This window comes from Ascaphus truei, chromosome 8, assembly GCF_040206685.1.
Source record: "Ascaphus truei isolate aAscTru1 chromosome 8, aAscTru1.hap1, whole genome shotgun sequence".
NCBI lineage: Eukaryota > Metazoa > Chordata > Amphibia > Anura > Ascaphidae > Ascaphus > Ascaphus truei.
The window spans coordinates 37,966,255-38,038,343 of NC_134490.1; the positions used below are offsets into that span (position 1 = coordinate 37,966,255).

The window sequence follows — 72,089 nt, forward strand, 5'->3', positions numbered from 1 at the left end:
GGAAGATATGATGGACATTAGATTTGTTACATCCTGACATTGTAATGTGCACAGCTATCTGCGCTTGTGACTCCTAAGGCCGGGATTTCAGTGAGCGCAATGGTGCCATTTTGCGCGCTGCGCAAACAAAGTGCAGCAGCTGTTAGAGGCCGGCCATAGTGCGCACGCGATGCAGAGCGACCGCGCGGTAGATCTTTCAAAAGACAAATCATTTTGTTTTTTTGCGCGACGGCCGCGTCACGTGAGCGGTTCAGCGAATGAGGGCGAACCAGCCTGGTGACGCATCTGCCACACCTCCCCATCGCCTCCAGCCCTAGTGCACCCATCGCTCGGGCGACAGGCGCGCGCAGCGCTTACTATAATTTTAGCCTAATATACACAGGCTGCTATTCCTCACCCTGCCTCCCTCAGCTTTCAATCCAGTTGTGTAAAGAGAATTAATTATGCAGAATGCAGTTGGGTTTTACACAACATACAAGGCGTTTCAGGGAATGAGTTATTACAGATCTGTGGGTGTGTGGGAGCCCACAGCTGCAGGGAAGGACTGGGGGGGTACGGGGGTGTGACGACTGTATATCATGGGGTCCGAATGGGGGAGGCATGAGGGAGACTGTTGGTACACACTGGGCATGACCCAGCCGGTCCTGTGGCAAATCTGTCAGCTCTGCTTATATATCGACTGACATGTTTAAAGATTGAGGCAGACTGCCAGCCTCTGCTGCTTGTCTGCCTCGCTTTCTCCCTCTCTCTCAATCTCTCTTTTCTTTGTTTCTCCCTTTCTCTCAATCTCTGTCTCTCTGTTTCTCTCTTTATCTCAGTCTTGCTCTTTTTTCCCCCCTTTTCTCTGTCTATCTCTTTTTCCATCTTTCTGTTTCTCCTCACTATTCCTTCTCTCTCTCTCTCTCTCTCTCTCTCTCTCTCTCTCTCTCTCTCTCTCTCTCTCTCTCTCTCTCTCTCTCTCTCTCTCTCTCTCTCTCTCTCCCTACTTTTTTCTTTCTCTCTCTGTCTTTCTATTTCCCCCTCTATTTCCATCTTTCTCTGTTTCACCCTCTCTATTTCTGTTCCTCCCCTTTTTCTCTTTTTCTGTCAATCTCTCCCGCTCTCTCTCTATCTCCATCTCCCTTTCTCTGCCTCTCCCGCGTTCTCTATCTCTGCCTCTCCCGCGTTCTCTATCTCTGCCTCTACCGCGTTCTCTATCTCTGCCTCTCCTGAGTTCTCTATCTCTGCCTCTCCTGCATTCTCTATCTCTGCCTCTCCTGCATTCTCTATCTCTGCCTCTCCCGCATTCTCTATCTCTGCCCCTCCTGCATTCTCTATCTCTGCCTCTCCCGCGTTCTCTATCTCTGCCTCTCCCGTGTTCTCTATCTCTGCCTCTCCCGCGTTCTCTATCTCTGCCTCTCCCGCGTTCTCTATCTCTGCCTCTCCTGCGTTCTCTATCTCTCCCTCCTGCGTTCTCTATCTCTGCCTCTCCTGCGTTCTCTATCTCTGCCTCCCCTGCATTCTCTATCTCTGCCTCTCCTGCATTCTCTATCTCTGCCTCTCCTGCATTCTCTATCTCTGCCTCTCCTGCATTCTCTATCTCTGCCTCTCCTGCATTCTCTATCTCTGCCTCTCCTGCATTCTCTATCTCTGCCTCTCCTGCATTCTCTATCTCTGCCCCTCCTGCGTTCTCTATCTCTGCCTCTCCTGCATTCTCTATCTCTGCCCCTCCTGCATTCTCTATCTCTGCCTCTCCTGCATTCTCTATCTCTGCCTCGCCTGCATTCTCTATCTCTGCCTCTCCTGCATTCTCTATCTCTGCCTCTCCTGCATTCTCTATCTCTGCCTCTCCTGCATTCTCTATCTCTGCCTCTCCTGCATTCTCTATCTCTGCCTCTCCTGCATTCTCTATCTCTGCCTCTCCTGCATTCTCTATCTCTGCCCCTCCTGCATTCTCTATCTCTGCCTCTCCTGCATTCTCTATCTCTGCCCCTCCTGCATTCTCTATCTCTGCCTCTCCTGCATTCTCTATCTCTGCCTCCCCTGCATTCTCTATCTCTGCCCCTCCTGCATTCTCTATCTCTGCCTCTCCTGCATTCTCTATCTCTGCCTCTCCTGCATTCTCTATCTCTGCCTCTCCTGCATTCTCTATCTCTGCCTCTCCTGCATTCTCTATCTCTGCCTCTCCTGCATTCTCTATCTCTGCCTCTCCTGCATTCTCTATCTCTGCCTCTCCTGCATTCTCTATCTCTCCCTCCTGCGTTCTCTATCTCTGCCTCCCCTGCGTTCTCTATCTCTGCCTCTCTCTCTCTTTCTGTGTCTTCCTTTTTCTCTATCCCTCAATCTATTTCTTTGTTTCTCCCTTTTCTCTGTCTCTGTCTCTTTCTCCCTTCTCTCTCTCTCTCTCTCTCTCTCTCTCTCTCTCTCTCTCTCCCGCTGCAGGTGGCTCTGCAGTTTGTATTATTGGATTTCCAGTCTGTGCTCTGGCACTTTGCCTCACTCAGTCACTGTCACCCTCACCCTGTCCTGCTCACGGCACACACACAGCGGCTCCCACAAACATGTTAGTTTCAGCAGTGACATGGTTAATGTTACTATGCTGTGCGGGTCTCAGGCAGATAACAGGTTTATTGGGGCTGCAATCTCAACATTTCTATTGGTGATAAAGTCATGCTCTGCAGGTATATATCAGTCATGCTCTGCAGGTATATATCAGTCATGCTCTGCAGGTATATATCAGTCATGCTCTGCAGGTATATATCAGTCATGCTCTGCAGGTATATATCAGTCATGCTCTGCAGGTATATATCAGTCATGCTCTGCAGGTATATATCAGTCATGCTCTGCAGGTATATATCAGTCATGCTCTGCAGGTATATATCAGTCATGCTCTGCAGGTATATATCAGTCATAAGGTTGACCCTTTAGGGCAGGAGGATGCCATTTCAGGTCATTAGCACTACAGGAGCTAATAGGGCAATAATCTGCAGGTCAGGAAGCTCGCCTTCCCCCCCTGAGTTCAGAACCCCCCCCCCCCGTCCTCTCCTCTCTTAGCTCAGAACCCCCGTCCTTCCCCCTCTGAGCACAGACCCCCTGTCCTCCCTGACCTCAGACACCCCCTGTCCTCCCCCCTCTGAGGTCAGACCCCCCCGTCCTCCCCCCTCTGAGCTCAGACCCCCCCGTCCTCCCCCCTCTGAGATCAGACCCCCCCTGTCCTCCCCCCTCTGAGCTCAGACCCTCCCATCCTACCTCCCTGAGCTCAGACCCCCCACCCCATGAGCTTAGAGACCGTCCTCCCCCCCCCTGAGCTCAGACCTCGTCCCACATAGGGACTGTAGTAATGGGGCCGTTAACTGGGAATCTGTAACGGGAGAAGGTATATGTGTGAGAGAGGGCGTCCATCAGCAGGCTCAGCCTGCATTATTAATCAGGGGGCGGAGCTTCTATATTCATTATTTATGATGTGGCGGAGGGGGAGGACACTGATCTGGTGAGAAATGAACAGAGATATGTCCCCTCCCCACCCCCCACCCCCCCATATTAACCAAACCATGTGAGTCACACAGAAATCAGGGGCACATCTGCCACCAGCCTTTCCGTCCTAATACAGAGACATCTGGGACACAAACCTCCCACACGCTCCTAATACACAGGCATCGGATACATACCTCTCACTCCTAATTCACAGACATTTGGGACACATACCTCTCAGTCACTCCTAATACACAGACATCTGGGACATATACAACTCACTCACTCCTAATACTGACAAAAGGGACACATACCTCTCACTTACTCATAATACACAGACTCCAGGGACACATACCTCTCACCTCCTATTACACAGACATCAGGGACACATACCTCTCACCTCCTCCTAATACACAGACACCAGGGACATATACGTTTTGCAGCTGGGACACTTTGATAGATAACCCCCTGTGATTGCTGCCTGTGCCCCTGCACAGCCTTTCAAGTGGTGGATTGTGGTCGCTTCCACAAGTTACAGGAGCGAGATATGATGAGTACCGGGCAGCTTTGGGACTCACTACTCAGCATAGAGAGGTTCATTGTATTTGGGGCTTAAGGCATTATAGGGTCAAATGCATTATCGATCGTCCCTACATGAAACCTTGCCCTCTTTACATAAGAGACACTTTGCACAATTGCACACCTTACACTTCTGGCCCCAACAACCCTGTCCGCAGGGGGAGGGGTTGATACTCAGAGCAGAGCTTTTGCTGATCTGAGCTGGGACGTTGTGGTGGTGGGGGGGGGAGCACGAGTAATACCAGAATGACATCATCGTGTGAGAGAGGATCCTCCTCAGGGAGAAAGAGAGCAGGAGGAGGGAGAGAGAGAGGAGCAATCACACTAAAAGCCTTGGATCCCTCCCAGCACACGGCATGCTCGCTGACACCAGGTATGACCGCTTTCGCAACGACTCAGTGACATCGGCAGAGGAGCAGCCGCCGCCTCCGACTGGAGCCATGAGCGGACAGGTCTCCCCCGGCTCCCCGTCTGCGGCACCTCGCCTGGGCCAGCCATCCCCTCCGTTCTCCGAGCCGCAGGGCCCAGAGGAGCAGGATATGGCCACCACCTTCTGCATGATGATACCACGGATGGCGCAGTGGAAATTCGCCAGCCCGGCTGCCTTCCTCAGCCGCAGCCCATCCGGAGCCAGCAAGGAGCTGACCCTGGACAAAGCCGAGGCTGGGGGCGGCCTAGGGTCCGTGTTTGGAGCCTGCGACCCTGTGTGCTCCACACCTTGCACCCTGCAGGTGATAAACAGGCTGCGAGGAGGAGGAGGGAGGAAGGCGACCCGGACAGAAGGATACAAACTCACAGGGGAGGAGTGGAGCCGTAAAGGGAGCTTCATCAGCAAACCGTCTCAGGGGTGGCTGCACCCAGATGATCGATTGCAGGGTCCTGGGGTCTCCTATATTGTCAGGGTGAGTGCTGTGTTATATCGGGGGAGGCAAAGAGCTGGGTAGCTGGTCCCATTACCCCTTCTAAAATATGTAGGGTTTCTTGTGGGCGTCATTTGTAAGGTGCCGGGGGGTGATGTGAAGCCGCTGGGATTCGTATCATTTTTACATTTGTATTATAATTTGTGCTAAGCGCAGAGACATTAAGACAGAGATAAGGGTTGGGAGGAGGGGGGATCTCTGCGTCTATGTGGGGTGGGGAGAGACACAGGCAAGAGGAGTAAAAAGGGAGTGCATAGGGGATGTCGGAACTCAGTACAGAGGGTGAGTAAATGTGCCTGGTGAGAAGCTGTTGCTGGGTTTTTAAAAGGGACGTGAAGACGGAAAAAGAGAGAGGAGTTCCAGCAATTGGGGGGGAACGGGGGGGGGGGAGGGGGTGATTTACATGGTGTTTATATATGTAGGAAAACCAATGTAATCCCCTCACTGTGAGAAGGACCTGCAACCCCCGAGTGATACGCCCAAAACATTATCACTTCCTATCAGGCTGCTCTTTGAAGAAATGTTTAAGCGCAGTTCGAGATTGGTGAAGACCAGCATAATGCCCTGCGCTCTGATTGGCTGGCTCTTGTCTTCCTTGCTGCCAATTGGTAGATATGCTGATGCATTGTTTTCTTCTTTGTTTTGCTGAGCACTGATTGGCTGATGTCTCCTTTGTTTTGAAGGTGGTGGGGGAGGGGTTGGTAATGATGATGTCATAGTGAGGATTCAACAACTTACAACTATGACTTCATAGGGAAAGCAGCCTGCTACATGGGCCAGTAACACAGCTAACTGACATCACAACAGGCCTCAGGTACATTAACCAATGGATAGACTGGTGCATCCATTCTTTATGACATCTCAATGGCTTCTACTATAATAACCAATGATAGGGCAGCTTCCGCAAAGCCAACCACCACTGTGGATGTTTAAGAGATCATTCCATGTGTTGTATGTTGCAAACATATATAAAAAATACACTGTAGGATGGTGTATTGTATAAGGATACTGAGCATATCTAAGCAGTTCCAGCATGTAAACAACTTATACTTATAAAAACAAAGTAAAAGGGACTTAGTACTGAGGTACCAATTCTTATCAGATCTTCCAGTATGAGCCATCATAGGGGAGAGGTTGTGTGCTGTATAAGTATTTGTAGGGGGTGGATGGGATGAGGGTTGGGTACAGAGAGTGTGTGTCAGGTTTGGACCCTCCCTGGTGACTCAGGGGTCTGGTAGCTGACCCCAGGAGCTGCCTAATTCTATTGCACACTTCTGGCCTCTTTCAAACCTTCTGTTCAATTAGATTAATGTCAGAAGCTGGAGGCAGAGATAGGGTGGGAGAGGGAGAGAGATGGAAATAAAGAGAGGGAGAGGTAGAGTGTCTTAGTGTGTGAGATAGAAAAGAGAGAGAAGTGTTTATGACTAGATTTCGTCAAGCTGCGATCTGGGTGCGACACCTCACATCAGAGTTTGATAAATCCCGGATATTAGTCTCCCAGCTGCAAAACTGGGGGGAAAATATAGCGCCTAAAATCATTTTCTATGAGATTCCTTTCCTTTTATAATCCTGGTGCTGTCTTACAGTCTTTGATATAATACCCTAAGAGTATATAAGAATATAACAATTTAGAACTACATATATATATATATATATATATATATATATATATATATGGTCCTTTCTTCCATGTAGTAACAAAGGAGGGAGAGGGAATAGGGGGTATGATCCCTTTATTGGACCAACACGTAGTTGATATGTTACACAAGCTTTCAAACCTCCCCGGGTCCTTCATCGGGTTCGACAGCTTGCAAGGCCTCGCTCAGACAGGCTGCTACACGGACGTGCGTTCGCGCGTTCGCGAGCCTGTGTCTGCTGGGCGATGTGTGAACATCCCGAGCAGACAGAATCACGCGATTGGGGGTGTAACTTAAGGGGGGGGGGAAGTGTGCGTGTTTCTGATTGGCTGGAGAAGTGCAGGTGACGCGGCTGTCGCTTGAAATTTCAACTTCAGTTGAAAGCTTGAGTTGCAGCCGCGACAACGCAGCACGTCACCGCCGGAGGTCGTTTTCTGTTTGAGAACTCCCACAGAACACAGCGAATGACGGCGAACGTACGCGCGCGCGTCGCATCGCGTCCTGTCTGAGCTCAGCCTTACATATAAACTATGTGCTGACCCAATAAAAGGTATCACACCCCCTACTTCCTCTCCCTTCTTTGTTACGATATATATCATGAGAACACAGACAGGTGAACTCAGAGCAGTATCATAATTATCGCACCCCATTTCTTGCACCTTTTGCGTAGAAGGAGGAGACAATGTATCCCTCTGGCTCTGGATTTATGGAACTTTAGTTGATTTGTGGATTCCTGATCTTGATGCTGCCACTGAAATAACTAAGCATAACATAGATCATTTTAGTGCTTACACAGGCTGCAGTGAAGCGGTCACATCCGCCCTGCAGGCATTTCCCTGTCACACAGAGCGCTTTGTGTACGGGAGGCTCTGGGTATCTTCACATGTCCTGCACTGTCTGTCACTGTCTCTGTTTCTCTTCCAGTACATGGGCTGCATTGAAGTTCTTAGATCCATGAGGTCTCTGGATTTTAACACACGGACTCAGGTGACAAGGTGAGTGACAGCAAGGTGAGATGTACAGACACATATACTCACTGACACACACACACATAAACATACAGACAGGCAAGCTATAGGCAAGCCCCCCCCCCCCCACATATATATAGTCCGAGAGACACACAAAGATATGGACTCATAGAGACACACACACAGATATGTACTCATAGAGAGAGAGAGACAGACACACACAGTGATATGTACTCGCACAGATAGCTATTACTCACATACAAATATGTATATACTCACAGATACACACACACACAAATATGTACTCACAGAGACACACACAGATATGTGCACACACACACACACACACACACACACAGATATGTACTCACAGAGACACACATACAGATATGTATATACTCAGAGACACACACACACATGTACTCACAGACACACACACAGATATGTACTCACAGACACACACACACACACACACACACACACACACACACACACACACACACACACACAAATATGTACTTACAGAGACACACACACATATATGTACTCACAGAGATACGCACAGATATGTACTTACAGAGAGACACACTCACACACAGATATCTACTCACAGACACACAGACACACACATACAGATATGTACTCAGAGACACATACTGTACAGATATGTATATACTCACAGAGACACACACACACACACACATACTCACAGACATACACACACATATATGTACACAAACACACACACACAACACATACACACAGATATGTACACACACGGATATGTACTAAAAGACACACACACAGATATGTACACACATACACACACACACACACACACACACACAGATATGTACTCACAGAGACACACACACACACACACAGATATGTATATACTTACAGAGACACACACACACACAGATATGTTGTACTCACAGAGACACACACATATGTACTCACAGACACACACAGATATGTTGTACTCACAGAGACACACACATATGTACTCACAGACACACACACAGATATGTACTGTGACGGTAGGGGTAAAAATGGCTGCTGTTAATAAAGGTTAATAAGTCTGCCATTACCCCTACCTATCAGTAATACATTGGTTTAGTATAATATGTTATGTATATATGTATGTCTTTGCTTGGTTCCAGCACCTCAGGAAATCGGGGGTTAATATGTTTGCAGGAGAATTGTTGCAACTTGGTCTGTGACCTTTACCTGTATCCATGTTATGTTGCAAATGTTATGTTGCAGTTCTACCCACCAATCGGCCTGGGCATGTAGGCAGCACCTGGCCCTGAGTGTAGCAATATTATGTTCTAAGTGTATAAAAAGGTGGGGAGGGAGATCCCTAGCGCAGAGAGTTACAGAGTTGTGGCTGTGACAAGAAGAAACTGCTGTGTCCACTCCACTGCTGGTCTCAGGATTGAAAACAAGTCCTGTAGGCACTGGGCAAGAAGAGAGTAGAGGGGAAATCTCTGCAAGACTGTCCCTGCAACTAGGTATGCAGGGTTTCTCCAGTTGGTTATGTGTGATGTTTGTGTGTTTTTTATAGTCGTGGATATACTTTTCCAATAAATACATTTTATAAACTCTTGTGTTCTGTCTGGCGATATTGAGCCCAGGTTTTAGTCCTGGTCTCCCGCGACATGTACTTACTTACAGAGACACACACAGATATGTACTTGGAGAGACATACACCAGATATGTACTCACAGAGACACACCAGATATGTACTCACAGAGACACACCAGATATGTACTCACAGAGACACACCAGATATGTACTCGGAGAGACATACATCAGATATGTACTCACAGAGACACACCAGATATGTACTCTTGAGACACACACACACACACACTGAGGCACACACACAGATATGTACTCACGCAGACACATATACTGTACACAGATGGAAAGGTTAACGTGCTATGTGTCACCTCTGTCACAGGGAGGCTATTAACAGGCTGCACGAAGCTGTGCCCGGGGTGAGGGGAACCTGGAAGAGGAAGGTGAGTGAGAGGACCTGCTCCCAGCCGCACACAGAGTCAGCAGCAGGGCCAAGCTCAGCAATCGTAACTATACATTTTTCATATACATCCAAAATCTAGAATATAATATAAGGTGTCGCATGCTACTTATGTATTTGTGTGTGTGTGTAAGTAAGGGGATAACAACAACTGACTGCCCAGTTACCTTACATACCTCCCTGCAGGGGGAATAAGAATGAGCATTGCCACCCCCAAAACGGTCACACTACACCACAACTACGCTGCCACCATCAGGATTAATTTACGGGCCTATACATCAGGAGCCCTAGGTTTCCCCTTTATACCAGAAAAATAATATACAAATTGAACAAAACCCCAATTTAGCAAAACGTGTCAAAATGTAAGGCAATCTAATCTCTTGGAAAGGTCCCGAGTCCAATATTGGAGCTTGAAAAAAGTACTTATTCCATTTTAGAGGTTATATTACAAGATGTGCACAGTGAGTGCGTGTTGCAGGAATAAGATTGGAAAATAACATACAGTATTAGATCAGGCAGCTTCTAAACTAAAAAGGAGTAAAACAGAAAACCTATACATTACCGGAGAAAGTCATTGTATTGGGATCCTCAAGAGATCATGAAGAGAAAATCCAAACACACAGACACAATGTGCTCCTGTAAGTAGATCTGATCATGTGGGGTTCACCCACACAACTTTATACCCCAAAACCTTTTCATCTGTTAAAGATACTAGATGTCCTCACAGGCCTCTCCCCATTTGTCAGTTCCTCTTCTCAGAGACATTTTTACGACTTGCCAGCTTGGGACAGGAGACTTATTTAATTTCCAATGTAAACAGGGAGTATAAAATACTCCATAACTTTCTCCCCGTAATCACCAGATTAATGGTCCCTGTAACCCACAGCCTTGCATTCCGGTGAATTGGACGAACGCAAAGATATCGCAGGTCCCTTTTATACTTTGGAGGGTGGAATCACTTACCTGCTACGTGTAATAATTACATGTATATCTTTACACATTTTAGATGACCACAATAGTGTATTCAGCGTGTCCTCGCTTACCGACGTCTTGCTTACTGACGGATGCCTTATCCGCCGCCGCATAATGCAGTCCGTTGGACACATCAACCAACGCCGGACCCGCTTATCCGACGGTCACCGCCGCCGATTAACATTGACTCGCAATCTGACGGCCCGTTAACCGACGGTGGTTTGCGGGACGCATTCCGTCGGATAAGCAAGGAACGCCTGTATCTGCCATTTACATCACTGAAAATGGCGCTGAACATGAATTATCTTGGAAAATATAACTTTGTAATGATACAGATATAATGTTCTTTATCCACTTTTGTTAGGAATGTAAGTTATCATCTTTGAAAGCTCCCAACCAGCTAAGCATCTTCCCTCTTGACACCTATGGGTGCCTTTGACTTAATATTAAACAGTGAGGTCTAGTTGGGTCCTGAACAAACAGAACGCATTGCTTTAATTATTTGATTGCCCCTCAAGCCATAAACAAGCACAACTTATGACTCAGGCCTGCATTTCCAGAAGTAAAACGTTCTTTTAGTAAGAAGGTTAACCATACTGCACATTAAGCTGAAACTATTACATGGCTTTATCATGACCTATGCAGGGTATCACTCCTCTATTGCTCTGAGGCAATATTAGCTTTGCCATGTGTTGCTGGTTCCTCTAGCACTGAAAGGATAAGGTAGTAATAGGGTGGGGGTCCCCCACTTCCCTTTTCCTTCACATTCTTGGCGTTTCTTCCCACAGGTCGCCAATAAATCCCTGGCGTCTGTTCTGGGCCGCAGTAATCTTCGCTTTGCCGGGATCAGCATCGCTGTCAATATATCCATCGAGGGACTGAATCTGAGCATCCCTACGAGCCGACAGGTGGGGATCTCAAATATTCATGGGATACCCCCTCCCCAATCCCTTACCTCCAGGACAAACATATTCACCCACATAAAAATTGCATGTTATTCTCTAGAGTAAGGTTTACATCTGTATTACAGAGTACCTTATTTCTGTGGCAGTAACAATATAAACTTGTATAGCAGTAAGCGAGCTCCTGAGTGCCTTATTGCGCCTGTAACATCTTATTGCAGTAACTCAGCTTCTGAGTGCCTTATTGCACCTGTAACATCTTATTGCAGTAACTCGGCTTCTGAGTGCCTTATTGCGCCTGTAACATCTTATTGCAGTAACTTGGCTTCTGAGTGCCTTATTGCGCCTGTAACATCTTATTGCAGTAACTCGGCTTCTGAGTGCCTTATTGACCCTGTAACCATTTATTGCAGTAACATGGCTCCTGAGTGCCTTATTGCCCCTGTAACATCTTTTTGCAATAACCCAGCTCTTGAGTGCCTTATTTGCACCTCTACCATCTTATTGCAGTAACCCGACTCCTGGATGCCTTATACCCTTGTAACATCCTTTTTTAGTAACCCAGTTCCTGAGTGCCTTATTGCACCTGTCACATCTTACTGCAGTCACTCAACCCCAGACTTACAAAACAGGGCTCTGCAGCAGACATAAAAAAAAACTGTCCCCCCAAGAGCTTACAATCTACCAGCTCTGTTTGGAGACAGTAGGAGTGGTTCGCCAAGTGGGTCAGGAATTTGAAATAGCGAGGCACTTTAGTAACCCTTTCGCTGCCACCCTCTGGTAGCGGAGGGGTTAAGAAGGTAGGTATACAGGTAAAAAAATATATTTCCCTCACAGGTTATCGCCAATCACCATATGCAGGCCATCTCCTTTGCTTCCGGAGGGGATGCGGTAAGGACTGTTCCAAGCTGCTGATTGGTTCCCGGTTTAGGGGGAGGGAGTCGGACTCGTGTGTCCAGCGCTAACTCCTTTCTATTGTCATCTGCACAGGACATGACCGATTACGTGGCTTATGTGGCTAAGGACCCAATAAACCAGAGAGGTAACAATTCCTCATTAGTCTCTGTGTCCCTGATATAATGTTATGTAAGAGCGCTGGGGACGGGAGGGCGCTAATGGTAATGATAACACATTATCTCTATATTACACTGTGCTTTAGAGTAGGACTTTAGGCATCCTGCACTGAAGAGCTTACAATCTAATTCTAGCACAACATGGGACAGAGATGCTCCTGCATAATTTAGTGGGACTGACACGCAATGAGTGCGGCGGCATTATGAAGAGGAATGAATAAATCTCTATATGAATGAGACTCTTGAACCTACTGGCTTGTCCAGGGTATCCTCTGTAGGGAATGTGTATGAGCTGAGAGTGAGACAGGGAGAGAGGAGGCTGGGGCAGGACCTGTAGCTTCCATATCTAACCTCCCCTGAGATTAGGCTGGGGGTTGCTATGGTGATGATGACGCTGGGATGAGGATGTTGATTGTTGCCATGGTGACAGAGATATATTCGACTACAAAGTGTCTGAGGGGATATAAATTGGTACAGTTAGATGGGGGGTGTCACTGGCAAGACAATAAGGCACTTAGGAAATGGGTTACCAGCAGATACACATGAACGCTGTGACAAATTGGGTCATTATAGCCCTTCCTGTGGATTATATAAGGAACAAACTATCACGGCTAGATAAATAAAGCACCAAATTGTAACCAAATCCAAAAGGTGCCTCATTGTTTCACATCAAGGAGATGGAATGATTAAAAAACCCAGCAATTTAACTGCTTCATTACCACAGGGGCTTTGTAACGCATTGCCCTGTCACCCCTGCATGGCACATTAATAGTTAAGCTTATGTGGAAAGCAAATGGCAAGCTCTCCAGGGCAGGGAGAGGGCCCTTTGGCAAAGGGATCCAGTTTCATAACCAGGGCAAGAGTTAAAAAAACCTAGCAAATTTCAGTGCTAAAAAGTGATAGAAATCTTAATGTGCGTCTTATGTGTGAAGGTTGCTATGTTATGTGACTACATACAGGAAACATTGAATACCCAACTGATACAATTTCAATGGCAACAGAATTATGTGTATTATTTTTTTTATAAGTAGTATTAGTAAATATCAATTATTAGTGTAGTATTAATAATAGCCATACTGTGAAAATAACACATTTTGGTATCGGATATAATTAAGCATCCATGCTGCCTAAAATACACGTAGAGGCGTCTATTTTATTAGTTGCTCTCATATACCTCTCCCAAAGCACCTTTTATACAACACGTGGAGAGATACCTGCGCACAAAAAGGAACACACCTGGGATACCTGGAAAATAGGCTAATTTGCATATGCTAAGTGTATTCAAATGATTAAAATAGGATGTGCATTAACCTAAGGGGAAAATAATGTCTGTTAGTGCATGTGTATCTTTATATAGCGCCGCTCATGTACTTAGCCCTTTACAGCAGTAGCACATGTGACATAATAGGAATAAGCCCTTCAACACAAAAGCAGACAATAGATATTTAGGAAAAGGAGTCCCTTGCACCGAAGAGCTTACAATCTAAGGGAATGATGTAACCACAGCCTGTTATTAGCGCGGAGTTAGCAGATCTTTGTTGATCTGGTCCTGCGTCTTTCTGGGGTTTACGCCAAGTTTAACCTGGTGGAAGATTTTGACGCACTTTTAATTGGTTTTGTGACTTACAGAAACACCCTTATTTTTTAGTACATACCAATGACATCGGTACCCCCATCGCAGCCCACTTCTGTGCGCCAAATCAATACAAATATCAGTTTGGGCGCAGAGGGAGAAATTGGAGCTTAGTACATAGACGCACACAGGGGCAATTGATATGTGACAATTTTGCACTAAAAGAGCTGTTTGCACTGCTTAGTACATCAAGCCCTAAGTGCTTGTGATATTTAACCCTAGCAGCACTTTACAGGGATCATTTTTTTACTTGCACAAATCTGGTGCCAATTATTTACAGTCGGGAGACTTTGATACCGACCCCCCCCCCCTTCTCCCCCTGTGTGGGGTGTGGGTGGGCTGCTAAATGTTATCCCATGCTCCCCCACTACCATCTGTGTATGTGAATTCAGTGTTAATCTGTGTGCTTGTCTCTCACTCCATCCCACCCCTTCTCCTCCCATGATATCTCTCCCACACTGGACCATTCACCCTCCCCTCACCTGTCCCCTTGTGTCCCCAAATTCCTCCCCGCCTCCTACGCAGCCTGTCACATCTTGGAGTGCTGTGAGGGGCTGGCCCAGAATGTTATCAGCACTATAGGACAAGCCTTTGAGCTGAGGTTCAAACAGTACCTGCACAGCCCCCCCAAAGTGGCAGCCCCCCCAGACAGGTAGGACTGGACCCCACTTATCTGAACTGTGCATGTGGTCTTAGGGTCAGTGGGATCTACCTCTTACGTGCTAGTCACCGGTTCCGAATTTGTTCCTAATTAGTTGACAAGGTGTTAAAGCCTTTCACTGCCAGGGGCGCCTGCGGAATCGGATCATCCTGGCAAGGCATTGCAGGCGCCTCTGGCAGCTAAAGGGTTAATAGTGTACCTAATGTTAATAGTCTAATGGTAACCCAACTCCTAATATATGATATGAGTAAAATAATTTAGCATGCGCTGACATACTCCGCCCTCTGTAGCAGATCGCGGTGTGATGTCATTGTGTGTTACCCCAAACCTGCCTCTCTATTAGCTGTCTGCGCCTATGTGTGATTCGCTGAGTGTGCACCCCCATCTCTCTCTCACAGGATGACAGGGGGAGACGAGCCGGCGTGGGGGGGAGAGGAGGAGCACAGCTCGGAACGGGACTATTACAACAGCATCCCGGGCAAGGAGCCTCCGTTGGGGGGCATACAGGACTCCCGGGTCAGGGATGTGGGTGCTATGGGGTACCCCCCCACACAGACACCACCAAATGGACAGTGGCCTCAGGTATCACATCCCCTGTGTGAAAATTTCTGCACTGTGTAGTGATTCTCAGCATCTCTATATAGTCCGAGCTCATGATAATTAACATGCAGCGCTATATAATGATCCCGAGTATCTCTACACATTGATAATGAACACACTGCGCTGTATACTGATGATAAGAATCTTTATACACTGATTATGAATATGCTGCAATGTATAGAGATGCTGAGCGTCTATACTCTGATAATGAACACACTGCACTTTTTCTGAAGCCAGGGTCACGTTTGATGTGTGAATGGCTCCCGATAGCATTAACTCAGTTTCCTTTTAAATCACTCCAAGCCCTGTAATATTTCCTCCACTTTATTGGGAAAAGACAGCAGGATACAGATACTTGTGGATGGTATGTAGTGGTGATTATTAGTTAGAAACCGGTAAAAAGAGATGGCCTCACCATGGGGGATGAACAGAGAACGGTCTTGTACTCACTGTCTCCAGGGTGGAAAAGGAAGTGAGGGGCAGTGTGGGTAAAGGAATAGTCTAGGGGCAGACTATCTCTGAACAAACAGGAAGGGGGGCAGACTAGCCCATTCTGGTGAGGATCTCAGAAACTGCAGTAGCAGCTCACTGATTCCATGCCCAGAGGCAAGAAATGCAACATTGTTGCAAATTACACAGGCACAGTGTGTGTGCAAACTCCATGCAGCTGGGAATAAGATCTGACAGGCAGAAGCTGCAAAGGAGAGAGGGAGGTGAGTCAGAAAGGTAGTTCTGGTTCCATAACAGCACTGTACAATGATGCTGAATATCTATACAGTGATAATGAACTCGTTGCATTGTATAAGAGTGGCGAGTATCTCGATACAAAACATTTATATCATAGCGGAAAGAATTTTGGCACAATCACATCAGACTTCAGACGTCGGTTATCCTCACAATCTCCCCATCTCTCTGTCCCCCAGGCAGGGTCTCCAGCCAGAAGACCTCCGATGTCACACTCTGGGTCTCAGTGGGAGCTGGAGGGGCAGGGTAAGCTCAGCTCACAGGGTGGGGCGTGTTAGTGGCCCCTGATAGACATCAAGTGTCTGACTCCAGCCACGCTTCTCTCTCAGGACAGGCCGGCGAAGGCTTCCCTCTAACCAATGGCCGGGCCCTGGGAGTCCGAGACTACGAGGAGCACATGTATGTGAACACGCAGAACCTGGACGGCTGGAACACGGACAAGGAGCCCTACATGATACCCGAGGACAGTCCGAAGAAGGATCTCTTTGATATGAGTAGGTGGATGGGACGGATAAGACAGAGCTTACACTCTGAGTGTCTCAGAGTAACCTAACTAGAAAAAAGGGGGGGAGCAGTGAGAGGGGGTACCCATAGTGCTGTGATTCCCAACACGGGGTTCGGGAACCACTAGGGCAGGCCTGCACAACTCGTAAAGTGAGAAGGGCCGAACTGCTCCAAGGAAAAAAGTATTTGAGCCACACGGGTAAAATTGTCATCATCATCATCATCTCTCAAGCACCACTCACCATCATCATCCTCATATCTCCCCCAGCACCCCTCATCATCATCCTCATATGTCCCCCAGAACCCCTCACTATCAACCTTTGCGATACTCCCCATCTATCTCATACCCCCATCTCTCCCCCTCACCCACACACATAATACTCCCCCTCCACATCAAACACACAACATCCCCCTGCACCTCACATCCTTCTCCCCCTGCACCTCACATCCCTCTCCCCCCAGCACCTCACATCATTCTCCCCCCCTGCACCTCCCATCATTCTCCCCCCTGCACCTCCCATCACTCTTCCCCCTGCACCTCCCATCACTTCTACCCCTGCACCTCCCATCACTCTCCCCCCTGCACCTGCACCTCCCATCACTCTCCCCCTGTACCTCACATCACTCACCCCCCCTGCACCTCACATCATTCTCCCCCCTGCACCTCACATCTCTCCCCCCTTGCATCACACATCTCTCTCCCCTGCACCTCCAATCACCCTCGCCTCACCTCCAATCACCCTGCCCTGCACCTCCAATCACCCTGCCCTGCACCTCAAATCACCTTCCCCCCCTGCATCACACATCTCTCCCCTGCACCTCCAATCACCCTCCCCTGCACCTCCAATCACCCTCCCCTGCACCTCCAATCACCCTCCCCTGCACCTCAAATGACCCTCCCCTGCACCTCCATGACCCTCCCCTGCACCTCCATGACCCCCCCTGCACCTCCAATGACCCCCCCTGCACCTCCAATGACCCTCCCCTGCACCTCCAATGACCCCCCCCGCACCTCCAATGACCCCCCCCGCACCTCCAATGACCCCCCCTCACCTCTAATGACCCTCCCCTGCACCTCCAATGACCCTCCCTGCACCTCAATGACCCCCCCCTGCACCTCAATGACCCCCCCTGCACCTCAATGACCCCCCCTCCCGCTCCCCTATGCCTCGGTTTGCTGCGGAGGAGGCGGCAGAGAAGGCAGGACTGCACGCACGCTCTAGCAGGCAGCAGGCACGGAAGTGCCTCAATGCTAGAGCGCTACTGCCCTCCAGTCCTCTGAGCGGGCTCGTCGGGGAGGGGGGAGAGCGGGCTCATCAAGGAGGGGGGAAAGCGGGCTCATCAAGGAGGGCGGAGAGCGGGCTCATCAAGGAGGGGGGAGAGCGGGCTCATCAAGGAGGGGGGAGAGCGGGCTTATCAAGGAGGGGGGAGAGCGGGCTCGTGGGGGAACGGGAGAGGGGTCTCGTGGGGGAACCGGAGAGAGGGGTCTCGTGAGGGAGGGGGAGAGCGGAAAGCCGCCATGGGCCGCACAGTGAGTCGGCCTGCGGGCCACGTGTTGTGCAGGCCTGCACTAGGGCTATGTGAGGTGTTTCCAAGGTGTTTGCGAGCTATGTATTGATGGATCCCAGGTAATATAGTAGGTTCCTGAGGCCGTGTGAGGACACTCACTTAGTAAGGCCCCAAACCACCTTAGTGTGGGGAGCATATCTGTCAATTACAGCGGGAGCTTCCAAAGTCGCTCCCCACAATGCTTTGCATCCACAGTGGCAAGGTATTGTGGGACATGACTTTGGAAGCTCCCACAGTAATTGACAGCTATATCAACCATGCTGTCTGCAGTTTGTGGTCTTATTAATTGTGTGTTCCCCCCACAGCTCTGGCCACTATACCGCTTGGGATCGGTCAATTTTGTTAGCAATAGTCTGACTAGGCAATAGGATGTTTTAATTAAGAGTTCACAGAAGAAATATTTTCTAGCAAGGGGTGCACAGTAAAAACAAGTTGGGAACAACTGAAGTAGTGGCACAGCCTTTAATTCAGAGGGAGGGATGATCAGTAGTTGAACAGCCTCCAAACCACAAGTTGAAGTTCCATGGTGGAACAACCTTCAGCAGAGGGAGGGGAGCAATATTGGAACAGCCTTCAGCAAAGGGAGGGGAGCAATGACCAAACAGCTTTCAGCGAGTGTGCGGGTTCGTAATGGCAAAGCTGCCAGTCATGGTTGTGGTGGTTTGCTGTCCTCGGACATAAAGAATAACAGATGTGAATCAGGGAGGGGTCTGCAGGGAGGTCAGGGTAACAGGCTGACTCGTGTCAATGGCCCTCACCTTCCAGCATTGCAACAATGTATCTCCTCTGCTACACATCCTGTGGCATGGACTGGGGGCCCTTGCACACTGCTGAGTCTTGGAGCGATTCCCGTTCTGTGTCTGACCTCCTTTTTCTCCTTGACATTTCTAGGGCCCTCGGAGCTGAGGATCTCTCTGTAACACTACAGAATAATCACACATATCCAGTCATTAGGACCCCAGGAGGCAAAGTCTGCCTTCCTCACCAGCAGTTAAAGAGTTAACTCCACGCTCCTTCTCTTTCAGGACCCTTTGAAGATGCTCTGAAGCTCCACGAATCCGGCCTTTCCGGGGGGACCCAGAGGTTGGAGGATCAGTGGCCGAGCCCCCCCACCAGGAGGGCTCCTGTGGCCCCCACAGAGGAGCAGCTGAGGGGGGAGCTTTGGTACCACGGAAAGATGAGCAGGAGGGAGGCAGAAAAAGTGCTGCAGAGGGACGGAGACTTCCTTGTGAGGGACAGCATCACCAACCCGGGGCAGTATGTGCTGACGGGCATGCACAGGGGGCAGCCCAAGCACCTGCTCCTGGTGGACCCAGAGGGAGTGGTAAGGACCCCTAAAATGACGCAGTGACACTGGGAGAAGACATCATCCAACTTCTTCCACTGCGGGGTGACACTGACAAATGGGACCTGTAACCCATGGAGTCTGTCCATCCCACTGCAGCGTGACACAGTGACACAGACAGAAGGGCGCCGAGTGTGTCCTTTCCACTTTACGGTGACACAGAGTGACAGAAGGGGACCTATGTGAGAGAGAATATAGGAGACAGCAGAGCTTAGATGGTGAGTGTGTGTATGTGTGTCACTATCACTGCCCCTCATGCGCTCTCTGGCTCTTCCAGGTGAGGACAAAGGATGTGCTGTTTGAGAGTATCAGTCACCTGATCTCCTACCACCTGCACAACCAGCAGCCAATCGTAGCAGCTGAGAGCGAACTGCACCTGAGGCAGGTGGTACCACGGAGAGCAGCATCGTAGGGAGGTGAGAGATGCAGCAGCCAGACACAGATAGTCAGGGGTCGGACACAGAGACAGGGGGCTGAACACTGAGACACACACAGACAGGGGGACAGACACAGAGACGGGATAGAGAGACACAGAGATAGTCAGGGGTCGGACACAGAGACAGGGGGCTGAACACTGAGACACACACAGACGGGGACAGACACAGAGACGGGATAGAGAGACACAGAGATAGTCAGGGGTCGGACACAGAGACAGGGGGCTGAACACTGAGACACACACAGACAGGGGGACAGACACAGAGACGGGATAGAGAGACACAGAGATAGTCAGGGGGCTGAACACTGAGACACACAGACGGGGACAGACACAGAGACGGGATAGAGAGACACAGAGATAGTCAGGGGTCAGACACAGAGACAGGGGGCTGAACACTGAGACACACACAGACAGGGGGACAGACACAGAGACGGGGGATAGAGAGACACAGAGATAGTCAGGGGTCAGACACAGAGACAAGGGGCTGAACACTGAGACACACACAGACAGGGGGACAGACACAGAGACGGGATAGAGAGACACAGAGATAGTCAGGGGTCAGACACAGAGACAGGGGGCTGAACACTGAGACACACACAGACAGGGGGACAGACACAGAGACGGGATAGAGAGACACAGAGATAGTCAGGGGGCAGACACAGAGACAGGGGGCTGAACACTGAGACACACACAGACAGGGGGACAGACACAGAGACGGGATAGAGAGACACAGAGATAGTCAGGGGTCAGACACAGAGACAGGGGGCTGAACACTGAGACACACACAGACAGGGGGACAGACACAGAGACGGGATAGAGAGACACAGAGATAGTCAGGGATCGGACACAGAGACAGGGGGCTGAACACTGAGACACACACAGACAGGGGGACAGACACAGAGACAGGGGATAGAGAGACACAGAGATAGTCAGGGGTCGGACACAGAGACAGGGGGCTGAACACTGAGACACACACAGACAGGGGGACAGACACAGAGACGGGATAGAGAGACACAGAGATAGTCAGGGGTCAGACACAGAGACAGGGGGCTGAACACTGAGACACACACAGACAGGGGGACAGACACAGAGACGGGATAGAGAGACACAGAGATAGTCAGGGGTCAGACACAGAGACGGGGCTGAACACTGAGACACACACAGACGGGGACAGACACAGAGACGGGATAGAGAGACACAGAGATAGTCAGGGATCGGACACAGAGACAAGGGGTAAGACAGAGACGGGGACAAAGACACACAGAGACGGGTATAGAGAGACACAGAGACAGGGGGCTGGACACAGAGACAGGGGGGCAGAGAGACACAGACAGGGGGCCGGATACAGAGACAGGGGGACAGAGAGACACAGACAGGGGGCCGGATACAGAGACGGGGACAGAGAGATACAGAGACGGGGACAGAGACGCACAGATATAGGGGGACAGAAACAGAGACAGGGTGCCAGACACAGAGAAAGGAGGACAGAGACACACAGATATAGGGGGACATACACAGAGACAGGGTGCCAGACACAGAGAAAGGAGGACAGAAACACAGAAATTGGATGCCAGATACAGAGACAGGTGGCCAGACACAGAGTCAGAGACACACAGACAGGGGAGCAGACACAGGGACAGGACAGCAGGGCGGAGACAGGGAGCCAGACGAGCACACGCACAGACAAACACATAGAGCCATAAAAACTTGAGAGAAAAACAGACTAACCCTGTAGATAAATACAGAGACAGACAGAGAGACAGACAGACACTACAATAAACACAGTGGCACAGACAGATACCGAGAGACAACCACAGACTGGAATATACACCTTTGTCAGGTTTGTCTGTGAGGCCTCTGGGTTGGAATAAATATATTTCCCATCTCTTTCTCTGCCCCCTCTCCCTTTCCCAGGGTCACAGCCAGACTGCGAGCCGATCGTGCACACAGAGAGAACATTCTGCGAGGGAGAGCGGAGCTGTCACTGATTGCGGGCCCTGACAGAGGCCAGGTTAGAGAGGAGAGACAATGCCCCACTCCCTCCCCTCCACTAAGTCACCTCTTTATATAGTTAGACTGCATATATCTCCCAGTTGGGAGATCCGCTGTGCAGTGCTCTATTGCGATACACCCCGTCCGCAGAAAGAGGGCGCTGCAGAGCACGCAGGACAGAGGCTCTCGCATGTGTCGGACTTAACTCTTTCCCTGCTGCTGGAGAGGCCTTTAATGTCATAAGGAAGCAAGTGTGGAGGAAAACGCAGCCAGCTTGGGCGCTGGAGGGGCCAGCGCTGCATTGCGAGGCACTGAAGGGGCTAATGGCATTTGCCTCTTAATTTCAGTGTGCATTTAAATACCATAAAGAGGGATATTTATAATGTCGCACACACTCGTACATAAGGATTCCGGTTTAAGGTTATAACTGAAAAACGCCCCCAAAAAAACACTGACTGATCATTTTACACTTTTGGTTAAAACCCGATAAAAAAAAATGTACCATTCTTTCCTATTAAATGCCACCTCTGCTGGCGGCCACAGGCAGGAGACAAAGGCATCGCGGGGGAGTATGGAAACTATAGAAAAGTGCACCGGTAAACACCAAAATCAAAGGCGTGTCAATTTTATTTCAATGTTAACACTGGTAAACTCTGATTTTTTTTTTTAATAAAACTCGGCAAACAAAACATAAACCCTCCCACTGATGTATCTCTACTCACACACAAACACACACACACACACACACACACACACACACACAAAATAGATGGCACACAGAATCCAACGTTTCGGTCCAAAGAGGACCCTGAAATCTTTGGACTGAAATGTTGGGTTCTGTGGCATCCATTTCCAATACAGGTTTTTTGTACATTACTGCCGAGTGCTGTCTCTTGATTTCTTTTTGGGATCATATAGTTCTGTTATTTTTATGGGACATGCACCAGACCATACAAGCATTACCGGAGTGCCAGCTGCCTTCCTCACTATAATCACAATATATTATATATGCTGTACTGTATATATATTTATTTTTCCCCAATGCTTCTTAATGGGCAGTAGTGACACCTCGTGGTTGCTTTGGAAAGTGCAGGGATAAATGTTACCATGTTTATTCATTCGTTTTGCGATGGTGTAAAGACCTGCAGAAGAATGCACTTCTGCACCAAGAGTTTACAATCTAATGCACAGGATTACTGAGCACATAACCCCCTTTGATGCCATAAAGGGACCCTGCACATGAACGGTTTGGTTATTGCTGTGGGTCCGAAGATTGAAATGAACAATTCAGACAGCGTGGTGTTCTGCAGACTTACATGGAGCTGTGTGTATGGAGATACTCATCAGCACTCTATAATGTGTGTTCATTTCCACATCCAAATATATTCTTAAGAATTGCTACCTGAACCCCTTTGCTCTGGCAGTGAAGGGGTTACTTCACATGGGCGGGGGTGTAGGATTATTAGCTGACCAGTGTCAGGAATGAGAATGACGTCTGCAGCAGATACAGCGATAGGGGCTTATACCCAGAGAGGATGGAAAAGCAGCTTCATCTCTGCTGACTGTTTTTAATAAAAAAGCTGAGAAAATAAGAATTCATCTGGGACTAAACCCAGCGGCTGTATGACTGTGTGCATGTCACTATGCGTGTGTCACTGCTTGTGTCATTGCGTATGTGTGTGTCATTGCGTATGTATTACTGTATGGAGAAATGGAGTAATCAGGCAGTGCAGCTGCCTTGGGAAAAAAGTGACCGGACTGCTCTCTTCCCATACAAAAATACTTTAATGGCACATAAAAACAGCACGAGTAACCTCCTACGCGTTTCACGCAGCTCACCGTGCTTTATCAAAGAGCTCTTTCATAAAGCGCGGTTAACAAGAAAAAAAAAATAGGGGCGCTGTAGCAAGCAAAGATGTTATATTGAACTAGAAAAAATGAAACAAATAATTAAATGTATAAACGTTTAAGCAAAAGATGAAAATAATAAAGAACCAGAAACTATTGCCTGATAAGAGCGATGAGTGGTCTCTGCCCAATCAAGCTGTTAGCACGGGCTGTTCTTAGGAGCAAGTAGTGCAGTGTCCCTCTGGTTCCCCGGTACTTCGTGCGCGATTAGCCGCGTGAAACGCGTGAGGTTACTCTTGCAGTTTTTATGCGCCATTAAAGTATTTTTGTACGGGAAGAGAGCAGCGCGGTTACACTTTTTTCCAAGGCAGCTGCGCCGCCTGATTACTCCATTTCTCTGTTGATCTCGCTTGGTGGGAGCACGTCGACAGTACCCGGAAACCCACGGTACACTGGGAGAGTAATTTTCTTATTTGCATATACTCACTGCATTATTGAAACACCGGTTACGAAGTTTACCATTGCACGCTCATATAAGACTTACCTTATCTACAAGGCTACTGAGCATGCATATATGTTGGTGTTTTCAAACCCTGTTTGGATTGCAGACACATTGTACATCACTGTCTACGTGGGACATTTTCACCGGGCTTATCATACTGTCTGGGAGTTTATATGTTCTATACATTGAATATATATCTATATGGACATTTTTCTGGTTAGTATCGCTGGTTTTTTTTTTCCTCCAACCACCTCTTATCACTGTGTCTGTCTTGTCTGTCAATGTGTGTATATATATATATATATATATATCAATTTGTGTGTCTGTGTCACTGCGTGTGTTTTACGTGTGTGTCAGTGTGTATCACTTACTATGTGTCAGTGTGTCACTGTTACTATGTGTGTGCGACTGCGTGCCACTTTGTGTATTTCACTGTGTCACTATGCATGCATGTCACTTTGTGTGTCACTATGCGTGTGGTGTGTTACGATGTGTGTGTCATTATACAATGAATAGTGACCCAAAAAGTAGAGAAATGAGATGAAAGATTCTGGGTGCACGCTGACTGAGCGCTTACCCACTCTGAGGCCCAGGCGGTGTCGTGTAAGTATGGGAGGTCACAGCACTCCGGATACGCAGTTTCTTTAAAGCATAATGTCTTTATTTATAGTATCAGAAAAATAATAAACTAGCATTAAAAACACAAAACCATGACAGCCAAATCGAATGGTGATAGATGGTAAGTGCTAGCACATCGGGCGGCCAAAGGGGCCCTGCTTACGGTGTCTATGCATGTCACTGTGTGTGAGTCACTGCGTGTGTATTATTGTATGTTTGTTACTGTGCATGTGTGTCATTGTATGTTTGTCACTGCGTGTGTCACTATGGGTGTCTGTCACTACACTTGTGTCTGTATCACTATGCTCACATCATTGTGTGTTAGGGTTGGGTTACTGTGTATGTGTTGTATGTGTGTGTGTCACTGCATGTGTCACTTTATTTGTGTGTAACTGCATGTCACTGTTTTACTACATGTGTGTGTCACTATACATGATACATGTCACTGTGTGTGTGTTAGTGTCACTGCGTATGTTTGTCATTGTGTGTGTGCCACTATTCATATCTGTGTAACTGTGTGTGTGTCACTATGCATGTATATGTCACTATGCATGCCACTGTGTATGTGACACTATATGTGTATGTCCCTATTCATGTGTGTCAATATGCATGGCACTATGTGTTTGTGTGTGTCTGTGTCTCTATCATTGTGTATGTCTCACTATATTTGTATGTCACTGTGTCACTGTATGTAAGTCTCTGACTGCGTTTTTCAGGAAGATACGTGCCACTGTGTGCGTGTGCCACTATGGTCATGTCATTGTGTGTCACTATACATGTGTGTCAGTACGTATCACTATGCGTGTCTTTGTCACTTTGTGTGTGTGTCACCATGCATATCACTGTGCTACTATGTGTGTTTCACTGCGTGCCACTGTGTGTGTGTGTGTGTGAGTCCCTATGCGTGTGTCATTAGTTGTGTGTTTCACTGTATGTTTGTCACTGTGCATGTGTCCCTGTGTGTGCCACTATGTGTAACTGTGTGTCAATGTATGTGTATATGTCACTATGCATGCCACTGTGTGTGTCACTATGTGTTTGTGTGTCACTATTCATGTGTGTCAATATGCATGTCGTGTGTGTGACTGTCTGTCACTGTGTATTTGTCAGTGTCACTGTTTGTGTGAGTGTGTCACTGCATTTTCAGGGAGCTGCGTGTGTTACTGTAGAGAGGGGGTCAGTGTAAGAGCGCTACGTGTGGGGGTGACATAAGAGTGCTCTCTGTGTGTCACGCTCCCACCCTGGCTGTGTTTGGTTCTGCCTATTACCAGCGCTGAGTATAGGACACTGGTATAGTGGTATATTGAACTCTCCTGGGGCAGGATGCAGCAGGTAGAGGCAGCTTCTCTGAGCATTACGGTAACAGCTCTCTGTATGTTACATGTGGTCTGATTATAACCTGTCTGCAGCTCACTCATGTACTAAGTCTCAGGAATCACCTGAGGTCCCAGTGAGCAGCACACACACATAGTCACACTGTAACACAATGTGTGTCACACACGCACAAAGTGTGAGTCACTGGGATTGTGACAGTGCATGTGTGCCGGCTTTACCGTAAGACAAAATATCAGTCATACTGAGAGTCAGTGTCACAGTGTCTGTGTGTCAGCGTCACAGTGTGCTAGTGTCACTGTGTGTCAGCCTCACAGTGTGCTAGTGTCACTGTATTTGTGTCAGTGTCTGTGTGCCAGCATCACAGTGTGCTAGTGTCACTGTGTTTGTGTCAGTGTCCGTGTGCAAGCATCACAGTGTGCTAGTGTCACTGTGTGTCAGCCTCACAGTGTGCTAGTGGCACTGTATTTGTGTCAGTGTCTGTGTGCCAGCCTCACAGTGTGCTAGTGTCACTGTGTTTGTGTCAGTGTCCGTGTGCAAGCATCACAGTGTGCTAGTGTCACTGTGTTTGTGTCAGTGTCCGTGTGCAAGCATCACAGTGTGCTAGTGTCCCTGTGTTTTTGTCAGTGTCTGTGTGTGTCAGCCTCACAGTGTGTTAGTGTCACTGTTTGTGTGTCAGAATCACAGTGTTCTAGTGTCACTATGTTTGTGTCAGTGTCTCTGTGCCAGCGTCACAGTGTGCTAGTGTCACTGTGTTTGTGTGTCAGCATCACAGTGTGCTAGTGTCACTGTGTTTGTGTCAGTGTCCGTGTGCCAGCGTCACCTTGTGCTAGTGCTAGTGTCTCTGTGTGCTAGTGTCACTGTGTTTGTGTCAGTTTCTGTGTGTGTCAGCGTCACACAGTGTGCTAGTGTCACTGTAGTTTTGTCAGTGTCAAGTTCACAGTATTTGGGTCAGTGTTACAATGAGCGTATGTCAGTGTGAGTTTGTTTCAGTGCCACAATGTGTGTGTATCAGTGTCACAGAGTTTGTGTTGGAGTCAGTGCGACAATAATGGCCAGATCCCCGGGTACACCCTCACCCTTTTGCAGCAAAGTCTGGAACCACAAAACGTTGCTTTAAGATACAGGACAGAGGGGGGACGCTGTGACACTGGGGTTCAGGGGGACATTCAAGGAGGGCATGAAAAAGTATTTCATAGGACAGGGTGCACGATACAGCCTCCCAGCAGAGGAGTTCATTACAGCAACAGGATTCAGACCTATAGGGCAAAAATACAAGGAAACCCTAAAGAATTAAGATGTATATTTATATATACAGTATGATAGAGGATAAAATCCGGAGACCAGGCAGGTCTGAGGCTTCACTATATATAAGTGCAGACCGATTTATCTGACTGATCCTAACCCAATAAATACATTAAAAACCCCACCACACAGTATTTCCCTAGCACAGCCCAGATCGAGAGGTGTGTGTATTAGGAGGAATACGTGCGTGTAGCTAGCTCTGTGTTTGGGAGGCTTCCAGTGCCAGCACTCAATGAATGTGAGCTGTGTATATATAATACGGGAGAGCAGCTCCTGGCCACTTCACAGGCAGACAGAGCGGGGACCAGACAGAGACACCTGTGGATCCACTCAGACCCCTGCCACAGGTAGGAGCCCTCTACACTTTCAGCACCAGGAACAGCAGCAGCCCCTTCATAAGAACTGCACAAGGGGTCACTGGGACACAACCCGCTAGAAGTGTCCTAAATGCAGAAGGTAGCACATGGGGCTACTTATACCCTGTTCTTCTATGTCATTTATTTGGGGTTTAACCACTTCACTGCTGGCTGGGTGACCAATGCATAGTTCTGCAAGCAAAGCTGAGGCTGTAAGGGCTAGCATGGCATACACAAAGGCAGCAGTGCCTTATTGCCAAAGGTTGCCCAGCGAAATAAGACCAGGGCCATCTGATTTAGGGCTTCTCCGTTAGATCCCATTCTTCCGGATTTAACTTTTTCAGCGCTGGAGCTTTTAGCAACGTATTGAATTTCCCCCACCAGCAAAACTCACATACATGGGTTACCATGCCGCGACCCTACCCAGAAACGATTTACTGCTGGTAATATATTTGCAGAGCTGGGCACCTCCTCTATGGAAATCCTTCTGCTTATTGATATTTCTTATTTTGACCCCTTCACTGCTGGAGCAACAATTGACCTGACGTGACAATAGTGCTTTTCAGCACTGGAGGGTTTAAACTGTTTGCTTTCTCACCGGAAAAGTCTTATTTTGAGTTAATTATTGAAGGTATTTTTATTTTATTGCGGCAGAGGAGTGAGGACCCCCTCCCCCCCCCCCCCAATGTGTCACTGTCATGGGTGTATTTTCATATCACTCAGACCAGGGACAGACAAAGGAAGGGAGGGAGAGAGATGGCGAGACAGACACCGGTGGGGTGTGTGTGTGTGGGGGGGGACCTATATAAACCAGGTCCAGTCCCACGTGGTCACTTTTGTTTTTGCACAACTGATCAGTAGATCTTAAAGAGATCTCAGAAAGATTTAATTCCCTCAGACTGTAACTGTTGTACTTCTTTGTATCTTGTGTAAAGTGAGCTTGTTTCGCTGTTCTCCAGGAACACTGCATTCAAACACATTAGCCAGTTCTGTTTATCTATATGACTAATGACGGCTTCTGTGCAGGCAAAGGGCAGAGCAACACTGTCAGATCACTTGCAACTTTGAGGATTGAAACAGTCTGGTCCCCAAAAGATATTCGATAAAGATTGTAACCTCCCTCTAAAGATTTTGTTTACTATGACAGTGTTAAAAGTTGTACATATTATTCAAAAATGCTTATATTTGTCCTTTTTTTAAGGTGCCAGTCAGCTTTATTTACCTGTTAAATAAGGTACTGTCCTTCGTTCCCTTTTCTCCAAGGAGGACTGACCCTAAAGCCCTTCCTGTGATATTCAGGTGGTCTTCAACATTATAATATAACCTTGCGATCTGCAGAGCATTTCAGCATAACTATAGCACTTAACTATAGGATCTGCCAGAGTATTGCAGTATAACTACAGAGCATTTCAGCATAGCTATAGGACCTGCAGAGCATTGCATAACTATAGGAGCTACAGAGCATTGCAAAATAACCCATTTAAAGTGATACAGATCTACAAAGGATGGCAATATTATCACCTAACATCAAATCAATAGAAAACTGCAGAGCATCGCTTTGCCGCTCCTTCACAAACACACAAAGCTGCAGAGCAGTTGTACCTAAACTCTTTACTGACAAGAATCTGCAGAGCATTGCTCAATCATACTGTTTATATCTGGAGCATTGCATTTTCCCCTGGTATAATTAAGGAGCCCTACAGAGCATTGCATTGTTACCCTTTAAAGATAGAGTCCTGCAGAGCATTGCATTGTTACCTTTATAGATACATCACCCTGCAGAGCATTGCATTGTTACCTTTATAGATACAACACCCTGCAGAGCATTGCATTGTTACCTTTAAAGACAGAGCCCTGCAGAGCATGGCATTGTTACCTTTATAGATACAACACCCTGCAGAGCATTGCATTGTTACCCTTTAAAGATAGAGCCCTGCAGAGCATTGCATTGTTACCTTTATAGATACATCACCCTGCAGAGCATTGCATTGTTACCCTTTAAAGACAGAGCCCTGCAGAGCATTGCATTGTTACCTTTATAGATACATCACCCTGCAGAGCATTGCATTGTTACCCTTTAAAGACAGAGCCCTGCAGAGCATTGCATTGTTACCTTTATAGATACATCACCCTGCAGAGCAATGCAATGTTACCTTTATAGGTACAGATACATGCAGGGCCGAGCTGTGTTACTTTGTCATCGTTAGAGAGACCTGCAGAGCATCGCTACTTTACTCCTAAACAAAAGGAAAGACTTGCAGCCCTCACAGCCGACGTCTGCAGAGCATTTCCAGCCCCACTTTGTGTTGGCTGAGACATAGGGAACAAATAACCACATTATTGTGTATCCTGTTGGCATGAACTTAAAAGGTACAGGGTGTGTATAGTATGTGCTACTGTGTGAGTGTGTGAGAGGAAGAGACTGCATGTGAGAGAGAGTGTGTGTGAGGGAGTGAATGTGTGTGTGTGAGAGAGGGAGTGTGTGTATGTGTGTGGGTGTGAAAATGAAGGAGAGTACGTGTGAGTGCGTGTGTGTGAAAAGTGAAAGAGAGAGGGTGTGTGTCGAGGGTGTGAATGTGTGTGTGTGTGAGAGGGAGTGTGGGTGTGAAAGTGAAGGAGAGTATGTGTGAGTGCGTGTGTGTGAAAGTGAGAGTGTGTGTGAGTGCGTATTTCATGAATTCCCAGGTATTCTTATACCGTGGTCAGAAGCCCCATATCTTTGTGTATATAATGCAGACTAAACATTGACCAATTTTATAATAATGACATATAACGTTATATATAATCACTGCAGTAACAGGTGTTATATGGGATCATCTGTAGGATTGGGTATTACAGGTGTCTCAGTTGAATTAAGATGTGCGTGAATCTTTCCAGCATCTGGCATTAAATAGGAGCCTGGAGCACTGGGCATTATACTGCACGTGTGTGATATTTAATATAATGCCATGTTTTTATTTGAGGATAGACTCAGACTTAGTGGATTTATGCTGTTATTTACATTACTGGCTCTGATCAGCAGCGTATTCAACTCATGTTTTTTATTGTTCATGTTCTCTGACTTCCATGTGAGATTTGCAGTTATATGGGCATCTCTGTAGGAGAGAGCATTAGCTACCTCTCTATAGGACTGTGCAGAACAGTCTTGTTGTGTTACACTCACAGTCAGTGCCGGAATTAAACAGAAACTGACTAAGCTACGGCTCAGGGCATCACAATATGGAGGGGCCTTGCAATATGGAGGGGCCTTGCAATATGGAGGGGCCTTGCAATATGGAGGGGCCTTGCAATATGGAGGGGCCTTGCAATATGGAGGGGCCTTGCAATATGGAGGAGCCTCAAAAATAGAAAAAAATGTATGCGTTTCAAGTTTTAAAATAGGATCATCAATAAAGAACATTCGAGAAAAAAAAGGTTCTCTATAAATATGGCCATTTTTGTTCAAATATGACCCTAAACATCACGTGCATCGAAAGTGACAAACTTCGTAGCTTATGAGTTGAAGACATCATCAATGACTTCGCTCTCCAACAATCACAAAAGAAAACGTTTTAATATTAAAAATTAAGGTGATGTGCAAACACTGTTCATTTTAGCTTTACACGTCATGTTTGTATACAACAATGCTAGAATAATGCTTTTATTAATTTCAGTTTCATATTTATATGATCAATGGTCCCTTCAGTCAGAATAATACATCTACTTCTCATATTTGGGGCCTCTTAACATAGCGTAGGGCCTCAGAAGGTCAAAGTCCGGCCCTGCTCACAGTGGAGATCACAGAGAAGGGACGCCTTGTTTATTGAGAACATGTGTGGAGGGGAGACCCCATTCTGTCACCACATGGTGACACGTCTGATATAACCACTGAGATGCTCTGCTGCTCTCTTGATTAAGTAGGGAGAAAAAGACAGAAGGGGAGACGGGGAAAGATAATATTTTAACTTGTCGGCATTGGAGGAGATTTGCTACATTAGATCTAGTGTATAGTTAGGAGAGAGTTATAGGAAGCAGTTATATGGAGCAATAAGAGGCATTATATGGGACGGGTTATTAGAGTTGCAGGTGGCTTGTCCAAAAATACTGGACACAATGGTGAAAGGTGCGACGCGTGCGAGAATCGTTGGTGGGGAAGAATGTTATTTATAAATGACCTGACTTACGTAATTTTTTTCTAAATTTCACTCCCAAGTATACACCAATTTGCACCAATTTATATTCTATTTCGTAAAAAATCTGGGGAGGGGTCTTGGGAGGGAGTGCCCTTTTGAGGATTTTTTTAGGAAATAGAATATGAAATAGTGCAAATTGGTGCAAATTGGTGCATGCTTAGAGTGACATTTAAGAACAAATTACATAACGGTCAGATTATTTATAAATAACTGACCTGCAGTGATACAGGCCCATGGCGGTTGTAACAGTGTTCCCCCCCCCCCCCCCCCCAAGCACAGATAGGGGCCATAACGAGGGCTGAGTCGTCCGCGAGGACTTTGGGACACAGGAACAGGCTTCCATACGCCAGATAATACTTAGCAGTGCAGCGCCTACATCTGCCGTAGGCTCCAGGAATATGGAGATGATCTCCCACGGTAGAACTTGTACCTCTCCCCCCAGTTAGATCACACACCAGGCCTGAGGTATATTGCAAACAGGAACGGTTTATTACTACACACTTTGCAGTAACACTACAGCTACGCATCAGTCTTCTGCCAGATACAGTCTCCATAGATCAGCTCTCACTGGAGATGGTCCATGGACCGTCACTACAGGCTAAGGGCACCCGCAGCCGTCCTATCTCTTCCCCAACTCCCTAGCGGAGGCAGAGGTATAATCACACTCGCTCCTCCCCACAGGGAAGAGCACATGGGAAGGCTCCAATCTCAGGCTCCCAGTCGTGTGACCTGCCTTCCTCAGAGGGAAGGAACAACCTCCAAATTTAGGGCGGTCCTGCCCTTAAGTACAGCCAGAAGGCGGGCACCCCGGTGTCCCAGCTACAACAGGATGTTCCATCCCCCGCTGTCACTCAAGTACAGTACCAAAGGTGAAGGGCAAAACCCCATACCAACTACTGGCAAGCATGTAAATTCCAGGGTTTACTGCCAGCCCATTGGGTAGAATAGTAGCCAGGGGGTACCCCGCTACACGGGCAATACTACACCCCTCCTCATCCTCTTACCCTCCTCCCCTTATCCTCTCTCACCCTCTTCCCTTCACCCTCTCTCATCCCCCTCCCTTCATCCTCCCCTCACATCCTCTGATCCCCCACTCCCTTCATCCCCCCTCCCTTCAACCTCTCACCCCCCCTCCCTGTCTTAATCACCCCCACAGGACAGCCAGAGAAGACACACACACCTCTCTCTGCTACATGCTTTTCCTCCGCTCTTTGGCCCCACCCCCCATGTTCCTGCCACCTCCTCCTGATTGGCTGCATTACACAGCAGCCTCCAATCAGGATGGAGGAAGCTGCCCAGCCCCCTAGAAGCAGCAGCCCTGCTCTATCCCTTCTCAGAGGAAATCCCGCGTTTGGTTACTAAGGGCGGAGACATAATACAGGACACATACATGTCCGGTATCATCTCTCATTTTATACCAGACAGAGTAACCAAATACTGGGCTGTCCGGTCCAATACCAGACACCTGGCAACCCTACGGGTTATATGGAGCAATTGGAGAGGTTATATGGCACAAAGGAGGAGTTATAGGGAGCAGTTATATGGAGCAATAGGAGGAGGTATAGTGAGTGGTTATATGGAGCAATAGGAGGAGTCCGTGTGCGGCCCATCACCTCGGCACTATATAGGTGAGCCACCAACGTGTCTCCTCGTATCCACACATCATGGGCAGTCTCGGTTCTTACTTCTACTCATAGTGCGCCCATTTTCCTCCGTCTGTATGGACAGCACCCCAGCCTTTACTAATAGTCCTCCAGGGTATCCTCCATGGGTTGGACTATCTATCATGACAGTGGTCATATATATTTCACCGGAGTGACCCATTTCCAGTTATTCTCTGTACGCTGTTGGGTGGCATTTGCACAGGGCGGTATCCTGCCCACGTTACCTCCCCCAAGTGCCCCTCACTCTAATCCCTGTCTTTTTTCTCCATCCGCTGGTACGCCTTCAAACACAATGAATGGATGGTCAATGTCTGGCAATAATCATTTCCCCCGATGGTCTGGCACCATTTTGCTAGTTGTTAAAAAATATTAGCACTTGTGCCAATTATGGTTCCAGTTTCCTCCTTGCTGTGGACTTTAGGTCATATAAGGGCACCACCATCAACGGTCCCACTACTCCAGTTATTTTCCACTGCATACCCTAGATAAGGGTAGCTGGTGTCACTGAGGCTCCAAACAACCAAGCCCTCCAGTGGTTGCAACGGCAGATGTTTAGGTACCGATCATACCAGGGTTTAAAAATAATCGATACCTATGATCCATTATCCAAGAAGACGCTGCATACTTGTCCCTCAATTTTCGTGTTGATGGCCCCAGTAGTCCCCAGGGTAAGTGGGAGGTAGGATGATCTCTTGCTGGTGTCATTCGGACTGAGCCTTTCTGCACCCGCGGCCCAGTATGCTCCTTCACTGGGTCCCGAGGTTGTTTCCCGATCTAGAACCAGGGTGTCCTTCTTCCCCACATATATAACAGAAATCTGGCACTCCAATTTTTGGATCAGGATTTCTCCACGGTTTCCTCCCCCATCTAGAGGTTTTCTCTCTATGGGGTGACCATCGTGCTTCTCTCCAACGATCCTCTCGAATATTCGCATCAGCCACATCTCCCATTCGCATGTCATTCATCAATCCCGACACCTCCTCTGTGGGCCAACCTGCTCGGACCGTGCTCGGCTGCTCCTCATTTGGCCTATTGGGGGTCATACTCACGTCGGTTCTTCCTTGGTGGGCCACACACCAGCTGTGCTATCTTCTGATCCCTATTGGCTAGTTGATGCTACGCTCTTAGCGGACCACACTGCTGCCGGGCCTGTGCGCCATCTGTTCTTCCTCATCCCGTATCTCTTGTAGTAGCTCTAAAAACGTTGGAGGAGACTCCACTCTCTGAGTCACAAGTAGAGGGTTATTACATCTTTGGATGGTACTCCCCAAATCAATTCTTCTACTCAGGCACGATACACCCCATCAGGGGTGATACCCTTATTTTTCACTACCTTCAGTAAAGCCACCACCAGTTTGCGATAGAACTCAGTTTGTCACCCTCGTGCTGGTACATTGCCCGGAATCGAAAACAATTCTTCCCCACTTTTGGTGGCAACAAATGTATTTTCTAACACCCTCAGGTATTCGCTAGGGGTGCTAACCGTATTTTCTTCTCAAACGGCTCTTACTATGGCTAATGCGGGCCCCTTTTAGGCTTTCTGAAATACAGACCTTCTTGTCTTGGTCTGAGCCACCCATTCCTTCACCATCTGCATGGCCTGTTCTATCCAACTTTCAAAGTTGTCCCCACTATTAGGAGTCGGGCTTACTCCTGAGAAGATTCATAGTCTCCTATAGTAATTGTTCCCCACCCACCCCCGGAGTGTATGGATTTCTCCACTAACTGTCCCATGGCTGTAATAAGGACCTTGGTGGAGGCTGGGACATGTCCCGTAGAGGAAGTGGGTACTTCAAGGTATTTTGTTACAGAACTCTTCCATCGTAACAGAACTCTTCCATCGTAGCCCCCTCGCAATCTAGGAATTCTTGGACCTTCTCTCCTATAGTGTGTGCTTCGGTACCACTGTGCTTTACAGCCGTTGAGGGTCCCCTCCAATCTCTTGATCACGACTGTAACTCTCTGCTCCTACTGTCACGTGCACACTCTGCAATCCTCAGATCCACGCAGATCTGATATCAACAGAGGCCCCTCTCCCTCTTAGTCCCTCCTTTTCCACAGCCGTTATTATTGGCCGCTCTTGTGTCCATTAGTCACATTTCCAGAGCACATTGGAGAGGCACCTGTCCGGGGGCAGTGTGAGTGTGTTGAGCTCATCACACAAGGGGTGACAGTTATATGGAGCAATAGGAGGAATTACAGGGAGCAGCTTTATGGAGAAATAGGAAAAGTTATAGGGAGTGGTTATAGGGAGCAATAGGAGGAGTTATAGAGAGGTTATATGGAGCAATAGGAGTTATGGGGAGGAGTTATATGGAGCAATAAGAGGCATTATAAGGAGCAGGTATATGGAGCTATAGGGGGAGTTGTACAGTATGTAGCAATAGGAGGTGTTGTACGGTGTACACAGATAAATATATATTGTTATCTAAATCTTCCTAGCATTTATAATATAGGTACAACGAATCCTTGCCCATTGAGTTTACAATCTAAGTATTTAGTACCTGAGGTTTTATGTGAGCTGGCACCGAGTCGCCTAATCATAATGGCTGCTGTTCTGCAGAGAAAGGGCCCCTTATTTGTGCAGCCCTGTTTGGGTTGAGAACCCTCTGCTCAGGTGCAGGCCCCGAACTCTCCGTCTCTGCAGAAGGATCCGGCACGCCCATGTCATTCAATACACGTCTGTAACCCTCAGCGCTCCCACAGCACAGATGTGAGAAGAATAAACAGGAACTGTGAGAGGCCTCCACTCCAGGAAGCACAGCAGGTGACTCTCAGAGTGCCAGGGGGCCTGCAGGGTACTGCTTAACCTTTCCACTGTGTGTGTGTAGCTGTGTGTGTATATTGTGTACAATTGTGTGTGTGTATCTGTTGGTAAAGCTGCACCTTCAGTTATTCAAGTGACCCGACGTATTGTAGAACATAATCTCACCAAATTCTGCTTCTCTTCCAGCCGGGACCCTCCATCTCCTGCACCTCCTGTTCAGCCTCCTAACAAGTGCTCCCCTCCTCCTTTCCCACAACCCTCTGTGAGGCAGCATGTGGCTCCTGGAGAGGATCCGTGGCACTGTGGACCACAGCGGCGGGCGTCAGACGGGTGACGCAGGCGACAAGCAGGCAAAGGGTGGTCCCTACAGCAACGTGCTAACCCCAGACAAGATCCCTGACTTTTTCATCCCCCCCAAACTCAGCAGCATCCCAGCTGAGGGGGCCGGAGCTGAGGGTGTCCCTGCAGCTGAGGTGGTTCCATCCAAACCCAACCTAGGCACCTCCGCCTCTGAGCAGAACCTGTCAGGCCGGCGCCCCCAGCGGAGCCCCCGCCTTCCAACCAAGGCTGCGTCTGAGAGCCGCAACCTTCTGCGCTCTGCCAACCGGCACATCATCCAAATCGAGAGCGCTGACGAGTGGGCATCAGAGGAGGACCTGGGCACCAATGCGGACCCTCAGTCCCAGAATGCCATGTCCCTCCCATATGTGCCCAAGGCCCAGACCTCATACGGCTTTGTGACCCTGATGGAGAGCCCCCACACACGCCGCAAGGAGTCCCTCTTCCACAGCGAGCAGGGATCTCTCTCCCCGTGCCCCTCCCAGTCCAGCTCTCCCAGTTCCCAGAGGCGTGGTGGAACAGAGGGGGGAGGAGGAGGATCCCAGCTGAACCCCTCGGACTTTGGCATGTCTCTGATGAACCCGTACCGTTATTTCAGTGGCGGGGAGAGTGACACCTGTTCCTCGGCGGAGTCCTCCCCCTTCAGCTCCCCACTGCTCTCCCGCTCTGTGTCTCTGCTCAAGATCTTCACCCCAGACACGCAGTCCAAGCTCATCAAGCTAAAGCACTCGGTAGCCAGGAACAGCTCCCTGTCCACGGATGAGTGCAGCTCGGCAGACACCAGCCCCAGCATGCCCAGAAGGAGGCTGCGAGGAGCAAAGGCGGCCGGGGTTGGTGCCAATCAACCGAACATGCTTCCCCATGACCTCCTGCAGAAGGAGCACACCGTGGGGCTCAGCAAAGGAGGCAGCATGAGGTTGGCGGCAGAGTACGACCCCTCTACCGCCCGGCTCAGGGTACGACTGATAGCGGCGGAGCATCTGTTCGACAAGGTGTGCGACCTGAAGGGGATCAACTGCTGCGTGGTACTGTATCTGAACCCGGGCAAGGTGCATCGGCAGCGCAGCACCATCATCAAGAACAGCCGCAACCCCGTCTTCAACGAGGACTTCTTCTTCGACGGGCTAGTGGCCGGCAGCGCCAAGAAGATGTCGCTGAAGCTGAAGGTGCTGAACAAGGGAAGCAGCCTGAAGAGGGACACGCTGCTGGGGGAGAAGGAGGTCCCTCTGGCTGCTCTGCTGCCCTTCCTATGAGCGCAGAGGAGAGAAGGAAAGAGGGGATGGAGGGTACAGGTGTGTGAGAGAAGCGCCGGTTGTGTTCTGCGTGTGTCTTGCAGAGCGTTACGCCAGGACCTGCTTAATACCTCTCACACTGAAGTGCTGCAGAGCATTGGCCAGAGTCCTGCAGAGCATTACTTCCACAGCTACAAACCGCTGAAGAGCACGGCGTCGCCGATGCAGAACATTGTACTTCCATGGTTAGAGAAACCTGCACACCCACAGCTAGAAACCTGCAGAGCATTGCACCTTTAGAGAGATACAGACAACTGCAGACTTTTGCACCTCACCTTTAGAAAAATCTGTGAAGAACTGCCCCTATACAACTAGACACCTGCAGAGCATTGCACCATTACTTCTGCAGACAATCGCACCATGCTACTTAACCCCTTCAGTAATGTGCTGTTGTGCAGAGCCCCAAATTACTGACCTGAATAACACAGACCCGCAGAGTATTACTGCTTATGCAAAAAATGTCTGCAGAGCATTTCATTTTACCCTCCTCACTGCTAGACCAGCAGACTGTCACTCCGTCTGGGTAGAGCAAACGATGAAACCCGTGGATATATTTTATTCTTCACCTCTGGGCTGCAGATAAAGTGCACACACAGCGAGTGTTAGTGCCAGAAACTCCAAGGGAACAGCACAGCTCGGCCAACCGCGAAACCAGCTGATAAGGAACCCAGATCCCTTCCAAACAAACAGTAGCAGCCAGCGCCTGTCACTACCCTGCCATCCTGTCAATGCCCTACTGTCACTACCCTTCCATCCTGTCACTACCCTGCCCTCCTGTCACTGCCCTACTGTCACTACCCTGGAATCCTGTCACTGCCCTACTGTCACTACCCTTCCATCTTGTCACTACCCTGCCATCCTGTCACTGCCCTACTGTCACTGCCCTCCCATCCTGTCACTACCCTGCCCTCCTGTCACTGCCCTCCTGTCACTACCCTGCCCTCCTGTCACTATCCTGCTCTCCTGTCACTATCCTGCCCTCCTGTCACTATCCTGCCATGCTGTCACTAACCTGCCCTCCTGTCACTAACCTGCCCTCACGTCACTACCCTGCCCTCCTGTCACTATCCTGCCCTCCTGTCACTACCCTGCCCTCCTGTCACTATCCTGCCCTCCTGTCACTATCCTGCCCTCCTGTCACTATCCTGCCCTCCTGTCACTATCCTGCCCTCCTGTCCCTATCCTGCCATGCTGTCACTAACCTGCTCTCCTGTCACTAACCTTCCCTCCTCTGTCCCTATCCTGCCATGATGTCACTACCCTGCCATGCTGTCACTACCCTGCTTCCCTGCCATCCTGTCACTACCCTGCCATCCTGGTCACGTGCACCCCCTCCATCTCCCTGCCCTCCTGTCACCAGCACACCCTCCTGTCACCTGCACGCCATGCTGTCACCTGAATGCCCTCCTATCACCTGCATACCCTCCTGTCACCTGTATGCCATCCTGTCACCGCCCTGCCATCTGAATGCCATCCTGCCACTCGGTCACCTGAATGCCTTTCCTCCACTGACCCGTCACTCCAACCTTCCTCATTGCATAATTAGATGGAGTGTGAATACGAGGGGTCTGTGAAGCAGCGCACAGAGCTGTTTATTTCAATGCATTGCACCAAATATATGCAGCTCATCCATCAGGTTGCTTACTGTAACTTTCACACATTTGACACATCTTGTTATAATATGTGCTTCCTATAACCCACTCCTCTAGCTCCTCCTATTGCTACATATGTAGTAACAGCTCCCTGAAGATCTTCCTATTGCTCAGTGTAACCGCTTCCAATAACGCCTCTTTCTCCATATAACAGCTCCTTATAACTTCTCCTATTGCCCCATATAACTGATCATTAACTCCATCTACCATCAGTTTGGCTGCACTGTTGCCTTGATACACAATCCAAAAGCGTTATAAGCCTCTGTTTGTTCTCCCTTTTATAATGCAGGTACTTCTAACAGAGATTAGGTTAATAAGGACCACTTAGCCCTACATGTTCTCCCCATACACCCAAAAGAATCTGCTGCCCTCCCCACTGACTTGTTATAACCCTCCCATTACACCCCAACATCCTGCTGCCCTCCTCACTGCCCTAGTATACCCCTAACTATACACCACAATATCCTGCTGCCCTCCTCACTGCTGTTATACCCCGCCCTAAAACCCCCAACACCCTGCTGCCCTCCTCACTGCTGTTATACGCCTCCCTATACACCCCAACACCCTTCCGCCCTCCTCACTGGCAGAAAGTTCAGCAAAGCGCACCTGTACAATATAAACAAGAATCATGACAAAAATAAAAAAACAAAGATTGAGGCAACCACCAGGTGCCTCGTGGATATGCAGACAGCCAAACTCCCGCAGTTCCAAACTAGCGCTGATCCAGAGCACACCGAACTTGCATAAAGAAATGGCTTTCTTTAGCTATTATCATAATGTGTAGCTAAATAAAGCCATTTTTTTGCACGTATGCTCAGTCATCTCTACTTTGATCCTGCTCACTGGCACATGTATAGCCCACAGAATAAAGGTCACAGTTACACACGCTGCAGGTTGGACACTGGGGATGGTGCAGTTCTGTAGGACAATGCTAAGTGATAGATGATTCCAGCACTTTTACTGTACAGTATGTTACAAACTAAACTGCTGGTTTTTATCAGACTACAGAGTAATCCATCGATGGACATAATAACTACCCCCCCCCCCCCACGGCACAGAAGCACCCCCACCCACCTAAACCATCCCAGCAATGTCAGACACTCCTACAAAGACAATGCACCGTGAAGCTGACCTGCGGAAATACCTTTAGGCAGGTGTCACCCGTCTTCTCCACGTGCCAAAAGCCCTCCTCCCCCTCCATACCTGGGTATTTATAGCTTCATGCTGGATCTGAGCAATGCAAGAAGATTTAACCCATGTATTTCTGTACGAGCATATACATCTGTTACAAGCTCCCCAGGCACTGAGGGGGTTAATAACCGCCTTTGTTTGGAACAAAGAGATCAAATAATCTGCCTTTCTCTCCATCCCTTCTCTGGTTCCCTTATCCTCCCTTTTCCATCTCTAACTTCTCTTTCTCCTGTGCCTCTCCCTGTGCTTTCTCTCCATCCCTTCTCTGGTTCTCTTATCCTCCCTTTTCCATCTCTAACTTCTCTTTCTCCTGTGCCTCTCCCTGTGCTTTCTCTCCATCCCTTCTCTGGTTCTCTTATCCTCCCTTTTCCATCTCTAACTTCTCTTTCTCCTGTGCCTCTCCCTGTGCTTTCTCTCCATCCCTTCTCTGGTTCTCTTATCCTCCCTTTTCCATCTCTAACTTCTCTTTCTCCTGTGCCTCTCCCTGTGCTTTCTCTCCATCCCTTCTCTGGTTCCCTTATCCTACCTTTTCCATCTCTAACTTCTCTTTCTCCTGTGCCTCTCCCTGTGCTATCTCTCCATCGCCCATTCAGAGTTTCATTGCCTGAAGTACAGCAGCTGTCAGCTGTCAGAATCCTATGTTTAAATAGGTTACATATACATAGTTACATATACATAGTAGATGAGGTTGAAAAAAGACATAGGTCCATCAAGTTCAACCTATGCTAAATTTAGACAACAGGTGTTTCTAACCCAGCAATATTTCTCCCCAGAAATTGTGTTTGTAAATACTGTTTGCTTCTATGCATGGAATATTTCGATATTTGCACGGATGTTGCTGAGGTTTGTTCCCCTCCCAGCTTGTGGTATGTTTTTGTTGTTTTTTTTTCCGAGAAGTGTTTGCATGGAATTTACTTTACACTAAGACACAGATTAACCCCTGCACTGCTGGAAGGAACACGTCTTTATGGAGTTCCAGTAGACCCCTGTACTGCAGATAAAATGATCACCTGTGAGCACATTCACATCTCAGACAGGTCTACAACCCCACCGTTCCCCATTATCCCGTAGCATACAGTGCTTCCACTGCAGCCAGGGGTTCTGGGAAATTACATGCAAAAGTGCACACGTGTCACCTTTTCCTGGACAAACCCTATAAGCGTATGCCTGCTGCATTTCACAGCTTTTCAGCACAGCCTGGGTTAAAGAAGTGCATTGCCAGTGACCCTACTCTCAGCTATTTCAGCCTTTTGGGTCTGATCAGTGTGAAGCTGGTAATACTGTCTACGGAACGTGAAGCTGGTGATACCGGCTACGGAACGTGAAGCTGGTGATACCGGCTACGGAACGTGAAGCTGGTGATACCGGTTACGGAACGTGAAGCTGGTGATACCGGCTACGGAACGTGAAGCTGGTGATACCGGTTACGGAACGTGAAGCTGGTAATACCGGCTACGGAACGTGAAGCTGGTAATACCGGCTACGGAACGTGAAGCTGGTAATACCGGCTACGGAACGTGAAGCTGGTAATACCGGCTACGGAACGTGAAGCTTGTAATACCGGCTACGGAACGTGAAGCTGGTAATACCGGCTACGGAACGTGAAGCTGGTAATACCGGCTACGGAACGTGAAGCTGGTAATACCGGCTACGGAACGTGAAGCTGGGATAGGTTTCACACACACATTATATAAGTTATGGTGAGTAAAAAAGGGACTCCTGCATGTAACACAAAAGGATAGAGAGAAGGAGCAGATGGGATACTTGCAAAGAGGGGACATAGGTAGGGGATACTGACAAAGAGAAGGGACAGTCACAGAGGGGACACGGATTGGGGATACTGACAGAGAAGGGACAGTCAGAGGGGACACAGGTAGGGGATACTGACAAAGAAGGGACAGTCAGAGGGGACACAGATAGGGGATACTGACAAAGAGAAGGGACAGTCACAGAGGAGACACGGATTGGGGATACTGACAAAGAGAAGGGACAGTCAGAGGGGACACAGACAGAAGACATGCAGTGTTGTAATGTGATGATTTCCCCCCAGTGCATCTATCGCTGGCCTCTCTGGCCCTGAGTGGGGTTGGTATATTTCATGGTGATGTTATTTTAAGCTATTTACGGACTTCCAGTGTCGCGTCCCTCCCGCTCACCTCTGAGGACCAGTCCATATTGTTTTTACGTTATCAGGCTCAGCTGGTGCTGGTTTTACTGCTCTCCTTTTAGTGATCAGTCCAATTCCCCACTATAGAAAATCCGTAAGCATAGGAGAGTCAAAACACAGACTGACTGGGCATGCCTCCGGGGGTTGGGGTGAGGAGTATCACCCTAAACCACGGGTGGCCAACTCCAGTCCTCAAGGGCCATCAACAGGTCAGGTTTTCCGGGTATCCCTGCTTCAGCACAGGTGGCTCAATCAGTTGCTCAGTCTTTAACTGAGCCACTGATTGAGCCACCTGTGCTGAAGCAGGGATATCCTGAAAACCTGGCCTGTTGGTGGCCCTTGAGGACGAGTTGAGCACCCCTGCCCTAAACACATCTGCCGTCCTGCATTGAAATAATACATTTGTCTGCATTTATTTGCACTTTGCTGTCTCCGGCAGCATCGGAAAAACCCAGCAAGACTCAAAGATAGCAAAGCTGCGTCAGGCAGTACGACTTCCTGTGATGTCACTAGCGCACCTCAACGCACCCCTTCGCTCCCATGGGATGCCTGCACCATTGTTGCCACCTCCGTCAGTGAAGGGGTGAGAGAGACCTGCAGAGGTCCTGTAGGTGACATTAACCCTTTACACTCCCAGAGGATGGGCTCCAGCAGTGAAGGGGTTACCAGGGGTGGCCAACTCCAGTCCTCAAGTACCACCATCGTGTGAGGTTTTCAGTATATTTCTGCTTCAGCACAGGTGGGTCAGTCTTTATGATTGAGCCACCTGTGCTGAAGCAGGGATGTCCTGAAAACCTCACATGTTCGTGGCCCTTGAGGACTGGAGTTGGCCACCCCTGGGTAAAGCTGTCCCGTGGTGCAGTGCAAACCTCCACGTCTCAAGTGTGAAAACGTGGCGTCCTTGCGTGGCCCACTTCCGCGGGCGTACAGAGTTCACTCTATTCCTAACCCTGTGCCACTTTTTCCTGACGTAACGTGAGTGTCCAAAGTGAGGGGCTTGGCCTGCGGTCACCCCGTGCCTGCTGCAGGAGGTTAACCTCCCCTCTCCCTGACTGTCTTTTTTTTGTAACCTTATGAATATTTCTCTGGTTTGTTATATTTGGAATGATGCATTTTTTGAGCAAAAAAAACCATCTTAATATTTGACAAAAAAAAAAAAGAAGTGTTGATTGTTTATATAAAAAGAAAAGTTGCATTTTTTTCTGTGCAATAAATTAGATTTGTAAGACGGGTATACAAACTGTGTGTGCGCTTTCGTTAACCCGTGTGTGTGAGTTCTTCAGTCCAAACACTCTTTATATCAACACATCGCGTGTCTTTTATATGTCTGGGCTGCCACAGATGATTGTTTGTAATACACGTAGAAGAGGTGTGTGTTTGTGTTTGTGTGTGTATGTGTGCTCTAGGGTTGCCAGGCAGCTTCTCCAAAAATACCGAACACAATAGTTAAAGATGTGATGCGCTCAAAACACACACACACCCCTCTCACCTCTCTGCTCCATGCTGTTTCCTCCTCTCTTTGACCCCACCCCCAGGCTCCTGACACCTCCTCCTGATTGTCTCCCTCTCTGGTTAGGGAAATCCCGCAGCCCCCAAGCCGGTCAGATCACTATGCCCAGAGAGGTAATACCGGACACATACATGTCCAGTATTACCTCTAATTTTTTACTGGACAGTCTCCAAATGCAAGAAAGTCTGGTTCAATACTGGACACCTGGCAACCCTGTGCGGTTGTGCCAGATCCACTGAGCTCCGGTAAGATAACGTGTATCTTCAAAGGCCCATAACATCATGTTAGGTCATGTTTTCGGTCAGAAACAGCATTGTGGTAACTATAATGGCCGTTACCTAGGTTAATGGGGTGCCCTATTAGCTCATTCACCCTGAAAGAGATGTGTGCAGAGGTACATATAATGGAGACCGATTGGCTTTATTGAGCCTGTTCCTTTCTCCAGGCAAAACATACAAAAAACACAAAATAACAAACCCCTATCCCCTTGTAAGGGCTAACTTACTTCCCCAGACCCTATCTGCAGGACTGGAGGGATATTCCCATTACCAGCCTATAACCCCAAAGTCTCAGGAAGTACGTTAAGCAGGTGGCCCTCCATGTCAGTCCCTGGCAGGTTCCAGGGTCCTCTGTGTCCAGGAAATATAGGTGTCTGTGTGTCTTGATCTCAGCACAGCCTTTGTGATCAAGACAGTATCTGTGTGCAGGCTTCTCTGCTCTCCTTCTGTCAGCCCAAAAGTGAGCTAAGGAATCTCTCCTGTGTCTCACTAGGCTTTTTACAGACGTCTCATTAGTCCAGGTGGAGACTAGTTAATTGAGTGGCTGCAATTAACTATCTCTCTGCTGGATTCTCAGAGCTCTGCAGCTGCTTTATTTAAACACGGATAAGTCCCTGTTACACAACAAAGATTAATCAAGGTTAACGGGGCCCACTACCCCCAAAGATTTGTTAGGCCTCGGGCATGGTGCCTCGGGCCGCCCTGATCAGCGCTCCTGCTCTGCCTCGCCTGCTCAAACTGGAGCTTTTTTGTGTCCTGGCAGGCGAGGCAGTGAGCGCGCTTTGGGGGCGGAGCGGAGGCGTGGCGGAGGCGGAACAGAGGCGTGGCGGGAGGCGGGGCTAGTCCCTCACTCCCATTGGATGTAAGCGGTCACGCGACCGCTCCTCCGCTTCCCTGAGCGGCAAATTTTAAATTTGCCTGTCTGCTCAGAATTTCTCAGCCTCCGCACGCATGCGGAAGCAGCTGCTAAAGCCGCGCTGATGACAGATGCAGGGGGAAAGTGCATCTGCTCAGCGCAGCTCAGCACAGCCCTATCTACTATGTCCCAGAACCTTAAGGTTAATGGGGGGAACTTAGCTCAGTCATACCTAAAGGTGGAGTTAGTCCCATCCAAACCTAGCAAATGGGAGGAGAGGGAGAGGGAGAGTCTGGGTAGGAGTAATGCTAAGACATACTTAACGCCCCATTATTGGAAGCTAACACAACATAACAAGGTGACGGTAATCCTGGGCCGGCTGATAATACTGCGGGGCTCGGGGCAGGGAACTGGTGCGGGGCCTTTTACCTTCTCCTTCGTGATGTCTTCCTGCTGTGTCCCTCGTCATGGCGCCGTGATGTCATGCGGCATCGCGTTGCCTTGATAACGGGAGGTCACGTGGCACCATGACATCATGTGGCATTATGTTGTCACGGCAACTCGGTGCCACAGGGCGTCACGTTGTCATAACAATGTGGCGCCTCATGACACCCCGTTGTCATGGCAATGCGACGCCATCTGACATTGCGGCGCCATGCTGAGGGACACTGCAAGAAGACATAGCGAAGGAGAAGGTGAGGCCGAGTCCCCGGTGGTCACGGCGGCACGCGCTATGGCGTGCGCGCCACGCACCACAGCACAGTCCTCTATGGGGCAGGCCCCAGTGGCTGTGTGTGTGGGCGCGCAAAGCGCTGTGACGTGTACGCTAGCAGGGAAGACAAGAATTGTGTCTCCCCATGCCGCGACGCGGTCATGTGGTCGGTGCGCAGCCAATGGAAGGGCAGATATGCCCCGGCATGGCCGCGCCCCCATCATGGCCCCGCCCCCTGTGCTCCCCTACAGACCACCGATCGTGGCTGTAGTCTCTGCACGCGTCGCCAGGCGCGCGTGCTGCAGGGAGGACTGTGGCCATAGCCTAAGGCCCCGCTCACTCTGCTAGCTACACGAAGCGCGCGCACGTTCGTCACTCTCATGTTGGACAATGGGAGATTTCAGACTTGAAATTGCTCCCTGCGGTGAAGTAATGCGCTGACGCTGCTGCAACTCAAGGAGACAACTGAATTTGTGATTTTGTGCGCCAGCCGCGTCACGTGTACTGCGCCAGCCAATGAATGAAAGCTCCACCTTCTTTTTTTTCTAAAAAGAGAATGATGTCTCCCCCCGTCCCGCCTACTGTCAGTTCATTCAGTCTGCTGGGGATGTTCACACATCGCCCGGCAGACAGAGGCGCGCGCACGCAACGTCGGGAAGTAGGCAGCGTGAGCTCAGCGTTAGAGAGTTACAGAGGCCCCGCGCTCTCCTCCGGCAACCAGTTTAATTGTTGTAGGGAAGTGTGCGGGGCCTCTGGTACCGTGGGGCTCGGTGCAGTGGCACCGACTGCGCCGCCATGAAGCCGGCCCTGCGGTAATCTTATGCTGATATGTTTTTGCATATACAGTAATTCGCTGTGTGGATATGCGTTAACCTCAGAGAAAATAACGCCCGTTACTGATTTAGGGAACGTGACATTTTGAGCCCTGACTTAATGGAGCACTGTAGATCTGACCCTAAGTGTGTCTCGGAATGTGTGTGTTCTGAAATGCTGTGTGTGCGAGTTACTTAGTGGTGTTTGTGTGTGTGTTCTGAAATGCTGTGTGTGCGAGTTACTGAGTGGTGTTTGTGTGTGTGTGTGTTCTGAAATGCTGTGTGTGCGAGTTACTGAGTGGTGTTTGTGTGTGTGTGTGTTCTGAAATGCTGTGTGTGCGAGTTACTGAGTGGTGTTTGTGTGTGTGTGTGTTCTGAAATGCTGTGTGTGCGAGTTACTGAGTGGTGTTTGTGTGTTTGTTCTGAAATGCTGTGTGTGCGAGTTACTGAGTGGTGTTTGTGTGTGTGTGCGAGTTACTGAGTGGTGTTTGTGTATGTGTGTGTTCTGAAATGCTGTGTGTGCGAGTTACTGAGTGGTGTTTGTGTATGTGTGTGTTCTGAAATGCTGTGTGTGCGAGTTACTAAGTGGTGTTTGTGTGTGTGTGTGTTCTGAAATGCTGTGTGTGCGAGTTACTGAGTGGTGTTTGTGTGTGTGTGTGTTCTGAAATGCTGTGTGTGCGAGTTACTGAGTGGTGTTTGTGTATGTGTGTGTTCTGAAATGCTGTGTGTGCGAGTTACTGAGTGGTGTTTGTGTGTGTGTGTGTTCTGAAATGCTGTGTGTGCGAGTTACTGAGTGGTGTTTGTGTGTTTGTTCTGAAATGCTGTGTGTGCGAGTTACTAAGTGGTGTTTGTGTGTTTGTTCTGAAATGCTGTGTGTGCGAGTTACTTAGTGGTGTTTGTGTGTGTGTTCTGAAATGTTGTGTGTGCGAGTTACTGAGTGGTGTTTGTGTGTCTGTGTGTTCTGAAATGCTGTGTGCGAGTTACTGAGTGGTGTTTGTGTATGTGTGTGTTCTGAAATGCTGTGTGTGCGAGTTACTGAGTGGTGTTTGTGTGTGTGTTCTGAAATGTTGTGTGTGCGTGTTACTGAGTGGTGTTTGTGTGTGTTATGGAGTGCTGTATGTGTGTATCACTGAGTATTGTATAGTGCTGTGTGTGTGTGACTCACGGAGTGCTGTGTGTGATGTCTGTTAGAGTAGGATGTGTTTGTGGGGTGTGTGTGTGTAGCTGCCATTAATGTAAAATGGGTTACAGTGCGGAGTGAGTCTCAGCGATATAGAGGGGGCGGTAGATTTTAGTGGGAGAAAGTTAGGACTCTCATTTACATTTACTGTATTAAACCTATTACCAACCCTTCTATAAGTGACATTCTTGATGGTAACCCAACTCCTGATAGTTCCCTGTTAACGCTGCGGTTCCCTGCGGCTCTCAATCTTAGGTACAGTAAAATATTCCCATCTTCTCCTCCCAGACGTTTGGGCTGCCAAGAGCATGACACCGTGACTGTGGGAAGAGGCTTTTACCTGTCACACTGTCCTGAAACAAGTAGGGGAGGAGGGAGTGTGAAAAGGATGGAGTCTCAGGAGGATGAATGAGAAGCCTCACTGCTGATCCTTCCTGTATACTCCTGACCTCTATATAAAGGATAATCTTGTATTGTGACACTCTGCCATCACCTGCAGTGACCCCCTGATTACCGGGACAGTCGCACACACTACTTGTTCAGATAAGATCCTCTCCCAGACAGGGCTGTGCCCGGGTCATCATGACATGTCCATGCAGTCCAGTCTTTATTGTTTTTGTTTGGGATGATTGGTTAAAAAGTCCAAACAAGATTTTTTATGGGGATTTTAGAAAAATAAATAAAGAGAGGAATGGATCCTTTTTTCAACAGATATAAAGATCTCTGCATGTGTCAGGGATAAAACTTTATTAAATGAAATTAAGTGGAATGTAGATTTCTTACTATATTATAAAAAAAAGTATTGTCCACCCCTCCATGAGATATACTGTAGCTCATCGGTGACATCATAATGCACATAGCCTGGTGGCAGATATGTAGAGTCAGATAGCTATACAGTTTAGAAAGATAGCAGCCGAAGAAAGAAAGAGAGTGTTAGTTGACATGTGAGGAGAAAGCAAGAGTGCTGGGGAAGGAGAAAGAGGCGCAAAGAGATGCGATGGAGAGAGAGAAAGGAGGGAGAGAGAGGAGTTGGCGACGATAGAGAAAGTGGGGATGAAAGAGAAGGAGGGAGGAGAGAAGGTGGGAGAAGAAAGAAAAGGTGAGGAAGAAAAACTCATTATTTTGCGGAGGATGGGGTTGGCACGCGAAGCGCGCATGGGCTGAGACCGAGTCCTGATACTCGAAGAGAAAAAAGAGAAATGCAGAGAGAGAAAAAAGGAGTGTTGCTTCTGGCACATAAATAGTAGCCCATTATATACTAGTATCCTGCTGCCTTGCCTTCCTCACTGCGGCACCTCTCTCCCCTGCCCGTTTCTCTCCCTCACCCCCCACTTTTCTCTGTCCTCCCTTTTATGCCGCACAAATGATAATCCCGGAGCGAGCCTGCTCTAAGTCTCAGCGGGATGTAACTCACAGAGCTGAAATGAATGGGTACCCAGAGTGCTGTGCGGACAGATCAAACCCGACACGTTCTCTGCTACCGGGGAGATCAGACACCGCTCACCCCCGCACTGAGCTATCTCACTGTGCGCCCTCCGGGGGCATCGAATCAGAGCAAGCGTGCCCTCTTTTAACCTCTTAACCCGTTGGCTGCACTTCCATCTCTGCACAGAACACGATGCATTGATACATTCATTTTCTAGTATACTCTCTTGACATCCGTTTTAACCCCTCCACTGCTGAACGGGCCTGCAGCGCATCGCAGATAGAGGAAAATCAAGCTGTATATACCGGTGACAGCAAAATAATAACAGGTTTTTTTTTATATCGTGCTGCATCCTGTAGAGCTTACAGAGGGTGGGATGTGAGATCCCTGGCAGTGAAGGCGTTAATGTGCAGGGGAGAGGAGGGGGGGGGGTGGGGTGCAAGATTACTGCTGGGGTCTCTTCCCGTTTCCTTGGCTATAACTAGATAACTTTGTCGGCGAAGGATAGGGACTGCTCTAATAGTTACCATGGAAACCTCCCAGGGCCTGCGAGCTCAGACTGCTTCGCTAACTCTGCTAACTCCCACTTCAATTTGCCACTGACGTGGGGTCGAGCGGGTCACGTCAAGGGATTGGCCCAGGTTTTCCCCCACCTCTTGCTCGGTGCTCTGGGTGTGAGCTGAGCCGGCAAATTCCAAAGGATCAGAACAGTGAAGCAAGACTTTATAATGGGGAAAATCTAATGATAGGGAGAGAAATCCCAGGGAAGATTATAGGAGCACCCCCTGCTGGGAAGTCTCATTCATTGGAGGACGGTTTCACTCATTGGGAAGCAGTCTCTCTCATTAAAGGGCAGTCTCATTCATTGGAAGTCAGTCTCACACATTACAAGACCGTCTCACTTATTAAATGGCAGTGTCACTGATTGGAAGGCAGTCTCATTCATTAAATGGCAGTGTCCCTCATTGGAAGGCAGTCTCACTCATTAAATGGCAGTGTCACTCATTGGAAGGCAGTCTCACTCATTAAATGGCAGTGTCCCTCATTGGAAGGCAGTCTCACTCATTAAATGGCAGTTTCACTCATTGGAAGGCAGTCTCACTCATTAAATGGCAGTTTCACTCATTGGAAGGCAGCCTCACTCATTAAATGGCACTGACACTCATTTGAAATTAGTCTCACTATTATTGCTCATTGGTGGACAGTCTCACTTACTGGAAATCAGCCTCACTCATTGGAAGGCGGGCTCACAAATTACAAGGTGGTCTCACTCATTAAAGGGCAGTTTCACTCATTTATTACAAAGCAGTCTCACTCATCGTAAATCAGTAACACTGATCGTAAGGCAATATCACTCATTGGATGCCGGACTCACTCAATGGAAGGCCAGTTTCATTCAATAAAGGACAATTCAACTCATTGGAAGATAGCCTTACTCATTAGAAGGCTGCCTCCTTCCTTCTCTTTCTCTCTGACTTTAAAACCTTCAGTCAGCCAGGAAATAGTGGTACTCACGTGTTAGCAGCTTTAGTGGCCTCATAGGGCCCTTAATGGTTTGGGGGCCCCATTTCTCCCCTATTCCAGCTTCGATCAGCTCTGTATGCACTCGAGCTACTGTCACCTCATCCCGTACGCAATTAACGCTCGCTGGACGGAGGCTTCACTTGGTGACGGTGCACGAAGGAAGCCTCATGTCGCTCGCTATCACTGAATGTGGTGAGTGAAGAGAGGCTCCCAACAAAATATTTTCCTGGCACCCCTCAAAAACCAAGAGTCGCCCTTTCATCCCAATATCACTTTATAGTTCAGAACCTGTAAGTTCTGCTAATTTGGCTCATTGAAGCACCAGGGTTGATCAGAAGGAAATCAGAACTTGAGGAGGGGCTCAAACCTCAACATATTCTTGTCCATTACAATTAGTTAGCAAACGAGAGAGAAAGAAAGAAGGGGAGGGGAGGAGGGAAGCGTGAGAGAGGGGAGGGGGGGAAGAGAGAGAGGGGGGAAGAGAGAGAGGGGGAGAGGGGAGAAAAAAGAGGGAGAGGGGTGGGGGAAAAAGAGGGAGAGGGGGTGGGGGAAAGAAAGAGGGAGAGGGGGTGGGGGAAAGAAAGAGGGAGAGGGGTGGGGGAAAGAAAGAGGGAGAGGGGGTGGGGGGAAAAAGAGGGAGAAAGAGTGGGGGTAAAAGAGGCAGAGAGAGGGGAGAGGAAAGAAATAAAGGAGAGAAAGAGAGGGAAAGAAAGCAACAGACAGAGTAGAGAGAGAGACGGAGAGAGAGGGAGAGGGACAGAGAGACAGAGAGACGGAAGGGGCCAGGGAGCAGATAAATGTAGCGAGATCTGGGAAAGCACTGACAGATGGAGTGAGAGAGAAGGTGGGAGAGAAATTATAATGACAAGAGGCAGATGGAGAGAGGGAGAGTCACAGGTATGACTGTCACAGGGGCCACCGTTGAGTGACGCTCAGAGGAATCACACAGAACAGGTGCTGGCAGAACAGTGACAACAAGCAACCCAGGAAAACCCAGCCACATGATTAACCCTTTCACTGCCACGGTGGGCCCAAATGCATTGCAAAGCAAACGGATAACAAGCAATATAAGTAACAACATAATAACACACAGAGAGATATACTAACGTGCAGAGAGATATAATAACATACAGAGAGATATACTAACGTGCAGAGATATAATAACATACAGAGAGATATAATAACGTACAGAGAGGTATAATAACATACAGAGAGATATAATAACGTACAGAGAGATATACTAACGTGCAGAGAGATATAATAACATACAGAGAGATATACTAACGTGCAGAGAGATATACTAACATACAGAGAGATATACTAACGTGCAGAGAGATATAATAACACGCAGAGAGATATACTAACGTGCAGAGAGATATAATAACATACAGAGAGATATAATAACACACAGAGAGATATAATAACACACAGAGAGACATAATAATACACAGAGAGATATACTAATGTGCAGGGAGATATAATAACACGCAGAGAGATATAATAACACGCAGAGAGATATAATAACACACAGAGAGATATAATAACACGCAGAGAGATATAATAACACACAGAGAGATATAATAACACACAGAGAGATATACTAACGTGCAGAGAGATATAATAACATACAGAGAGATATACTAACGTGCAGAGAGATATAATAACATACAGAGAGATATACTAACGTGCAGAGAGATATAATAACATACAGAGAGATATAATAACATACAGAGAGATATAATAACATACAGAGAGATATACTAACGTGCAGAGAGATATAATAACATACAGAGAGATATAATAACATACAGAGAGATATACTAACGTGCAGAGAGATATAATAACATACAGAGAGATATAATAACACACAGAGAGATATACTAACGTGCAGAGAGATATAATAACATACAGAGAGATATACTAACGTGCAGAGAGATATAATAACATACAGAGAGATATAATAACATACAGAGAGATATAATAACATACAGAGAGATATACTAACGTGCAGAGAGATATAATAACATACAGAGAGATATAATAACATACAGAGAGATATACTAACGTGCAGAGAGATATAATAACATACAGAGAGATATAATAACATACAGAGAGATATACTAACGTGCAGAGAGATATAATAACATACAGAGAGATATACTAATGTGCAGAGAGATATAATAACACACAGAGAGATATACTAACATGAAGAGAGATATAATAACATTCAGAGAGATATAATAACACACAGAGATGTAATAACACACAGTGAGTTATAATAACACACAGAGAGATGTAATAACACACAGAGAGATATAATAACACACAGAGAGATATAATAACACACAGAGAGATGTAATAACAAACAGAGAGATATAATAACACACAGAGAGATGTAATAACACACAGAGAGATATAATAACACACAGAGAGATATAATAACACACAGAGAGATATAATAACACACAGAGAGATATACTAATGTGCAGAGAGATATAATAACACGCAGAGAGATACTGTATACTAACGTACAGAGAGATATAATAACATTCAGAGAGATATAATAACACACAGAGAGATGTAATAACACACAGAGAGATATAATAACACGCAGAGAGATATAATAACACACAGAGAGATATAATAACACGCAGAGAGATATAATAACACGCAGAGAGATATAATAACACACAGAGAGATATAATAACACGCAGAGAGATATAATAACACACAGAGAGATATAATAACACACAGAGAGATATACTAACGTGCAGAGAGATATAATAACATACAGAGAGATATACTAACGTGCAGAGAGATATAATAACATACAGAGAGATATACTAACGTGCAGAGAGATATAATAACATACAGAGAGATATAATAACATACAGAGAGATATAATAACATACAGAGAGATATACTAACGTGCAGAGAGATATAATAACATACAGAGAGATATAATAACATACAGAGAGATATACTAACGTGCAGAGAGATATAATAACATACAGAGAGATATAATAACACACAGAGAGATATACTAACGTGCAGAGAGATATAATAACATACAGAGAGATATACTAACGTGCAGAGAGATATAATAACATACAGAGAGATATAATAACATACAGAGAGATATAATAACATACAGAGAGATATACTAACGTGCAGAGAGATATAATAACATACAGAGAGATATAATAACATACAGAGAGATATACTAACGTGCAGAGAGATATAATAACATACAGAGAGATATAATAACATACAGAGAGATATACTAACGTGCAGAGAGATATAATAACATACAGAGAGATATACTAATGTGCAGAGAGATATAATAACACACAGAGAGATATACTAACATGAAGAGAGATATAATAACATTCAGAGAGATATAATAACACACAGAGATGTAATAACACACAGTGAGTTATAATAACACACAGAGAGATGTAATAACACACAGAGAGATATAATAACACACAGAGAGATATAATAACACACAGAGAGATGTAATAACAAACAGAGAGATATAATAACACACAGAGAGATGTAATAACACACAGAGAGATATAATAACACACAGAGAGATATAATAACACACAGAGAGATATAATAACACACAGAGAGATATACTAATGTGCAGAGAGATATAATAACACGCAGAGAGATACTGTATACTAACGTACAGAGAGATATAATAACATTCAGAGAGATATAATAACACACAGAGAGATGTAATAACACACAGAGAGATATAATAACATACAGAGAGATGTAATAACACACAGAGAGATATAATAACACACAGAGAGATATAATAACACACAGAGAGATATAATAACACACAGCGAGATATACTAATGTGCAGAGAGATATAATAACACGCAGAGAGATATACTAACGTACAGAGAGATATAATAACATTCAGAGAGATATAATAACACACAGAGAGATGTAATAACACACAGAGAGATATAATAACACACAGAGAGATGTAATAACACACAGAGAGATATAATAACACACAGAGAGATATAATAACACACAGAGAGATATACTAATGTGCAGAGAGATGTAATAACACACAGAGAGATATACTAACGTGCAGAGAGATATAATAACACGCAGAGAGATATAATAACACACAGAGAGATGTAATAACACACAGAGAGATATAATAACACACAGAGAGATGTAATAACACACAGAGAGATATAATAACACACAGAGAGATATACTAATGTGCAGAGAGATATAATAACACACAGAGAGATATACTAACGTGCAGAGAGATATAATAACACACAGAGAGATGTAATAACACAAAGAGAGATGTAATAACACACAGAGAGATATAATAACACACAGAGAGATATAATAACACACAGAGAGATATACTAATGTGCAGAGAGATATACTAATGTGCAGAGAGATATAATAACACACAGAGAGATATACTAACGTGCAGAGAGATATAATAACACACAGAGAGATGTAATAACACAAAGAGAGATGTAATAACACACAGAGAGATATAATAACACACAGAGAGATATAATAACACACAGAGAGATATACTAATGTGCAGAGAGATATAATAACACACAGAGAGATATACTAACGTGCAGAGAGATATAATAACACGCAGAGAGATATAATAACACACAGAGAGATGTAATAACACACAGAGAGATATAATAACACACAGAGAGATATACTAATGTGCAGAGAGATATAATAACACACAGAGAGATATACTAACGTGCAGAGAGCTATAATAACACACAGAGAGATGTAATAACATACAAAGAGATATAATAACACACAGAGAGATATAATAACACACAGAGAGATATACTAATGTGCAGAGAGATATAATAACACACAGAGAGATATACTAACGTGCAGAGAGATATAATAACACGCAGAGAGATATAATAACACACAGAGAGATGTAATAACACACAGAGAGATATAATAACACACAGAGAGATATAATAACACACAGAGAGATGTAATAACACACAGAGAGATATAATAACACACAGAGAGATGTAATAACACACAGAGAGATGTAATAACACACAGAGAGATATAATAACACACAGAGAGATATACTAATGTGCACAGAGATATAATAACATTCAGAGAGATATAATAACACACAGAGAGATATACTAACGTGCACAGAGATATAATAACATTCAGAGAGATATAATAACACACAGAGAGATATACTATCGTGCACAGAGATATAATAACATTCAGAGAGATATAATAACACACAGAGAGATATAATAACACACAGAGAGATATAATAACATTCAGACAGATATAATAACACACAGAGAGATGTAATAACACACAGAGAGATATAATAACACACAGAGAGATATAATAACACACAGAGAGATGTAATAACAAACAGAGAGATATAATAACACACAGAGAGATGTAATAACACACAGAGAGATATAATAACACACAGAGAGATATAATAACACACAGAGAGATATAATAACACACAGAGAGATATACTAATGTGCAGAGAGATATAATAACACGCAGAGAGATACTGTATACTAACGTACAGAGAGATATAATAACATTCAGAGAGATATAATAACACACAGAGAGATGTAATAACACACAGAGAGATATAATAACACACAGAGAGATGTAATAACACACAGAGAGATATAATAACACACAGAGAGATATAATAACACACAGAGAGATATAATAACACACAGAGAGATGTAATAACACACAGAGAGATATAATAACACACAGAGAGATATAATAACACACAGAGAGATGTAATAACACACAGAGAGATATAATAACACACAGAGAGATGTAATAACACACAGAGAGATATACTAACGTGCACAGAGATATAATAACATTCAGAGAGATATAATAACACACAGAGAGATATACTAACGTGCACAGAGATATAATAACATTGAGAGATATATAATAACACACAGAGAGATATACTAACGTGCACAGAGATATAATAACATTCAGAGAGATATAATAACACACAGAGAGATATAATAACACACAGAGAGATATAATAACATTCAGAGAGATATAATAACACACAGAGAGATGTAATAACACACAGAGAGATATAATAACACACAGAGAGATATAATAACACACAGAGAGATGTAATAACAAACAGAGAGATATAATAACACACAGAGAGATGTAATAACACACAGAGAGATATAATAACACACAGAGAGATATAATAACACACAGAGAGATATAATAACACACAGAGAGATATACTAATGTGCAGAGAGATATAATAACATGCAGAGAGATACTGTATACTAACGTACAGAGAGATATAATAACATTCAGAGAGATATAATAACACACAGAGAGATGTAATAACACACAGAGAGATATAATAACACACAGAGAGATGTAATAACACACAGAGAGATATAATAACACACAGAGAGATATAATAACACACAGAGAGATATAATAACACACAGAGAGATATACTAATGTGCAGAGAGATATAATAACACGCAGAGAGATATACTAACGTACAGAGAGATATAATAACATTCAGAGAGATATAATAACACACAGAGAGATGTAATAACACACAGAGAGATATAATAACACACAGAGAGATGTAATAACACACAGAGAGATATAATAACACACAGAGAGATATAATAACACACAGAGAGATATACTAATGTGCAGAGAGATGTAATAACACACAGAGAGATATACTAACGTGCAGAGAGATATAATAACACGCAGAGAGATATAATAACACACAGAGAGATGTAATAACACACAGAGAGATATAATAACACACAGAGAGCTATACTAATGTGCAGAGAGATATAACAACACACAGAGAGATATACTAACGTGCAGAGAGCTATAATAACACACAGAGAGATGTAATAACACACAGAGAGATATAATAACACACAGAGAGATATAATAACACACAGAGAGATATACTAATGTGCAGAGAGATATAATAACACACAGAGAGATATACTAACGTGCAGAGAGATATAATAACACGCAGAGAGATATAATAACACACAGAGAGATGTAATAACACACAGAGAGATATAATAACACACAGAGAAATATAATAACACACAGAGAGATGTAATAACACACAGAGAGATATAATAACACACAGAGAGATGTAATAACACACAGAGAGATGTAATAACACACAGAGAGATATAATAACACACAGAGAGATATACTAACGTGCACAGAGATATAATAACATTCAGAGAGATATAATAACATTCAGAGAGATATAATAACACACAGAGAGATATAATAACACACAGAGAGATATAATAACATTCAGAGAGATATAATAACACACAGAGAGATATAATAACATTCAGAGAGATATAATAATATGGAGCGCGATATGATCACATGCAGAGCGAATAATATGCAGAGATATAATAACACGTAGAGCAATATAATAAATGCAGAGCCTTACATTACAATGAAACAACACACACACACCCCATATAGAAAATATACTCCACCAGGTTACAAGGAGCGAGGAAGACGTCACCACCCAGATACAGCCAAGAATACACGGGCAATTTACAAGCAGGGTTTGATACTAAAGTCCAATATGAAGTCCAATAATTGAACCTCCAGCTCCACACACACAAAAATAGGTGAAAGCAAATTAGTTACCCAGTTATCATCCAAAGGATGCCGCGGTTGTGCCGTTTCCTACCTATACCGTTACTATCAGCCTAACCGGGCATCCATACGAGGGTCCAGCTACCTTGGCCATTGCTGATGATTTTTATACTATATTGCCTCTATTCGATGTTTTAGCTGCACGTGCATATATTACCTACTTTACACACAAAATGAATTTAATATCCACTATGAGAGTTTGCGCTTTACTTCATTTCTCTTTTCCTAGTTCCCGATGTTGAGCTATCTATTTCATCAGAAGCAACTCTCTCCTATTCAAGGGAAGTTCTTTTAATCACAATTTGTCATTTTTTGATACACCTTTTATATTGTTTAACACCTCGTCTATTGATATTCACTTTTAACGCTTCACAATGTAATTCTGAGCGCACTATGTTTTTTACCAGGCGGTAGTTACACCACTGCTGTAAAAGCTGTGTGAAACAGCAGGCATAAGCTTATAGGGGATTCATGTTAAAATGGATAAAAAAAGTACCACACTGTCAGTGCTCATGTCATTACCCACAAACCCTGGCTGCAGTGAAAGCATTGCATGCTGAGTAATTATGGGGAAAGACAGGTTTGTGAACCTGTCTGAGACGGGAATGTGCTGATATGTGGTATTTTTGTACGCTGTACGGTGAATGGTTTCGGGCACTTTTTTACTCACCGTAACTTACTTTGTGTACCTGCTCTAGTAATAACCTGTTTCATTACTCTAACCTTTCCTCTTTCTGCTCTGTTTATTTCGGGTTTGTTATAATTTTCCGTGACGCCTTTAAAGTGTGTTTTTGATCGCTGCTTTTGTTTCCAGTGAACTTTTAAAGAGGGATTAGGAAGAGGGGCCAGAACGTTATTCTATGTATGTATATATATATATATATATATATATATATATATATATATATATAAAATATATGATGCCAGTCAATGACCAGGCCAATGGGCATGTAACACCGTAATCTGCTAAGGTTAGCACAAGCCCTGCCGCAAGGCTATCGGCATTGCAACTACCTTACCATGCCCCATTGGTGGACCAAAACCGTGTAACCACTTCCACCAACTTCCGTTGGCAAGCAACATCCCGCATGCTGTGATACTAAATAGAGCATAAGCATAATTAAAACATAATTCAAACGGTGGAGCAGAAAGAAGATGGCTGAATAAGAGACGGGTCTAGTAGGGAGGAAACAACCTCTTACACCTGAAATATAACCACATTACATCGCATAATCACCCGCCCAAAGCCCCCAAGAAAAACAACCTCTCACCCAAAAAAGGATGGCACCCAAATCAAATAAAAAGCTCCCATGACTTCTTAAGAAAACAGGACCTCAGGCCCACCCTCAAAGATGGTGCACACTCTCTATGTGCTCCCTCCGACAGGGACACCGGCTCTGAATCCGGCAGGAGCTCACAGACAGGGACAAAACTAGACTTCGGAGGACCTCTTCACTAACCTAAAATCCATGATGGCAGAAGGCGGTTGGAGAGATCCGACTAGACCACCTCGAACAGCGAGTAAATGAGTCAGCAGCCACGGTGAACGAATTAGCCATCAATAGAGCAGAACTCGAAACTACCATGAACAGTATTCTGGAGGTCCAGGAGGACATTGAAAACAGGGCAAGGATGAACAACACTCGAATCAGAAGCATCCCTGAAGCAATTGAAGACCTAGAGGACTACCTACTCGTGTGGTTTAGCTCCCTGCTACCAGATCTCCCAGAAGAACAGCTACTAACAGACCACTGCCACAGGGCCCTGCCCTCGAGACTACCAGCAGCAGAGGAGGCTAGAGATGTGATCTTGAGACTACACTACTTTAAAGTAAAAGAGGCGCTCCTACAGAAGAGAAGAGCTATCCCAGAAATAGTAGTGCAAGGGGCAAGCTGATGGTTTTCCAGCACATGGCACCTACGACGCTGGCAAAGAGAAGAAGCCTTCAACCTATAACAGAAGTACTATGAACTAAAGGGGTCAGTTGCCGATGGGGATTCCCCTTTAAGCTCCAGGTGATTAGAAATGGGATCGCACAAACCCTCAAATCAATAAAGGACATAGTGCAACTCTTCACAGAACTTGGATTGCCCCCTTTCACGGACCTACAACAGATCTCCCGAGTCCCGAAGAATTTCCTGGGTCCCGAAGAATACCCAAGCCAGAGTGGCAGGAGGCTCAGCACGGGAGACGCACCACAATGCCTGCGTCCAACCCAACAACTCGGAGCAGGCCTTGTTTACAGATTCACACTTGCAAGTCCGAATGCAACATGATCGGTGGAATCAAGATGTAAGACACGTGGAGGACATCACTGTAGAGACTGAAGAACAGGTTGAAACAAGCGGATCAGCAACACACCTCCCAGAATGGCCCCAGTGTACCCATCTACCACAGATCATCCAGAAAGGAGGGTGCCGGTCCCCAGTTCCCCCACAGCTATGGGGACAAGGGACGAGGAGATTCCAGAAGTACCCGTTAGGCAGATAAAGGGACCATGGCCGCAGGTTGCACCTGCGGATTCTCACACCCGGTACTCCTCCAAACATACCCCGGGGATGGTATAAATTGGCCAAATCTGGACAGCAGGACAAACCTTCTCTAAAAGCTGGAGGGAAATGAAGAGGCCCGGCCCCTCAGCATAATCCACTGGTACTTTCTCTCCTCCCCCCATTTCTATCCCAACCCTCCCCACCTCTTCCCAATCTCTCCCCCTCATCCTTTTCCCCCCTCCCATGCCAACCACCACACCATCACTAGCCTCCCTCTCAACCCAAGCTCCCTTCACTCTGACCCAACTCCCCCCCTACATATCCCCTCCCCCCCATCACCCAACAGACCCCCTCTTCCCACCCATACTCAAGTGCCTCTCCCCCCACACCCAGGCCATATCCACGCTCTAAGAGTGCAGATTGTAGAAGATACAGCAATAAAACCGGAGTCTGTGTGAAGGGGTTTAAAGGAAGGAAAGTCTGTGATAATGCAGCTATTGATAGAATGGGTCGAACACAGAAACTACGCAAATAATAGATACCTGTATACAGGGCCGCTTTATACATTAGGCAGACTAGGCACAGTGCCTGGGGCCTAAGAACCTTTTAGGGCCTACAATATTTCACTTGAAAAAATACCTAAACAAAAACAATCACAAAATAAGAGAAAACAGCAAATTTTAATTTAAAATGCCTTCGAAGTATCGATACCTTTAAATATCGAAACAAAAGTATCGATGCCAAATATCGCTAGTATCAAAAGAAACAAGCAAACGATGAAATTAGCATAAACATGAGTAAAAATATCGGACACACAGGCCTCTAGAAATAAAAGTGCCTAGGGCCTAAGAAGGTCTTAAAACGGCCCTGCATGTATAGGTTTGAGGGAATTCTGACCAGGTTTCTGCCTCAGTTCTTAGCCCCTTAATCTAGAGTGCAGTCGGTGTGGAGTAACATTTACTCACAATCGTGCACCTTCATTTGTGGTTCCAGCTGATCTGTGTAGATTGATTCTCCTGCTCCAGAAGCACCTCCGCAATCCCCAATGGTGTCCACTCGATCCAAAGTAGCAAAATGAAGAGGTGAATAGATCAAGGTAATGCCACTCCGAGGAAAAAATGGGGAAACTCACCAGAAAAATGAAGTAAAATCAATTAATTAAACTACATAAAAAAAAACATGAACCAAACAAAATTAGCTCCTCCTCCCACGCGTTTCACGCTCCCTGTGGCGCTTTTTCAAGGAGTATCCTTGAAAAAGCGCCACAGGGGGGCGGGAAACGCCTGGGAGGAGGAGCTAATTTTGTATGGTTCATGTTTTTTTTATGTATTTTAATTGATTGTACCTAATTTTTCTGGTGAGTTTCCCCGTTTTTGTCCTCGGAGCGGCAGTACCTTGATCTATTCACCTCGTCATGTCACTACAGAGTAGCCTACGCCAACGAGAAAAGACTACTAGTCTGAGTCTGAACCAGTTAGTCTCTGGTGTACACAGAAGTCGGTCAGGTTGCCGTATGTTCATACAGGAAAGTTCAATGTTACCTATGGTGAAAATATTATAAAAGGTGTGTAACACCCCTTCCCCCAGTCAACAGAAGAGTGCCACCCACACCAAAGTGCATAATGTGTGTTCAGGTGTGCTCTGAGTCTTTGTTATCTTGTTCTCAGGGTGCTGGCATTCGTGCAGGGCTGGTATGGTAAGCAAATAATAGAAGGGCGCGGGGAACTTTTCTTTAACTTGATTCACAGGAAGAACATACACATTTCCTTGGGACGCTCATGCAGCATTTCCCCAAGGAAGCACATCTCTTGCCACTTTGCAGTCACAGTATATGGCAGGGGTTCGCACACTTTTTCCCCTGCGCCCCCCTGCCTGGGCCCCCCTGCCTGCGCCCCCCCCCCCTCTTAATTTGTCTCCGGTGTGAAATGACGCCACAGGTTCGTGTAATGTTGCGTTGCCATGGCAACGCGATATCACTAGGCCCGCTGTGTCGTTTGATGCCGTGTTGCCATGGTGACGCGTCGCCCGAAGCCGCCGGAGACAAGGCAAGAGAACTTACAGAGGCCTCGCATGCTCCCCCAGCATTTGATTTAATTGCTTTGGGAAAGAGCGCGGGGCCTCTAAGCGCCGTGTCCCCCCCCCGCCCCTCCCCCCCAGAAAATCTCCAGTTTGCGCACTCCTGGTATATGGCACTGAATTGCTTGGATGATAGCTGTTCCCACCTCCACTGAGATCCTTTGTCAGGGTGCCCTCTTGCATGAGGAATTACACCCTATCCCCTCTTGTGTGTTGGATACACCTCAGGGCCATACAGAGGGGCCCTAATCTTTAGGAGTGACACTTCCTTAACTGGAAAACAACAAATTGATCCTAATTGTAACAAACATAGTTACAGACTAACAGGTCTTACACTATATACAGCGTGATCCCACATCTCTGACTCCTGGGATCTGAACCTAGAATGTTACATCCCCTCTTTATATACCACTAGTGACATCACTAGTCACCATGACTACTATGGCCCATGGGAGGGATCCAGGGCTTCTCCTTTTCAGGTCTGGAACATATACCAGCAGCCATGAGGGGGGGAGATAGACTCAACCTTCTTAATAGGTGGGAGATGTCTTGGATCTTTTGCATGGATAGTCTCCATCCATCCGGTATAAATGTGGATTGGGAATTGACCCATTTTTTATAAATTCATGTTTTCCTAGGAGAGAAGATTATCTCAATCTCTCTAGATTATATATTATGGGTACAATTCTGTAGTATAGAATGTAGATCACTATACCAACCGGGGGCCGTTCACATTGATAGTGATAGATTTTTCTTGAACAGTAATATATAGTTTTTGGATCTGATGTAGACCTGTATAGAGTTAAGAGTCTATTGTAATATCTTACTCTCCCCATTTCTATTAACGTATATGTGTACTGTTATAACAGACACGGTCCTATGTGGGTTTCGGTATTAACATTTCAGATACATAGAACATGGTCTCATGATGCTCTGTGCATAGGTTACACTGCTCTATATCAGAGCACATTGTGATTTATATGATATAGATTCAGCTATGCTTTTCCCTCTATCTATTCTAAGCTAAATAGACTATATAGAGAGATCATTTATTAAACACATAGATTATATTGTATAGTTCTATTATGTAATATATAGTTATTATGTATATATATATCTTCATTAACTTCGTTCTTTATTTCTATCACATTTTTCATTTTTCTATTTTTTTTTCTTTTTTCTGCATAGGAGATGTTTTTTGCTTTTATAGGTTATATTTTGATGTTTGATTACATTTTGAGTTTATCATCACAATCCATCTTTTATGGATTGATGTTTAGGTTATTTATTATTTATTATAGGTTATTTTGTTAAAATTCATTTTGTTGTGTTGAGATCTAGAAGAAAATATGTATTATTGGTGATTTTTTGTTTTATATGTGTAATATTATTATTTCAAATATATATATATTTTTTTTTTAAATGGATTAGTTTTATTTTTCTCTGTATATATGTATGTATATTTATATGCATCAATGATTTTGTCTTTTTTCTTTTGTATTATCATTATGAATATATATATATGTGTGTATATATGTAAGTTTTTTGTATGTATTCTGTTTTGGTTAATTTTTTTAAGTGTTATATGTTAGGCATCTGATTCAGTTTGTATAGGAAGATCGGACACGCTATTTATAATAGAATGTTGCTATATGATGATGTGTCAAACATAAGGCTGCTTCACCTTGTATAACTTTATTAGTCTGCGAGTGTCCATAACATCAGGGACATTACATTAGAGATTATAGAGCTCATGAAGAGGACAATAGAGTGTATAGAACGCAGACATTAGGGAGGTGCTAGGGGCTTACCCGCAGTGCGCAGGTGCGCGATGCTCTCCCTTTGGATGGGACTGGTGTCGGCTTACACCAGGTGTTATGCAGGATTAGAGGGGAGCTGCGATGCACCTGCCCGCGAGTGAGCGGGCTATATATAGCGTTGTACTGTGATCTAGAATCACTCTTTGATAAAGTCCCCTTGTAGACGAAACGCGTCAGAGGATTCTCCTCATGTGTTTTTAACCTTTAAGCTTACATGCCGCAATAAAGTTTTTTTCGTGATGCACCTGCCTCCAGCCTGATTCCGACTGCTGTGCTCACTCCCACATCCCTGCCTCGCGATTGTCTTCACTGCTTGGGACGGAAGCACGCGACTGAGCAGGGTCCACCCCCAACAAACAACACACCGGAGAAGGAACCATATGCCGGTAGTGTGAGTATGTTTTAACTGTACAGGATGCCCTAGTATGGAGAGTTAATGGAGCCATGGGATCATTGAAGACCCACCCAGAGAGGGACCACCGAACAAGAGTAGATACTCACCGGACAGGTCAGAGGTCTTATTTTCCTGACACTTTGGAGCTCCCTACCACACATTACCTTTATAACAGATTGTTGGGCTATACCTGTTACGTGTCAATATGGGTCACAGTCACTGTGTGACATTAGACTGTGTTAATATTAATAAGGGGATTTGGATCCTGCTCACATTATATACTATAAGGATTTGATTTTCCACAGCACCACCGGTATTGGAGCACTCAATTAGGGATTATCCCTCACCCACCTTACTATGGGAGAGGGTATGACATTCTAGTTAGTAGAATTATTTAATGACATCACTTGGCACCTTCTAGAAGGTGGGTATGGCTAGGTTCTGCCTAGTCATCCTATCCCATGTGATGGATAGAGGCAATACACTGTAGCAATACCTGACGTTAGCCCTCTAAAGTCATTAAGTAAGTAGTATTCCACAAGGGTGCTACAGGTGCAAGATCTAAATATTTTGATTTTATTGATAACCAGCTATGTTCCGCCTACCATCCTTCCTGTCATTCTGTCCCCTTACTCCAAGTTCGGTTCAGTACAGCCGTGGTCCCCCAATATAGACTTAGCCCTCCCCCTCCAAAGTTCCAGTCCCAAGGGCTAAAGTGTCCAGGTTAAAGCATCCCCTGGACTTCCCCACGTACACAACCCCTTATTCTACCCATAGCCCTTCCATATCCCCCTTGTGTCTCTACCAATCTCATGCAGGTTCCCGGTCCAATTAAGGGCCAGAGGTTGAATCGAGTGCTTTGTTCTGCAATCAGGTCTCTTCTCACAACCTATTATGTCAATTAAGGTAATCTCACATAACACAAAAGGGCTAAACACGCAATGACAGATTACAAAAACCACAAAGGAGATATTTTATTCCTACAAGAAACTCACCTCGGACATTCAGACGGTCAGAGGTTTTTTGACAAAAACGTCCCCACGGTAATTCTAGTTTAGCGCCCGCTAACAAAGGGAGGTAGCCATTCTTATTCACAAAAATGTCCGATTCGTCCAGGGTTAGGCCTGCTTGGGTAGGGAGGGCATAATCCTGATCCTCATCTGATCTTTATACGGGTCAGAGATAAAACTAGCTAAAGGTGTATGCACCAAATGAGAAAAACATTTCTTTCTTTTTACTAATTCTTTGGTATCCTACAAAAGACGGCCAAGGGCGCTCTAATCCTGGGAGGGAATTTTAATATAGCCATCAATGAGAGGATGGACAGATCAAAAAACCCCACCTGAGAGCAACCTGCTCCACTTAAAGGGAGATGCCGAGAGGCTCAAGGAACACCTCAGAGCATTTGTACACTTGGAGGGAATTACACCCCACAGGGAAGGATTATATATTCTTTTCAGCTCCGCACCAGGTATAGCCAAGGCTGGATTGCTTATTTATAGACAGCCGTCTGACTCCCAAAGTAAGTTCAGCCCACATTCATGGAATCACGTGGATGGACCATGCAATAATTGAGTCCCCCCTACCCAATATAATGAACGAATGACCCCATAATAAATTAGTCCTTGCTTAAAATCCATGAAATAGCAAAAAAGGCCACCCAGGAGATCAAACTATTTTTAAACTAATACCGGTAGCGTAACCCCACTTACATCATTATGAGAAGCTCAGAAGTCAGTCCTCAGAGGCAAACTTATAAGCACAGGAACAACAGAAAAAATGGGTGAGAAAAGTCTCTGAAGGAAAGAGTACTGTAAGTCCAGCCAGCACTGCGCAACTATAACAAATATATCCCACCTGAATAAAGGTCCGTCTTGGACCTGAAACGTTGGTGTTGTCTCTGTCTTGTTCCTGTAATAAATTGGATACCTTTTATGTAAGCAAATGTGTTCTACTTTGATTTTGGAAAAGACTTCTATATCCTTCAGTGGGATATATTTTTTCTTAAAATGAATAAGCACAGCCTCTTACCGGGAAAAAAACAAAGACTAGCCAGAAGAGAATTCATAAGCGTGGAGGTACAGAGTCTCGAGTCAGCCCACAAAGCAGACCTCACTCAACAAATCCTACGAGATCTCTCCTCCCGTAGAGGGTGAACTGAACGTTTGCCCAGCAGAGAAGCCGAAAAGGCACTGACATGGACAAATCTTACTTTTTTCGAAAAGACAAACAAACCAGATACTGTACCATGCTTGCACACAAACTGAAAAGCAGATGCCCTCTCTACGGAATTCACTCGATCAGATTAAAAACGAGGTCTCTGTCATCAAACCCATCCCTGATAGTCAAAGAATTTAAAGATTATTATACCAAACTACATGATGGCAGCAAGACTGAGACAAGCAGAGCCTACTCGAAAAACGTTCCCAGTACTTATTAGAAGCAGAACTCCCAGTCCTATTGGAGATTGACGCGGAGAGACTAAGCTCCCCTATAATAACAGAGGAAGTACTATCCGTAATAAAATCCCCCAAATCAGCAAAGGGAGCACAGATGGCTTCCCCAATATATATTACAAAACATTTGCCAACCTACTAGCTCCAAAATTGTTAATGTTCTTTAACTCATTCCTAGAAGGCGAACCAATCACCCCTCCACCCCACCCCCTCCCATGCTGCACGCCCACATCTCACTAATTCTGAAAGAAGGTGAAGACATCACTCAGTGCTCCAGCTACTTCCCAATCTCTTTAAAAAAAAATCAGCATTTAAATCTTGTAAAAAATCTTGCCAATTAGATTAAACAAACACCTCCCAGACATGGTTCCTTCTGATCAAGTAGGGTTCATCTCTGGCCGACAGGTGGCGGAGCAATAGACGTAATAGCAGTAGCTAAACAGACACATCAGCTTGCCCTGCTCCTATTGCTCGATGCCGAAAAAGTGTTCAACAGGTAGAACTGGGGTTACATGACAGAGACTCTCAGAAGGTTTTAGTGGAAAATTACAAGCAATCCTCTCTTTATATTCTTGTCCGTCAGCTAAAGTAATAAGCATGGGGACAGCATCGTCACTTATTCTAATTTAGAGCGGAAACACACAGGGGTGCCCCTTGTTCCCCCTCCTATTTGCCCTCTCTCTCGAGCACCTGGCTTCCCATGTGTGATGGTGCTCGTCTCCAATCAGGAAGCGGACCCAACCAGAGCCCAGGGACAGAGTCCTGTTAGAGTATCCGTGGCCGGTAAGCAGGCAGGAGGTCAGGGCTGGCGTCACTGGTGCAAAGTCCAGGCACATCTATCTCTCACTCTGCTCACCTCTTGCTGTAACATACACATCTATCTCTCACCCTGCTCGCCTCTTACAGTAACATACACATCTATCTCTCACCCTGCTCACCTCTTACAGTAACATACAAATCTATCTCTCACCCTGCTCGCCTCTTACTGTAACATACACATCTATCTCTCACCCTGCTCGCCTCTTACAGTAACATACACATCTATCTCTCACCCTGCTCGCCTCTTACAGTAACATACACATCTATCTCTCACTCTGCTCACCTCTTACTGTAACATACACATCTATCTCTCACTCTGCTCACCTCTTACAGTAACATACACATCTATCTATCACTGTTCGCCTCTTACTGTAACATACACATCTAACTCTGACTCTGCTCACCTTACAGTAACATACACATCTATCTCTCACCCTGCTCACCTCTTACAGTAACATACAAATCTATCTCTCACCCTGCTCACCTCTTACAGTAACATACAAATCTATCTCTCACCCTGCTCGCCTCTTACTGTAACATACACATCTAACTCTCACCCTGCTCGCCTCTTACAGTAACATACACATCTATCTGTCACTGCTCGCCTCTTACTGTAACATACACATCTATCTCTCACCCTGCTCACCTCTTACAGTAACATACACATCTATCTGTCACTGCTCGCCTCTTACTGTAACATACACATCTATCTCTCACCCTGCTCACCTCTTACTGTAACATACACATCTATCTCTCACTCTGCTCACCTCTTACAGTAACATACACATCTATCACTGCTCGCCTCTTACTGTAACATACACATCTAACTCTCACTCTGCTCACCTTACAGTAACATACACATCTATCTATCACTCTGCTCACCTCTTACTGTAACATACACATCTATCTCTCACTCTGCTCGCCTCTTACAGTAACATACACATCTATCTGTCACTGCTCGCCTCTTACAGTAACATACACATCTATCTCTCACTCTGCTCACCTCTTACTGTAACATACACATCTATCTCTCACTCTGCTCACCTCTTACTGTAACATACACATCTATCTCTCACTCTGCTCGCCTCTTACTGTAACATACACATCTATCTATCACTCTGCTCACCTCTTACTGTAACATACACATCTATCTGTCACTGCTCGCCTCTTACTGTAACATACACATCTAACTCTCACTCTGCTCACCTTACAGTAACATACACATCTATCTGTCACTCTGCTCACCTCTTACTGTAACATACACATCTATCTCTCACTCTGCTCGCCTCTTACAGTAACATACACATCTATCTGTCACTGCTCGCCTCTTACAGTAACATACACATCTATCTCTCACTCTGCTCACCTCTTACTGTAACATACACATCTATCTCTCACTCTGCTCACCTCTTACTGTAACATACACATCTATCTCTCACTCTGCTCGCCTCTTACTGTAACATACACATCTATCTCTCACTCTGCTCACCTCTTGCTGTAACATACACATCTATCTGTCACTGCTCGCCTCTTACTGTAACATACACATCTAACTCTGCTCACCTTACAGTAACATACACATCTATCTCTCACTCTGCTCACCTCTTACTTTAACATACACATCTATCTCTCACTCTGCTCACCTCTTACTGTAACATACACATCTATCTCTCACTCTGCTCGCCTCTTACTGTAACATACACATCTATCTATCACTCTGCTCACCTTACAGTAACATACACATCTATCTCTCACTCTGCTCACCTCTTACTGTAACATACACATCTATCTATCACTCTGCTCACCTTACAGTAACATACACATCTATCTATCACTCTGCTCACCTCTTACTGTAACATACACATCTAACTCTCACTCTGCTCACCTCTTACTGTAACATACACATCTAACTCTCACTCTGCTCACCTTACAGTAACATACACATCTATCTCTCACTCTGCTCACCTCTTACTGTAACATACACATCTAACTCTGCTCACCTTACAGTAACATACACATCTATCTATCACTCTGCTCGCCTCTTACTGTAACATACACATCTAACTCTGCTCACCTTACAGTAACATACACATCTATCTCTCACTCTGCTCACCTCTTACAGTAACATACACATCTATCTCTCACTCTGCTCGCCTCTTACTGTAACATACACATCTATCTCTCACTCTGCTCGCCTCTTACTGTAACATACACATCTATCTCTCACTCTGCTCGCCTCTTACTGTAACATACACATCTATCTCTCACTCTGCTCACCTCTTGCTTTAACATATACAGCTAATCTCTCACTCTGCTAACGTCACCAGATACACAGCTATCTCTCAATATTGCTTTTCCAATTATCATATAATTACAAGGCATCTACATATTCCGCAGAGAGGTACAACGCCACAGTGTAAGATGCACAGCTATCTCTCACTCATGCTCATGGCTCTCCCCACAATAACTGATGCCATGCAGGCCAGCAAAGAGGTTATGAGTAAGGGGGGGAAGGGCGACTGAATTATCTCTCGCCTTCCTACCACCCCCCCCCCCCCAGAGAGAGGCCGTGGGTTGCTGAGGACAGAAAAAGGGACCAGAATGGAAGAACTCACACAGAATCTCTCTTCTCCATCTGCCTCTCTCACCCTCCCACCTCCTGCCACACACAGTTATGTCGCGCAGATGTATTTTAACACAATATGCCGCCATGGGATGAACAATATTTTTCTCGCGCCTTAAGGAAAGAGGTCTGTG

General features: G+C 46.2%; 2 protein-coding genes across 7 annotated transcripts; both read left to right on the forward strand.

Annotated features, from left to right (window-relative positions):
* Window positions 1–3,593: 3,593 nt before the first annotated feature.
* Window positions 3,594–23,557, forward strand: SHC2 (SHC adaptor protein 2). 5 transcript variants are annotated; one of them, XM_075611513.1, is made up of 13 exons: window positions 3,597–4,931; window positions 7,511–7,581; window positions 9,521–9,644; window positions 11,359–11,478; window positions 12,310–12,363; window positions 12,463–12,514; window positions 14,704–14,830; window positions 15,238–15,421; window positions 16,363–16,429; window positions 16,513–16,677; window positions 19,282–19,580; window positions 19,879–20,017; window positions 21,952–23,554. In XM_075611513.1, the coding sequence occupies exons 1-12, from the start codon at window positions 4,386–4,388 to the stop codon at window positions 20,011–20,013; spliced, it is 1,944 nt and encodes a 647-aa protein (XP_075467628.1). In that variant the 5' UTR covers window positions 3,597–4,385; the 3' UTR covers window positions 20,014–20,017; window positions 21,952–23,554. The 5 variants fall into 5 exon arrangements, with proteins under 5 accessions (XP_075467629.1, XP_075467628.1, XP_075467630.1 ...); XM_075611516.1 differs by having other exon boundaries at window positions 3,598–4,931; window positions 9,521–9,581; XM_075611514.1 differs by lacking the exon at window positions 19,879–20,017 and having other exon boundaries at window positions 3,594–4,931; window positions 21,952–23,557.
* Window positions 23,558–27,883: 4,326 nt separating this feature from the next.
* C2CD4C (C2 calcium dependent domain containing 4C) lies at window positions 27,884–44,461 on the forward strand. Of its 2 annotated transcripts, XR_012803508.1 has the most exons (3): window positions 27,884–27,981; window positions 36,780–42,850; window positions 42,984–44,461. XR_012803508.1 is itself a non-coding variant. In XM_075611519.1 (2 exons), exon 2 carries the CDS (start codon window positions 36,866–36,868, stop codon window positions 38,183–38,185), a length of 1,320 nt encoding a protein of 439 aa, XP_075467634.1. In that variant the 5' UTR covers window positions 27,884–27,981; window positions 36,780–36,865; the 3' UTR covers window positions 38,186–44,461. The 2 variants fall into 2 exon arrangements, 1 of the variants encoding a protein (XP_075467634.1); XM_075611519.1 differs by having other exon boundaries at window positions 36,780–44,461.
* The last annotated feature ends 27,628 nt before the right edge of the window (window positions 44,462–72,089 follow it).

What these genes read in the sequence shown, in the direction of transcription:
- SHC2 (XM_075611513.1), top strand. Translation starts at nt 4,386, where the DNA reads ATGCTCGCTGACACCAGGTATGACCGCTTTCGCAACGACTCAGTGACA. An exon ending in ACACGGACTCAGGTGACAAG is followed by an intron (nt 7,582 to 9,520) that starts GTGAGTGACAGC and finishes CCTCTGTCACAG; the next exon opens with GGAGGCTATTAACAGGCTGC. An exon ending in TTGCTTCCGGAGGGGATGCG is followed by an intron (nt 12,364 to 12,462) that starts GTAAGGACTGTT and finishes TCATCTGCACAG; the next exon opens with GACATGACCGATTACGTGGC.
- C2CD4C (XM_075611519.1), top strand. Translation starts at nt 36,866, where the DNA reads ATGTGGCTCCTGGAGAGGATCCGTGGCACTGTGGACCACAGCGGCGGG.